Below are 60,948 nucleotides of genomic sequence, written 5' to 3'. Positions count from 1 at the left end.
AGAGGAGGGAACAATGGACAGGGAGGCCCCAATGTCATGCCTTGTAGCTGGGCCCGTGCCAACCACGCGACTGCGCCACTGAACAAACATCATATTTTGCGATAGGGCACGATCGCAGTGATTTGCTTTTATGCCGATTGCACAATGAATGGGAAAGTGAAGCTACATCTGGCAAAGTAACAAAACATGGAGGAGGAGAATGATAATACGGGTCGAGAATAAGCACGTTACGATAGATCACACACAAAAGACAAAGATTTCCTTCCCCCCCGTGTAGCCTTTAACATACTGCGGGGCAAGTGCTGTTAAGCGAGGGCGTGAGTGACCAGAACCACACCGGGCCGCCTTTGTCTCCCCAGTGCTTGTTGGTTTACACTCCTCACCAGGCACTCATTTAACGCTGAGTCGACGTAGGGGAGGCCCAACACCTGTTAAATAATTACCCAATCTTATTGGTCGTGAGCGGAATTGGATTCCTCGGGTCACTGGGTTCGTAGTGCAGTGCGCTAATCACACCGCACCCCTGCCACACGCACGCGCACGTGCACACTCGCGAACACTCACAACCAATACCCCGCCACTCGGTGACGGTGACGTCACCATCGCGCCCGTGCCAGGCCAGGTGCACTTTGAGGCCACGTGAAGTGTCGACGGCTCACTCGCTAACACTCACACACACTCACTCACGCGTTCTCTCTTATCCATGCTCCACCCAGGCGCCAAGGGAGCTTCCTTCTCAGATCCGTCGCTCAGTTCAAATGGGGGCAGCAATGGGGAGACAAAGGCGGCCGGACTTGTTCCAGCCATACCACGCGCTCGTGTGTCGTGACAAACTGCACGGTCTGAATTAGCACTTGCCTACCAGTCTATGTTCGGCTATACAGCGGATCTTTGTCTTGGGACGTGCCTATGTGTACCCGTGTGGACGCAGCGATGATGTCTGTGATGCCGTGCACGTGCGAATGTTCAGTCCTTGTATCAATCCACTGCTGGATAAAGGTGCTCCCATCCCCGTGGGCGTCGCGGGGGTTATTTGGCCATACCTGGCCAGTGCGAATTGGTGAAGGCGGGGAGCATGGGACGTGGGAGCCTAGACGTGCAGTATAACAATTGATTATACTGCACTGCACTTTGCTGTCCATGCCTGTGTCCTGGGGTTGGTTACCCTGACAGCCACTGGCCAGGCTCAGACTCCTGCTTGGCTTTTTGAGATCCGACGAGACGGTGCGACTGTTGATGCCAACACAGACTCCAAATATATCCATGAAACCCCGTTAATTGAAACTCAGAAATTCATTTGCGGAATATTCGGTGGTTCGCGACTCCACTCGTAATCCACGCTGGATTTGATGAAGCCAGCCTTTGATGAAAAAAAAACTGTTTTTAATAAACTGCGATGCCACCCACGGCCCGGCTACCGCAGATAACCCCCATTGTCTCCCACCCGTCTCCTTTACTGCACAAGACAAAAGACATCTCGCGTGGGCCGCTGGGCGCTGTCACGCGGGAGGACCCTTTTTTTTCCAGCCGAGGCAAATTGATAATCGATTGAAGGCATTAACGTGGGATGGCTGGCTCGGGCTCGGCTGCCAATCACGGTGGGGGGGGCGGTGTCAGAACTTCACTCCAAGTAAAGCCCCTGTCGGGTTAAGGGCTTTTGGGAATGGGTAATATTTAACTGTTACCTTTTAACAGGACAATGTTTTTTTTTGTTGCATCGCCCGAGAGGAAACATTAGGGTAGAGATGATATCTGTCGAGTTCCGCGTGGAGGAAATCGTTTCGGAGGTGCGGGGGTTGTGGGTGGGTGGGGGGTGGCTGTTGAGGGAGCAGCAATCATCATTAAGATCGTAATCTCACTCGTGAGCTTCACAAGTCAGATTGACATTATGTCGCCGTTGTTGATGTTGCTGAGAAGTGTTTGCAAACCCGCTGAGTTCGAACCCCGGACGCGGCTAACGTCAGCAGCAAGGGCGTGGCCAGTTAAGCGAATGTTGTGTGCGTGCGCGTACGTTGAACTTCTTTCGCACCGTACGTAGCCATCCCTGCTCATCGGAGGTGCGGGGGAAGGACATCACATGCCAGGGCCTGTGTGGTGAATAAACAAGAGCGTTCCACCAGCACCGTGGGGCTAGTTCAGTGCAGTACAGCAACTTGGTTCTCACTTATTTCACTCTCAATTTACTCTCGCCTCTCTCTGTATCTCGTCTCCTCCCTCCCTCGCTCTCACCTAGTCTCCTTTTACTCTCTCACTCTCCCTTCACTCTCCTTTTCCCCACTCTCTCTCTCTCTGTCTGACCTCTCTCTTGCCCCTCTCGTTCTCTCTTCCTCCTTCTTCTTAACATCTCCCCCGCCCGCTCTCTCTTCTCTCTCCCCGCGCCCGCTTCCCCTCCATCCCTTATTCTCAACTCTTGCTCTGTCTCTCTCTCTCTCTCCCCTCCTAACACACACGCACACACACACACACAGAGGGGGATGGCGCGTGTGCTGTGGGGTTGCATTGCAAGTCGCGGTAATGGGAAACGCTCATTGATCTGCTCTAATAAGCTCAAATGAGCTGTCACAACAACAACAACGACGACAACCGCATCAACAACAACAACAACCACATCATGCACAACAACAACGACTCCGTTCCCATTACTGCGGGCATGTCCGCCCGCGTCTCCACCTCCAACCTCCACCTCTCCATCAGCGAGCTCCGATTATGTGCGGGCATTAGCCAGGGGGACGGTGCCGCCGGTGGTGCAGTGGTCAGCAAAATGCAGAGTTCGCCGGTTCGATCTCCCGGCCCGCCAGTTGATATGATGGTGCAAGTTAATTCAACCCCACCCCCCCACCGCCGCCGCACAGCTTCTGTGCAGCCAGCGAGCGATATGAATGAGTAACACCAGGATGAGTCGATGGGCAGGTCGCGTGCGGTGGGGTACAATCTCTTCCAACCCGTCTGGCCAGCGTGCAGGAGGAGGAGGCCACAAATGCCGTTCACGCTCTCAAGGTGAAGGTTCCCGTGGAGGCACCTTCCGTCAGCAGCGGCGTGAGCAGGACATTGCAGGGCTGGGGGTGGCACGTGCTCCCCCAATGATCCGATCGAATCCCTCATTTTGATCGGATCATTGGGGTTTATCAGTAATAAATCGGCATTTTGCGACCCCCACTGCCACTGTGTAGCATATTATTACGTGCCAGGGACTCTTTGAGATGATAGGACAATAGTCTGAGTCAATCATTGGCAATAAGTCACGGCAAAGCGGTTATATCCAGTCCACGACTTCCCTGAAGGCATTCACCTTCAGTGAGCGCGATGGCGATCACACAACGCGGTTCGAATTCGACCCTTGATCGATGGCTGCGCCATCGCCGCACACGCGTCCAATAAAAAGCAAGAGACAAGTCCTTACTTACTAACAACTCCTTACTTACTAACAACTCCTTACTCACTAACAACTCCTTACTTACTAACAACTCCTCTATCATTTCTCATTGCTGGAGGGGTTGCCCCCCCTACCTGAAAATCATGGCTCCGCCATTGGGGCTCCACCTTCACCTTTGCAGCGAAAATGTTACGATAATTGACGACCCTTTGCTCATTCGCTTCTGGACGAGGGCCTCCACGAGCCGTGTTGGTCGTGGGAGTTGTTTGAAGACACTTCATCGTCATCATTGTTATCAGCAGCAGCGCCAAACAGACGATATAAATCACAGCGCCTTCGCCGCTTCTGGTTGGAGAGGTTCGCGGTTCGATTCTAAAAAAGAGCAATAATTTAATAACTTTCACTTCTCAAGCGCGTATCGCCCAGAGGTCGCAAGGGCGCTGCGCAGAGCCAAACGCGAGTAAGTAACTCAACGCGATTCTAACACCTGATATAATCACGCGGGCTCACGGTTTGACACATCGTGACACTGACGCGCCGCCTGCTTCACAGGAGACGTTAAAGATCTCGTGACGTTGTTCGCAAAAGTGTGAGCCCCGCCCCCTACCCACCACCCACCACTGCGGTCCAAATTTGCCCCACATCCGCAAAAGTAGCCCCGCCATGGTCCTGTACGCAGCGATCCTCGCCCGCAACTGCGCGGACGCAATGGGCACGACCCTCCTGAGAGCGAGTCGTGAGACTCAGCGAGGCTCCCATGGGTAAGCAAGTGGAAGTACGGGGTGCTTCAAAAACATGTGAACACTTGCGAGAATTTTCAACGACGCCACGAGAAATGTGCCGCCTCCGGGCTCTGGAGACCACCTGGATAAGATTCCAGGCCACGTGTTGACAACGACGGCGAACGAGTGGAGACTCTTTGACTTTTTACAGCTATTAACATGACATTTGTTATAATGGTACCGTGTATTATCCGTTATTTTCCCATTAAAAACGATAGCACCATATACGTGTTTTAAAAATGTTGAAGCACACTGGATAATCCACATTTTTTGTTTCTCTCAAAACAATAAACCACAGCACCCAGCGAAGCAGCGTTCACGATGATTTTATTTGGCGTTTCGCAGGCACACGACGATGACACGCGCGTCATACGTACGTCATATGAGTACATACACCATACACATAAGTACATACATGATACATACATGTAAGTACACGAGTGCTGTACAGACACGCGCCGAGGAGCCGCGGTCACTTGTGCTTGGGGTAGCGACACGGGGAGGGGGTGGGGGGGAGGGGTGAGGGGTGAGGGAGGGGAGGGGGTGGGGGAGGAGGGGTGAGGGGTGAGGGAGGGGAGGGGTGGGGGAGGAGGGGTGAGGGGTGAGGGAGGGGAGGGGGTGGGGGAGGAGGGGTGAGGGGTGAGGGAGGGGAGGGGGTGGGGGAGGAGGGGTGAGGGGTGAGGGAGGGGAGGGGGTGGGGGAGGAGGGGTGAGGGGTGAGGGAGGGGAGGGGGTGGGGGAGGAGGGGTGAGGGGTGAGGGAGGAGGGGGGTGAGGGAGGAGGGGTGAGTGAGGAGGGGGGTGAGGGAGGAAGGGTGGGGGAGGAGGGGTGAGGGGTGAGGGAGGGGAGGGGTGAGGAAGGGGAGGGGTGGGGGAGGAGGGGTGAGGGGTGAGAGGTGAGGGGGAGTGGGGGAGTAAGGGTGAGTGAGGAGGGGTGAGAGAGGAGGGGGGTGAGGGAGGAGGGGTGAGGGGTGAGGGAGGGGAGGGGGTGGGGGAGGAGGGGTGAGGGGTGAGGGAGGGGAGGGGGTGGGGGAGGAGGGGTGAGGGGTGAGGGAGGGGAGGGGGTGGGGGAGGAGGGGTGAGGGGTGAGGGAGGGGAGGGGGTGGGGGAGGAGGGGTGAGGGGTGAGGGAGGAGGGGGGTGAGGGAGGAGGGGTGAGTGAGGAGGGGGGTGAGGGAGGAGGGGTGGGGGAGGAGGGGTGAGGGGTGAGGGAGGGGAGGGGTGAGGAAGGGGAGGGGTGGGGGAGGAGGGGTGAGGGGTGAGAGGTGAGGGGGAGTGGGGGAGTAAGGGTGAGTGAGGAGGGGTGAGAGAGGAGGGGGGTGAGGGAGGAGGGGTGAGGGAGGAGGGGTGAGGGGGGAGGGGTGAGGGAGGGGAGGGGTGAGGGAGGGGAGGGGTGAGGGAGGAGAGGGGTGAGGGAGGAGGGGTGAGGGAGGAGGGGTGAGGGGGGGAGGGGTGAGGGAGGGGAGGGGTGAGGGAGGGGAGGGGTGAGGGAGGAGAGGGGTGAGGGAGGAGGGGTGAGGGAGGAGGGGTGAGGGGGGGAGGGGTGAGGAGGGGTGAGGGAGGGGAGGGGTGAGGGAGGAGAGGGGTGAGGGAGGAGGGGTGAGGGAGGAGGGGTGAGGGGGGGAGGGGTGAGGGAGAGGAGGGGTGAGGGGGGGAGGGGTGAGAGGTGAGGGGGAGTGGGGGAGTAAGGGTGAGTGAGGAGGGGTGAGAGAGGAGGGGGGTGAGTGAGGAGGGGTGAGAGAGGAGGGGGGTGAGGGAGGAGGGGTGAGGGAGGAGGGGTGAGGGGGGGAGGGGTGAGGGAGGGGAGGGGTGAGGGAGGGGAGGGGTGAGGGAGGAGAGGGGTGAGGGGGGGAGGGGTGAGGGAGGGGAGGGGTGAGGGGGGGAGGGGTGAGGGAGGGGAGGGGTGAGGGAGGAGGGGTGAGGGAGGGGAGGGGTGAGGGAGGGGAGGGGTGAGGGAGGGGAGGGGTGAGGGAGGGGAGGGGTGAGTGAGGAGGGGTGAGAGAGGAGGGGGGTGAGGGAGGAGGGGTGAGGGAGGAGGGGTGAGGGGGGAGGGGTGAGGGAGGGGAGGGGTGAGGGAGGAGAGGTGAGGGGGGGAGGGGTGAGGGAGGGGAGGGGTGAGGGAGGAGGGGTGGGGGAGGGGAGGGGTGAGGGAGGGGAGGGGTGAGGGAGGAGAGGTGAGGGGGGGAGGGGTGAGGGAGGGGAGGGGTGAGGAGGAGGGGTGAGGGAGGGAGGGTGAGGGAGGGGAGGGGGTGAGGGAGGGAGGGGTGTGTGGAAGGGGGGAGTGAGGTGGGGTAGTGGGAGGAGGGGGGTGAGGGGGAGGGGTGGGGGGGGAGGGGTGAGGGAGGGGAGGGGTGAGGGAGGAGGGGTGAGGGAGTGGAGGGGTGAGGGAGGAGGGGTGAGGGAGGGGAGGGGTGAGGGAGGGGAGGGGTGAGGGAGGAGGGGTGAGGGAGGAGGGGTGAGGGAGGAGGGGTGAGGGAGGGGAGGGGTGAGGGAGGAGGGGTGAGGGGGGGGAGGGGTGAGGGAGGAGGGGTGAGGGGTGAGGGAGGGGAGGGGTGAGTAAGGGGAGGGGTGAGGGAGGGGAGACGTGAGGAAGGGGAGGGGTGAGGAAGGGGAGGGGTGAGGAAGGGGAGGGGTGAGGAGGGGAGGGGTGAGGGAGGGGAGGGGTGAGGGAGGGGAGGGGTGAGGGAGGAGGGGTGAGGGAGGGGAGGGGTGAGGAAGGGGAGGGGTGAGGAGGGGAGGGGTGAGGGAGGGGAGGGAGGAGGGTGAGTGAGGAGGGGGGTGAGGAGGAGGGGTGGGGGAGGAGGGGTGAGGGGTGAGGGAGGGGAGGGGTGAGGAAGGGGAGGGGTGGGGGAGGAGGGGTGAGGGGTGAGAGGTGAGGGGGAGTGGGGGTGTAAGGGTGAGTGAGGAGGGGTGAGAGTGGAGGGGGGTGAGGGAGGAGGGGTGAGGGAGGTGGGGTGAGGGGGGGAGGGGTGAGGGAGGGGAGGGGTGAGGGGGGGAGGGGTGTGGGAGGAGGGGGTGAGGGAGGTGGGGTGTGGGAGGGGGGTGAGGGGGGGGGGTGAGGGAGGGGAGGGGTGAGGGAGGGGAGGGGTGAGGGTGGAGAGGGGTGAGGGAGGAGGGGTGAGGGAGGAGGGGTGAGGGGGGGAGGGGTGAGGAGGGGTGAGGGAGGGGAGGGGTGAGGGTGGAGAGGGGTGAGGGAGGTGGGGGTGGGAGGAGGGGTGAGGGGGGGAGGGGTGAGGGAGGGGTGGGGTGAGGGGGGGGAGGGTGTGAGAGGTGAGGGGGGGTGTGGGGGAGTAAGGGTGAGTGAGGAGGGGTGAGAGAGGAGGGGGGTGAGTGAGGAGGGGTGAGAGGGAGGGGGGTGAGGGAGGAGGGGTGAGGGGGAGGGGTGAGGGGGGGGGGGTGAGGGAGGGGAGGGGTGAGGGAGGGGAGGGGTGAGGGAGGAGGGGGGTGGGGGGGAGGGGTGAGGGAGGGGAGGGGTGAGGGGGGGTGGGGGTGTGGAGGGGAGGGGTGAGGGTGGAGGGGTGATGGGAGGGGAGGGGTGGGGAGGGGAGGGGTGAGGGAGGGGAGGGGTGAGGGAGGGGAGGGGTGAGTGAGGAGGGGTGAGTGAGGTGGGGGGTGAGGGAGGAGGGGTGAGGGAGGAGGGGTGAGGGGGGTGGGGTGAGGGAGGGGAGGGGTGAGGGAGGAGTGGTGAGGGGGGGAGGGGTGAGGGTGGGGAGGGGGTGTGGGAGGAGGGGTGAGGGAGGGGTGGGGTGAGGGAGGGGAGGGGTGAGGGAGGAGAGGTGGGGGGGGAGGGGTGAGGGAGGGTGGGGGTGAGGGTGGGTGGGGTGAGGGAGGGGTGGGTGTGAGGGAGGGGAGGGGTGAGGGAGGAGGGGTGAGGAGGTGGGGGGTGAGGGGAGGGGGTGGGTGGGGAGGGGTGAGGGAGGGGAGGGGTGAGGGAGGAGGGGTGAGGGAGTGGAGGGGTGAGGGAGGAGGGGTGGGGAGGGGAGGGGTGAGGGAGGGGAGGGGTGAGGGAGGAGGGGTGAGGGAGGAGGGGTGTGGGAGGAGGGGTGAGGGAGGGGTGGGGTGAGGGAGGAGGGGTGAGGGGGGGAGGGGTGAGGGAGGAGGGGTGAGGGGTGAGGGAGGGGAGGGGTGAGTAAGGGGAGGGGTGAGGGAGGGGAGACGTGAGGAGGGGTGGGGGTGAGGAAGGGGAGGGGTGAGGAGGGGAGGGGTGAGGAAGGGGAGGGGTGAGGGAGGGGAGGGGTGAGGGAGGGGAGGGGTGAGGGAGGAGGGGTGAGGGAGGGGAGGGGTGAGGAAGGGGAGGGGTGAGGAAGGGGAGGGGTGAGGGAGGGGAGGGGTGAGGAAGGGGAGGGGTGAGGGAGGGGAGGGGTGAGGAAGGGGAGGGGTGAGGAAGGGGAGGGGTGAGGGAGGGGAGACGTGAGGAAGGGGAGGGGTGAGGAAGGGGAGGGGTGAGGGGTGAGGAAGGGGAGGGGTGAGGAAGGGGAGGGGTGAGGGAGGGGAGGGGTGAGGAGGGGTGAGTGAGGGGAGGGGTGAGGAAGGGGAGGGGTGAGGGAGGGGAGGGGTGAGGGAGGAGGGGTGAGTGAGGAGGGGTGAGTGAGGGGAGGGGTGAGGGAGGAGGGGTGAGTGAGGGGAGGGGTGAGGAAGGGGAGGGGTGAGGGAGGGAGGAGGGGTGAGGGAGGGGAGGGGTGAGGGAGGAGGGGTGAGGTAGGGGAGGGGTGAGGGAGAGGAGGGGTGAGGGAGGAGGGGTGAGGGAGGAGGGGTGAGGTAGGGGAGGGGTGAGGGAGAGGAGGGGTGAGGGGGGAGGGGTGAGGGAGGAGGGGTGAGGTAGGGGAGGGGTGAGGTAGGGGAGGGGTGAGTCAGGGGAGGGGTGAGGGGTTGTGAGCGACTGTCCGCTCACAGAGGGACTCTGGATGATCAGGGCGCACACAGCGTGGCGGTGATTACCATGATGGTGGTGATTTATTACGATTTTGATTTATGAATGATGACTATAATGATGAAGCTGGATTGATGTCGATGATGATGATGACTACGATGATTATTGAATTGATCATAACACGATTGGTGGATGATAACTATAATAATCATGACGATGATCTTGGTGATGGATGATTGAGACGATGATCATGATGATCATAATTGATTAATAATGTTGACTACGATTATTGATGATGAGCGAGAGGATGATTGTGGATGTAGACAATCAATGGAATAGGATCATGGTGATGACGAATACAATGTTGCAATGGAAGGTTATGATGATGGTACCTACAGCGCTGATCGATGGATGATGACGATTGGATGATGATGATGAGTTATGATCAAGATCACCGATAGATGATTATGTTGATGGTGACGACATTGATTATAACGACGACGATGCCATTCCTGATTAACGAGTGGCGATCTGATGGATCCAGTGATAACGAGGATGCTCCATTTGCCGCAGTGCGTGCTTCGTTAAGGCTGAGCCGAACAATTCAAATCGTCGTTTTGAGAATCTCAGTTTGCACAGAGCAGGTGGGTTACACGCACACAGCGAGGTAACCCCAACAGGTAAGCCCCCCCCCCCTCCCCCCCCCCCATCCGATTGTCAGTGTTCGTCTCGAGACTATGATCATTACAATTTACTCACTCACACGAAGCGTTAAACATTCATCTGTGAAGGAAGCGATTGATACGTCTGGTTATAATTTACACTTATTTATACTCGTGTGTAATATGTATATATGCGCGCGTGTGTGTGTACGCGTCCCTGCAGGCCACTCAATGAAGAGCATCACACCCATTGATGCTCCACAGCTAGAGGCCTTCTCGACAAAAATTCAGCTCTCGCGACCCACACCGCGTCGACCAAGTAAACATATATTTTTATTCAACTTCTATACACGCTGCACGCGCCTGATGATGGGTACGCACGTGCCACGTACGCACGCGCGATTGCGTCACGTTACAGTGTGACGCACACGTGCAGACACGTTGGTTTTGTTGGACCAGGAGAGATCTCAAGAGAGCAGGATAGGAGTCTCGTTTGCAAGCGCGAGCGAGGCTCTTCGTCTGCTGCCAGCAGCGGCCGATGCTCGATACGCACGGTCCAGATTGAGTCAAGTGCGGATTCATTTTAGAATTGGGCGAATTTGGACCCTGACACCGGGCATCTCAATGGCCTAACTCCTGCGAATGACGTCAAGGGATAAGTAGTAGATGGGGCGTAGTATCGTTGTGCGTTGTGATACAACGCAATATTAACCAGGGCGGCCAACCCGATTCAAACCGTGAAACCTCTGCAGCGAGCGGCGAACGGCGCCACCGCCACGAGACCACGTCACCCCCCCCCCCCGGTCTGTCTCGCACGATCTCCGACTTGTTGGAGTTGTATACCAATCATCAGGTGCGTGCGGCGTGTAATGGCGCACATTGTGGATTTTCCCCTCCACACTGAGAAACGTGCCTTTCAGAGTATTCGGCTGCTGTAAATGTCCACACGATGATGAGCCACTTCGTTGAGCTATCATTTGTGATAGCCAAGTCGCTTCTGAGAAAGGAGCTATATTGCTCAGTGGGCCTTACCTAGTAACGTATTTGAATAGATGTAATCGTTTGTCTTTGGAACGCTAATACGGCATACTGTGTGTATATATTTATATTAAGATGACGCGTTAACGTGTGGGCCGTGGCCGGTCGCGAGGAGTGGAGTTGCGATACACAAAAAGAGCGGAGCCGAGGTGCAGAGCGCCACGGCACGAAGCCGACGTCGGCACATTGCGCCCGACGGAGATTTCCCTCGCGTTTCTCACCACGCGTGAGATTCGTGAGATGTGGAGGTGGTGGTGGTGGAGCCGTCGTGAGTGTGAGAGGTTGTCAATCCACTGCTGGATGAGGTGTGCGCTCACGATGCGTCGCCACGGTGAGGTTTGTGTGCTCGCAGGTGCAGCGATGAAGCGATTCGTCAGCGTGCAGATCGGAGGCATTTCTGATCAGTAGCAGCGTCGTTCTCGTGTTGGTATGTAAGTAAATAAATAATAAATATCCTCCGGCCCGCCGAGACTTCGCAAGTTGATACACGGATGGCGAGCACACGATAATTACTACCACAAACCACCACGACTGGAATTAGCTACGGTAATACTTTAGGGTATAGAGCAAGTGCAGTGTGTGTCCCGGGGTAGTGGTTTCAAACATCATCGGCATCATCATCACCTTCATCACCTTCATCACCACCATCACACGATCCCACTCTAATCCTCTCGGGACCTCCACACATCAGCCATCACTCTCTCGACCCTTCCACGAGGTCCCCACTGGCGAATGACCCTGGTGATGTCACAAGTAATTGACGCGATGACCAAATCATCTCTCGTAGTGAGAACTCATCACCTCTCCCTGGCGATGCAGCAGGCGATGACCCAGGCGATGGCTGAAGTGAAACCCCAGACGACGATGTCTCTAGAGAGACATCAGCTGCCCTAGGCGATGTCCCCAGTGATGTCACAGGTAAGTAGCCAGGTGACATCGCGAGCGATGACCAGGCGATCTCTCGCGTGAGCCATCGCCCGTCCCATCGCACGGTGTCTCACGCGATGACTCAGGCGGCGGCTTAGGCGATGCCCCGAGCGATCTTTCATGCAAGGCGTCACCCGACCCCCAGGTGACCCAGGTGACGTCACACAAGAGCGACGCACCACGTGGTCTACAAAAGCGAGACCACGTCGCCCGACCCCCACCCCCCCACAGGTGACACTCCCCAAGCGAGCGATGGCGTGGCCGTCCCTCACGCGAGCACGTGCACGTATGGCGGCGACGACTTGGCGAGCGCCAACAGCTGCTCCTCGATGGCTCCGATCTTGAGCCGCTGCTGCGGCTCGCGGCGCCAGCAGCCCAGCATGAGCTCGTAGACGAGCGTGGGGCAGGTGCGAGGGCGCTCCAGCACGCGGCCCTGGGTGATGCACTCCACCACCTGCGTGGAGAGGGGAGCGGGGGGCGCGGGGGGCAGTAGCCGAGGGGATTGACTGGGTACCGAGCGGTTATCTTGAACGTGCGAACGGCGCTGGGTTCGAATCACCCCCCCGCCCCATCTCCGGCTAAGATTGCATCGTCGTCGTCATCACCACGTGGCCACGCGCTATCCGTGGATGGGTGACGGATGCGCCAAAGGCGTCGCCATCCGTCGCACTCGACAACCCCTCATGCTCCTGCACACGAACTGCTCTCATCTCGTTGCTGTAACCCCCCCCCCTCGGCTGCAGCGGCGCCGGGAAGTGGCGGTGACGTCACCACGGCGCCTGTGTCAGGCGAAGTGCAATTTGAGGCCGTCACGTGAAGTGCGGAAGGCTGGCTGTTGACAGGTCACGGGACAGACCCAGGTGCGATGGGGTGCCTGACTGAGATGACTGGCAGATGCACCACTCTCTCACACTCTCTCTCTCACACTCTCTCACACTCTCTCTCTCTCACACTCTCTCACACTCTCTCTCTCACACTCTCTCTCTCTCACACTCTCTCACACTCTCTCTCTCACACTCTCTCTCACACTCTCTCTCTCACACTCTCTCACACTCTCTCTCTCACACTCTCTCTCTCACACTCTCTCTCTCACACTCTCTCACACTCTCTCCCTCACTCTCTCTCTCACACTCTCTCACACTCTCTCTCTCACACTCTCTCTCTCACACTCTCTCACACTCTCTCTCTCACACTCTCTCTCTCACACTCTCTCACACTCTCTCCCTCACTCTCTCTCTCACACTCTCTCACACTCTCTCTCTCACACTCTCTCACACTCTCTCCCTCACTCTCTCTCACACTCTCTCTCTCACACTCTCTCACACTCTCTCTCTCACACTCTCTCTCACACTCTCTCTCACACTCTCTCACACTCTCCGCCCACACGCTCACCTCGTTGTTGGAGAGCTGGTACCAGGGCTGCTTGCCGAAAGTGAAGATCTCCCAGAGCACGACCCCGAGGCTCCACACGTCGCTCTCCGTCGTGAACTTGCGGTACATGATGCTCTCGGGGGGCATCCAACGAATGGGCAGCATCGTGTGGCCCCCGACCTGTGCCCCACGTGCGCACGCGCGCGTGTCACGTGACCCCGGGGGTACAGCACGACGGCTCGCGCACACGCGCTACGCGCGCACGGTGGACGGGCGGCGGCGGTGGCTACGGCGCGAGCGGCCTGTGAACCGGCGCTGTGGGGCCGTGGCGAGGGTTGGTGGATTGCCGCACAGATCACTGTCGTGGGCGTCCAGGAGGAGCAGTCGACCATGACGCGCCAGGTCAAGGCGGTACGGCAAAAATGTGGAACTCCGCCTGTTCTGTCTGTACGGGATAGACTGTTTCCCCCTCGCACGCGTTTTTCTCCGGGTGCTCCAGTTTCCCCCCACGTGTCAATACTAATTTATTGGCTGATAACGCCATCATGCAGATATAGAGAGAGGACCGCAGAGCTTGGGCAATTGTTGGCGCGGGCTCACCACGTGGCTTCCTTCCTACTCGTCTGCAGTTCCTCCTCTCTTCCCAAGCAAGAGCGGACACCGTGCGGCGACACGTTACAAGTTGAGATCACCGTGCAGACACGGGGACGTCTACGAAGCGTCGTCATCGCCAGCATCCACCTCTACCGGCACCGCACTAACCCAAATGCCCTGCCGCAGAGAGTGAAGTCCGTCGCATGGCAGTCGAATTTGTAATTTTGAGAACTGTGAAAACCCATTTTATTTGAAGCTTTCGTGGCTGCAGGAATCCATACTATTTTGTTATTTCGGTAAAGTCACGTAGGTAGAAAAAAATAATAGATCACGACGTTTCGATCGCAACACAAGCAACCGTCTTCAGGTGAGAACGAGGGGGAAATCTGCTGATGCAGGCTGTTTTCAAGTTTTAGCGAAAGGCGGGGCAGCTTTCATGTTAAATGTCAGTTATAAACCTTTATAAACAGCCTGCCTCAGCAGATTTCCCCCTCTTTTTCACCTGATGACGATTGCTTGTGTTGCGATCGAAACGTCGTGATCTATTATTTTTTCTACCTACGTGACTTTACCGAAAGAACCAAAGAGTGAGAAAACCCATTTTTATTTTGAGTCCACCAACTCGCTGCACTTGAGAGCCCCGGTTTAACCACTCACGGGCAGCGGCTGAAGGCCGGATTGGAACCCTGGATTTTGTCCGTGCCGGCACGGCGCTCCGACTTCGGTGCTACCCGCCTGCTAAGTGAACAGATCTGGCCATCAGCGAGTCTGCACCGTGGGGACTGAAGAGCCACTTTGGCACCTGCCGCCCTACCCACCCCCCACTCCCACATCTCCATCCCACACACAAAGACAAAGATCCCCCGTGTAGCCTGTGGAGGCAAGTGTTGCGAGGGAACATCTATAAGGAGATGGTGTGGGTAACACCACCACCACTGTCTCCCCAGTGCTGATGATGATCGAGACACAGCACCGGTGTTGACTGTGAGCGGGAACTTGAACTCAGATTACCGGCACAGTGTGCTAATCACTACTCTACCACTCCCACTACCACACAAAAACGAAGATCCCTCGAATAGCCTCAACAGACTGTAGGGGCAAGTGCTGTTAGTGAGCACCTATGAAGGCCGGAACGGCACACAAGGGGATGGGTGACCAGCACCATGCCCGGCTGCCTTTGTCTCCCCAGTGGCGATGTTTACAAACCACACAGGTACTCATTTGAGGCTGAGCCAACCTAGGGGTGGCCCAAGACCGGTTCAGATATTCATCACTGCTGTTGGCCATGAGCGGGAATCTAACTCAGGTTGCCGGCGCAGTGTGCTAACAGCCACACTCTCACGACACGCATACGTACACACAGACAGGCAAACACAGCGACGCCATCAAATTCAGAAATTCGCCCCCTCTCTCTCTCTGTCCCTCCCCAGACCCCCTCCCTCCATTATTCATCTCGTTGATTAGAACGGGTGTGGGTGGATGCTGTGTGAGCTTGTGCGTCAGCGCTTTTGGAGGCGAGGGTTGGTGGGTCACGCGGAGATTTGCGAAATAACTCCCCGAGCCCGCTGCTCGGCTGTGCAGTAGATGGCTGCCAGGGGCATGGCAGTCCAGCGAGCGGGTTCGTGAACCCATCTGTGTGGATCTGTGAGTGTCACCCCCTCCGTATAAGGCGGGGTTGGTCTTCTCCGGGCTCTCTCTCCGGTTTCCTCCCACGTGCATGTGAATTCTCACCACTATTGGAAATCATGGCAAAATATCCCAAAATGGGCAGCGCCCTCTTTGAAATGGAGTCTTGGGATTCGGTGAGGCTTATTATTATTATTACCAGGCCACTGTGCCTATTACGAGTCTTTTTTTGTTATTGTTGGTGGTGTTGCTGGCGTTGTTGGTGTTGTTGATGTCGTTGTTGCTGTTGCTATTTTTTGTTGTTGGTGGTGATGTTCTCCCTCTTATTGATTTACTTTTGTATTTTTCTCTCGCTCGTCGAAGAAGCATTAGCGTCAAGTGAGGGGTCGCGACCCCGTGACCCCGACTGCCAAAGGATGACCTCCTCTTGACAAATCAAATCGCAATGAAAGTGACAACCCGCTCGCGCAAGACTGCACGGGCGCCCGGTGAGATAAGCACTCAAAAGCGAGTGGTGGAAATTCTACATTCCCATGGCAGGGGACAAGCCTCAACATTGCACCACGAGAGTTAAATGCGTCCAATGTGATGGTACTTCTTGTAGAGATTACGATGACAATGATGGCGTTGAAGATTACAATAGCGATGACATTGATCATCATGACAATGATGACGATGATGACTAATAATTTGACAATATTGACCATGACAACAACAACAACGATGATGATGAGCCTGATGACAATGACGATGATGATGACAAGGATGACAATGACGATGATGACGACGATCCTGATGATGACAATCCTGATGACGATGATTATCACGACGATGACGATGCTGATGATGAACCTGACGACGATGACAATGATGGCAACGATGGGCGGGGGTCGTACTCGGTAGTAGTCGGTGCTGTAGACGTCGCGGGACATGCCGAAGTCTCCGATCTTGACGAGCAGGCACTCGCCGACGAGGCAGTTGCGCGTGGCGAGGTCGCGGTGCACGAAGTGCTGCGACGCCAGGTAGGCCACGCCGGCCGCCACCTGGCGACCCAGGTGCAGCATCTGGCCCGGGGAGAGGCGCTCGCCCGCCCGCTCCGACAGGAACGCGGCGTCCGGCCCGTGAGCCCTGCGTCATCACGGTCATCGTCGCGGTCATCGTCACGGTCATCATCACGATCATCATCACGATAAATGCTCAGGGCCAAGAGCAAGGAGCGGTAGCGTGGAGTGCAGTGTGCAGGGTGCAGTGTGCAGGGTGCAGGGTGCGGGGTGCAGGGTGAGTGTGCAGGGTGCAGGGTGAGTGTGCAGGGTGAGGGTGCTGAGTGCAGGGTGCAGGGTGCAAGGTGGAGGGTGCGGGGTGCAAGGTGCAGTGTGCAGGGTGCAGTGTGCAGGGTGCAGGGTACAGGGTGCAGGGTGCTGAGTGCAAGGTTCAGCCACGCAGGGCGTCGTTGAATACAGGGTGTTGAGTGAGGGTATTGAGTGAGTGTGTTCTTCAATACAGGGTGTTGAGTGAGGGTGGTGTTGAGCGCAGGGTGTCGTCGAGTGCCGTGCGGCGCGGCAGCGCATGGCGCGGCTCGCCTGAGGAACTTGTTGAGGTCTCCGTGGCGCATGTACTCGAACACCATGCCGAGCGGCTCCCCGTCCACGCACACGCCGTGAAAGCGCACGATGTGCTCGTGCCGCAGGTTCGTCAGCAGCTCTGCCTCGCGCTGGAAGTCCTTCCTCGCCGCGTCGCTGCCGTCCTTCAGGGTCTGCTCGCACACACACGCACCCTCGTCATCCTCCTCGTCGGCGTCGTCCTCTTCGCCATCCTTTTCGTCTTCGTTATAATCATCATTGTCGTCATCAATTTCGTCATCGTTATCATCGTCAACATTGTCATCGTCGCCATAATGTTCGTGATCGTCATCATCATTGTCGTCATCGTTATCGTCATCATCATCATCAATGTCATCAGTCAGGATCAATCCACTGCTGGATAAAGGATTTTTAAATCAACGACCTTCTCTAGCGATGCAACAAAGGGAAAGATCCCTCCGTGTTTGCCTTCAACAGACTCTTGTGGCAAGTGCTGTTAGCGAGCACTTATCACGTGTTAAGAGGGCTGTCCAGTTGCTCTGGTCAAGGCGACTCGCACGGGAGACTGGTGGACTGGTAGACACGGACGACTGGTGGACTGGTAGACACGGACGAGCAGGAGCAGGGTGACCACGGTGGCCATGCGAGCCAGGGTGAGGTGAGTCGCTAATGGCCATCGGGGCACAGGGACAGCGCCGTCGCGCGCGTGACCCCGCGCTCGAGCGCCGGCGCGTGACGTCTCTATTTTGGAGTCGCTTCTGCTTCGGGTCGTCACGACGCGCGGCACAAATCGAAGGAGAAATAATGGAAGTACAAAGTAACGAGGGGGAGTGTAACAAGAAAATGCAACTTTTTTTGAAAAAGTAAATATATTTATATTTTTGAGGAGAAGCATTTTTAGGGTTTTTTTTTTAATAAAACGTCGGGTCGGAGCGGCGAGCTCAAGTCGCAACGAGCCGAGTTCAAGGTCTGCAATTCATTACGGCGGCGGCAGTGGCGGCGTCGTCGCGAGAAATCTCTCGGCTCGTCTCGGCAGACCGTGGCCGGTGGGTGGGGGGGAGCGCGCGGGCAACGGCACAACAACAACCCGACGCGGCTCAACGTGGGACCGGAGCCGTCCCCAGCTGCCTTCAGAACAATAATAACGTGATTTATTTATCCTGCAAAGCCTCACCGAGCCTCAAGTCTCGAGTATCTCTCTCGGGCCTACATTGCCACATTTGTCCGATTCCACTTCGCATCGTTGCCGCCGTTGCTCTGGGAGCGTGCCGCTGTCTCCCGGCCAGCCGCAAAGTGTAATTGCCTCGTTCCACAATTTTTCTTCGAATAAAAAGATCGGTCACAAAAACAAAAACTTGGGGCACGGCCCGAAACAGTTCGGACGCAGAACGTGGTGGAAAGTTTCCGCCACTTCCTCGCGGCGCCAGGGGCAGAGGGCAGGGCCTTCGGGAAGGATCCGAGGGAAAACATAACACCTGCGCCGCCGTTCTGCCGTCAGAGAGAGGCCGAACGGTGGCCTATTGCGGGTCGTTACGGAAACGAAACCGTGGAGCTCGCCCGCCCGCTCGCTCCTCGCTGTGCCAGAGGGAGCGCAGAGTCTGCAGGCCACTGTCGGATCGTGGATGGGGCACGGCAGACGGTGGCGATGGTGATGATGATGATGGCGTTAACGGCGCTCGCACGGTTTGTTGGGGTGATTTCGGCCACCGGCTCAACAGGGTTGAGAATAATGTGGCCATCCCAACGGGCAGCAGTGAAACAAAGACGGAGCGCGGCGGAGACACGAGGGCGGCCGGGCGTGATGCTGGCAATCGTGCGCCGTGTCGGCCTTCAGAGGCGCTCGCAAACAGCACTTATCCCTGAACAGTCTGTTAAAGGCTATACGGGGGGATCTGCGGCTTGTGTTGCCAAATCTATTTGTTTGCTGGCAGCCCGTGAGCCTTTGTCCTGTTGCGATGGGATTTCACTCCAACGGTAGGCGTAACGCTTTGGCACGGTGTTCGTGTTGGCGCGGTGTTCGTGTTGGCGCGGTGTTCGTGCCTTGACGGCCACCAGGATGCTCTGCTTCTCAGCGCTCAGGTTGAAGCACTCGGCCAGGAAGACTTTCCCGAAGGCTCCTTCCCCCAGCTCGCTCTTCAGCACGATGTCCCTCCGCGTGATTTGCTGCACGACTGCGGTGGGGGGACACGGAGGGGGGGGGCAGGAGAGGAGGGGGTACAGGGGTGGGGGTGGGCACGGGGTGGGGGGTCGTGGCACGTGTCGGATGGAGGCAGCGAGGATGTCAACAATACGCTCGGTGACGCTGCTGCGTTGGCAGTGATGCCACGCAAGCTAAGAAAAACACAACAGAGCTCAACGCGTTCCGTGTCTAGAACACTTTGTGTGGCCTTAAAAAAGGAACGTCTATAATAGGCGACGTTTCGGGCAATGGGCCTTCTTCATGGCACACGTGCTCGTGCACGGCTCGATTCACGCGTGCGCGAACGGTTACTGCCGTCCGAATTTTCGTCGCAAAATCGAAACCAACCTCTCCGATTCGCAGACACCGAAATCAAAAGTAGGGAAAGCCATCCCAGCGGAGCAAGACCCTCCTGACAACAAACCTCGAGACTCAGGCGAGGCCTTCCCGGGTAGATCCGTGACATTCGAACCGCGCGATGTTTCCGTGTTTGCGAGCTTGGCAACGTGGCCCACCCACCCGCCTGGTCCCACCGAGGATTCGCCACGCTTGCAATTACGAAATTGGCTCACATGCGTGCGTGCGTGCGTGCGCGTTTGTGCACGTGTTCGTGTAAGCATGGAAAGAGCGGTCGTGTCGTGGTTTGCGCGCTGCACTATGAACCCGAATATCTGAACCGGTCCGGGATCTCCCCTTAGGTCGACTCAGCCTTAAACGAGTACCTCGTGCGTTGTAAACAACACCACTGGGGAGACAAAGGCGGCCGGCCGGGCGTGGCGTTGGACAACACCGTCCGCCTCGTGCGCCGTGCTGGCCTGTGTTGGGGCTCGCTTATAGCACTTGCCCCCACAGCCTGCATAGGCTATATCGGGGGGGGGGGGTCTTTGTCTTTGTACCGCACACGCGTGCGTGCGAAAACATCGGCGCTGGCGCGACGAGGGTGGTCGGGCACGATTCTGGCCTCGCCACTTCGCTCCCGTGCCGGTGCCAGCCTCAATAGGCGCTCGCAAATTAAGGGCGCTGGCAGGACATTGAAAACCTGTGGCTTTGTTTGTTCGTTTTTTTTTTAGCGCCGGCCGCTGTTAGTCATAGTTTTGGTCGTTGTTTGTTGCTGTTTTTGTCGAGAAGTCACCTCGTACAATCGCTCGCCACTCACGCCATGAATATTTCATCTTTCGTCTCTCGCGTCTTGCCGCAGAGTACATCAGCAACTCAGAGTGCGGAGAGCGCGTCGGGTGGCTGGTTGGTGGGGAGGGTAGGGGGGGGGGGTGACGGCCGCGTGGAGTATTTTTATCAGCGTTGTTTATGTTGGCGTAGCAAAGTAATGAAATGGTCCTGGCTCTCGTTAATAAAAGTTGATAATTGCATCTCCCAGAGGCTCCGTGCTCTCCCTGGCTATGCAGCAGAGTCTGGTGGGGGGGAGTGGGGGGGGGGGTCTCTGCCCCCACCCCTGCACCTAGCGACGATGATTCCATGGGGAAGCTGGGCAAGCAATGGGGGGGACATTCCCCCCAGTTTCCTTCTATGTGCTTGACCCTCTGACCCCCCCCCCCCCCTTCCCGGTATTAAATTTGCTCAGCCAACCAACCACTGCCCCTCCGATTGGCACGGTTGGCTATGTACGGTGCGAAAGAAGTCCAGCGTGCCGTACGGACACTGCGATAAGCTCTCTCTTGCCACGACCGTCGGTCAGACTGCTTGGTCACGTGGGTCGGGCTGAGTGGTGGCAGCGATAGAGAAGAGACGACACGGCCAGCCTGCTAGAGCGAGCGGTGCTGGGGTCACGGGGACGTGGTGGTTGTGGTGGTGGGGAGGTGGGGAGGGAGGGAGCTCTCACAGGTGTCGCTGGCCTTGAGGAGGGGGTCGGTCTGGCGGAAGTACTGGGGATTCTCGATGACGGGAATCCGCGTCATGCCGATCACCACCGCGTCCGACGCCCCGTCCAGGGAGAGCGAGCGCGACATCACGGCCTGGCGCGCGCAGACACAGACAAAAGGCAAAGATCCCCCGTATAGCCTTCAAGTGACTGTTGGGGCAAGTGCTGTTCGCGAGCACCTATTGAAGGCCGACACGGCACACGAAGGGGCGGTTGGCCAGCACCACGCCCGGCCGCCTTTGTCTCCGCAGTGGCGATGTTTACACACCGCACCAGGTACTCATTTGAGGCTGAGTCGACCTAGGGAAGGCCCAGGACCGGTTCAGATAATCGTCACTGGTGTTGGCCGTGAGCGGAAATCGAACTCGGGTCACCGGGTTCATAGAGCAGCGCGCTAATCGCAACGCCACCGCTCCCCACACACACAGACATACCCACACACACACGTACACACACATACACACGCAGACATACACGCAGACATACACACACACGTACGAGTAGCGTCAACGTGGAGTGGGCCACACCACCATCTCCTCCCGTCCCGCGGTGTGAACATTCACTCCCTTCCGCCCCCCTGCATCACCACCGCCCCCACCTCCTCGAAACAATTAAGACGGCATCTAAAGAGATGCGGTCACACTTGCTCGCTCGCTCCGCGAACCCACATCACATCATGCTGGAATTGGCGACAACTCCGCACGGCCCATCGGAACGGGGCTCTCGTTTCGTATCGACGGCGGCTCCCGGGTGAGGTGGTCAACGGAACTCGTGGCCGGCGGGGCGCGGGGTCACGCTGAGGGGTCAGGAGAGTGCGGCTTGGTAAACGAGGGGTCGCTGTGGTGAGCGTTGAGGTGAGGATGTGGGTGAGAAGGTCGCTGCTGACCGCAGGGTTGTGTGGTTGGGGTTGACAGGCTTGGCGCTTTGGTGGGGCCAGGCCTCGGCCTCTCCAGCACAATCGCTGTGGCCCAGGATGCAGTGTGTTTTTGCCATGGGTCGATATCGGTGTGGCCTGCCTTCCGCGTGGCTGTGACAACAGTTTGGCCATTCGTCAGTGAGGTCACTACTCAATGTGGCCAGGACCTACGGTGTGGTCGTACCTGGTGTGGCGTAGCCTCTGTTCGGTTCAACCCTGGGTGTGATACTTGGATTGGGTATCGCTCAGTGGAGCCGGCGATCGGCAAAGTGAGCCGGTGGTGTGGTGTGGCCGCCGCCCCGTGTGGCCGGGGGGGCGTGACCTCACCTGCGAAGGGGGGTGGGTGGCGGCGTGCGGAGGAGGAGGGTGGTGGAGGGGACTTGCCGAGTCTTCGTCAGAGAGCATCTTACAGCCGCCTGCGTCAGCCACAACAACAGCCACAACAACGTCAACAACAACAACAACCACAGTAGCCACGTCAACAACCACGCCGACGGTCCGTCGAGGCACGGGAAACATTCGCGGATTGCAAATATAATGGAGAGGAAACCGACATTTTATTCTAGAGGTTCAATTCTAAGGGTTTGCCGCTCGTTGTAGAGGTTCGGAATCTGATTGCGGCAGGCAGCCCTGGTGAATACCGCGGTGTATTCACCATAAAGCACGTGCCGTGCCGCTACACAATGAACGTTAAAGATCGCGTGACGTCATTCAAAGGAGGGCAGGCCATTGTGAAAAACAGTCTTGAGACTCGGTGAGGCTTTCCTGGGTGAACAACTTTAAACAAAAAACAGAAAAGCAGAGGTGCTGAATTTAGCTGGACCATCAGCTGCTCGTCGATCAGCCCAGGGCTCTCGGTCAAACTAATTTCTCTTTGCTAGACGTGCGGTTATACCATTACGGACGGCCGTTTCTAACACTTCAAAGATGCGGACACTCGTTTAGTAGAATCATGCAGCGGCTGCTTTGCCTGGGCACACAATGTGTCAACCAATCAGGGCTGTAGCCTTCGGTCAAGAATTACAACGTGGGTGGAGTCGCGTTGCTCTGCGATAATTAAATCAGCTCAGGGGTAAGAGGCCCGGGGCCCGCACAGCTGAGACCCTGGGTTTGAAGCTGGGTCTCAGCGGCCAAAACTCAGACTTGCAAACGATGAGAAGACCCATCATAATCACATAATAATCGTGACAGCCAGAAAAAAAACCCCACAAGTTTCAGCCGCCCGTGATTAACGTCAAGTGTAGCGAGCGAGTTGCTACACAAAGAATGTAACAATCGTAATGCATTTTAACTCCCAAATTATTTGGCAAAGGTCCAGGTCACAGAATAAAATATCGGTTTGACTGCTGCTGCTGCTGCTTCCGATATGATGAACGTTTCTCTGTCACGGGGAGTGCGCGACGGTACATCATCTTCCATGGGCAGATAGCCCATAGGTGTCCACTGCACATTTCGCCATTTGTTTCCACTTTCCTCTCTGTCTTGTGCCAAGTCGTGCCACATCTCTCTGGCAGCAATCTCTCGTGCCGTCGTCCAGTGCACTGGATCGCTCTCGTCTTTTTTCTTCACGGGCCGAAGTATCAGCACCCTTTCGCGCGACGGCGCAGCACCCGCCGCCAATCGATGAAAACGAGGTCCCTTCAAGAGACCTCCAGAAGGTGCTCCATGAAAGCCGCTTCCGCGAGCAGTGCTCCTAACGCGAGGGGGGGGGGGAGTTGTGCCCCCACCCCCCACCGGCTCGCTGCGACAGCCCCCACGGGAACGCTTCACCTCGTGGCGCCGAATCGCGCTGTCGGAATAAAACCGGTTGGAAAGAGGCACGGAAATCAACGAAGCGAGCACTTGGGCTCCGTGAATTCCGTGTTTTAAAAATAAATATTCCATCAGGGCCGGCCGCCACCCTCCCACCCACCCCGAAGCGCTCCGCCGAGCCCCACGCGGCCGTGCAGATGAAGTCGCGCGAGTTGATCCGAGGAGCCGGCGGCTCCGTAACGAGCCCCGGCGGCAGGAATGTGCTGAAGCGGAGGTTATTTATTTGCGCAGATGACATCTCGTGAAAATTTGGGGGGGGGGGGAGAATAGGGGAGCCGGTCGACAGAAACGCAAGACGCTTCTTGGAACAAATCTGCCCCCCCCCTCCCACACCCCACCACCTCCACTCGCTTATCCCTCCGCTCCGTTCAGCTGGAACTCAAAACGAGTCCGGCGCAAGGAAACCGGTTCAGCGGGAAGCCCATCAAGGCCGCCATCGCAAGAGCGAGTGGGGTTGGTAAGGGGGCCACGCTCGCCATGACGCCCGCGTTGATGTTGGCCACGCAACCTGTGCCTGGGTTACATTTTTAAGACCGAGTTGACCTAGGGGACGCCCACAATCGGGTCAGATGTCACTCGCCGCTGCTTGTTAGCTGCGTCCGAGCATTGAATTAAACGTCGCTAAAGTATGTGTACTCTACCCATACAAAGATCCCCCGTGTCGCCTTTACAGACTAATGGGGCAAGTGCTGTTAGCAAGCACCTATAAAAGTCGGCACGGCACATGAGGGGGTGGGTGGCCAACACCACTCAAGGCCGCCTTTGTCTCCCCCGTGCTTAGGCTTACACACCACACCCCGTGTTTATTTGTGAGGCTGAGTCGACTTAGGGGAGGCACAGGATCGGTTCAGATAATCGTCAATGGTGTTGGTGGCCGTGAGCGCCAATCGAACTGGGGTCGCGAACCGCTACAGCACCGCTCCCTCCACGCTCACACAGGGGCACACAGAGACACGCGCGTGCGTGTCTGTGAACCCAGCCACATTTCTCCTTGACTCCAGAACAACCGGACGGAGAAAGGCGGGGGTGACAGGAGGGGTGGGGGGCGGGGGAGGGGTGGGGGGACCTCCAGCCCCAAGCGGGAGACAGAAACTCGTCCAAGCAATAAGGGACCGATGGTCGGGCTAAGTGCAACAACGACAGGACAAGCTTCCCCGACATAAAACAAAAAAAAAATCTCAAATAATTTTAAAAAGAAGGCGAACAAGAGGGGCGACGTTCGCGGTGGTAATCCGGAAGGGGGCCCGCCGAGGCGTGGTGGCGTCCCCACGTGCCATCGATCGCCCCGCGGAGGGCGCGGTGACCTCCTTCGCTTCCCCCTCGCGGCGCACGCTCGCCCCCTTCGATCGCCGCTCGACTCGCTCTCTTCCAGGAGAGCTCCCCCGCCGACAAGCGTCGTCGACGCGTTGGGTCCGCCTGTTTGTCTGTCTCTACCTGGACAAGTTGAATCCATGTCTGGGGCGTGGAGCGACAGCAGCAATGGTAAATATCTTGATTTGAAGCTTTCGTGACTGCAGGAAACCATTATATCTGATTCTTTCGGTAAAATCACCTGATGACGGACGCTTGTGTTGCGACCGAAACGTGTTTATTTTATTATTATTTTTCTATCTACTTGACTTTACCGAAAGAACCAGAGAGAATGGTGAAGATGGTCAAACGCGAATGAAAGTTTAGCAGAGTCGCGTTTGTCGCCACGGAGTCACCCGAGGGAGAAATCCAGCCACAGTCATCAGAGCGTTGGCCCAAACTTGGGAGAAGAATAAAATATAACCAGCGCTAACATTATTGACCCCGTGTCATGCAATCTCGTTGCGCGGTTCCGAACGAAATTCTATTATCGCTCATTCATTGTTCCCCGGAAACAAACGCGCGGTTGGAGGCATGACAGAATCCATCATGCGTCTGCATGATTGTTCATCCTTGTGTTTTTTTTAAATAGCGCCTCATTTGTAAGTTAGACCTGGGCCACCTAAAGTAGCATATCTGACCTCTGAGTCACCCGGAACACGTATTTATCCCAAATGTAATTTTCGTAATGACGACGACATTATCCCGCTGTGTGATGCGGCGGTTAGAGCACAGAACACGCAGTTGGATATGTTGCGAGTTCAAATCCTGGTCGGAGGTCACCTCAGGGCATGATGATCATCACGATCATCACCACCATCTCGCAGTGGTCGATAAAATAACTACTCACTTGTGGAGAGTCAGCCGTAGATATGATCTATAGCCACAATTCAAGACGGGTCCAACTTTCGATTGGTCTCGACGAGACCGCGCCTCTCTCAATGTGACTCGAGACGCGGTGTAAACAGCTTTTTTACCCAACAGCCCCTTTGTCAATAACACTGCGGCCTTAAAGAAGAAGAAAAAACATTTAATGAGGGCGACGTTTCTGGCAATGTCCCTTCTTCAGAGCACGTCGAGAACAAGAGCCACTGGCCGAAAAGTCGCCTGTTGTATATTTTTCCCTTTAATGCCACACACACGCACACGACGGATGTGTGGAGTTGTTGTTGGTGGTGGTGTTCGTGCACCACTGCCAACGCAACGGAAGCAGCAGCAGTACCAGCGTTGCCAAATTAATACGTTTGTGTAAGAGTAAAGATGTTACGCACCGTGAGATCGGAGGGAAGAGGAGGGATTGTTTTTGCCGAAGGTAAAATGTAAAGTGCTAGGAAGGGGGATTGGTCAGGGCTTCATCCCGATTAAAACTCATCAGCGAATGCGGGGTGGTGAGTGTTGGTTCATTTTGAAACTGAGTTGCGTGGTCCTGGCCACAGAAGTGAGTGTGCACGTGGCAGTACCTGTACAGCCCCTTTGTCAATCTACTGCTGGATGAGGGCCTCTCCGCGCCGTGCGGGCGTGGGGGTTATTTGACCATACTTCACCACGCTGGTTGGTGCGGGTAGGTGATGTGCGCAGCGTATTCACGGGGGCATAGGGATAGAGTACAGCAACAGATTTTACTCCACTATCCTCTGCTGCCCACCATGTAGCATACAACACCTGTTATGCCTGGCGGTCACCCATCCGAGTACTGTCCAGGCTCACCCTTCGTTTAACCGCAGAGATCCGGTGAAACACGTGCAGCCGGTCAGCAACCTTCTTGCTGTACTGCCTCCCTTCGAGGCACCTCGGTATCCACCCTGAGAGCGAGTTTCAGGCTCGCGTTGGCGCGCGTGGCAGCTGAGCGAGCGGTGGAGTCGCGCGGTCGATAGCGCGCTCGTGTCGGGTAATTATTGTCGATAATTAGGAGGGCCAGAGCCACTCTCGTTTCCTTGTTACGTTTTTTTCCCCCGCAGCTCTCTCCCTCGATGGCAATTACTCTCCCTCCACTCTCACTCGCTCTCTCTCTCCTCTCTCCTTCCCCCACCCAGTAGAGATTTTCCCATTAAAACGCACGCCGCTAAATGGTTTGAGCCCTTAAATTACTCGTCTCGCCGTTTGAAGCTGCCGGCTGTGGATTTAGCCAACACCTATCGGAGCCATTTATTAACTCGCACGCTCGGGGCTGCAAATTGCACGGAGCCTCTCGGTTCATAAATAATGCACGCGTCTCCTCTCTGCCGAGCGAACGACGGCGAGCGAGCGAACGCCCGAGCCTTCGAGAACGTCTCCCGCGTCGCCGTTCATTTCAGGGAATCGTTCCAACCAGGAAATGAGGAACCTTCCAAGAGGTGGGACCGAGGTTTTCCTTTGTCACTCGACGTTGATCCCAGGTTGCCGGTAAGACTGGAGTAGGTGCGCTTTACTCGTCGTAGGGTACAGTGCAAAGCGAGAGGTTTGGATGCGGCGTGCCGTGGTTTGGAAAGGTTTATTTCTGGACATCCGCGTTTGTTCCACTCTGTGGTGCTTCGTCGTCTTGCGTGTGGCAATGTTCAGGAGCTAAATGCCAATGTCGAGGTCTGGAGCCGTGGCAGTTGTGAGCCGTGGCATTTGGGGCCGTGGCATTTGGGGGCCGTGGCAGTTTGGGACTTTGGCAGTTTGGGACCTTGGCAGTTGGGAGTCGTGGCAATTGGGGGCCATTGTAGTTTGGGATCTTGGCATTTTGGGACTTTGACAGTTAGGGGCCGTGGCAGTTAGGGGCCGTGGCAGTTGTGAGCCGTGACAATTGGGGGCCATTCCAGTTTTGGGCCTAGGCAGTTGGGGGCCGTGGCAGTTGGGGGCTGTGGAGTTGTGGGCCGTGGCAGTTGGGGGCCTTGGCAGTTGGGGGCCATTCCAGTTGGGGGCCGTGGCAGTTGGGGGCCTTGGCAGTTGGGGGCCATTCCAGTTGGGGGCCGTGGCAGTTGGGGGCCGTGGTAGTTGTGGGCCGTGGCAGTTGGGTGCCGTGGCAGTTGAGGGCCGTGGCAGTTGGGGGCCGTGGCAGTTGGGGGCCGTGGCAGTTGGGGGCCGTGGCAGTTGAGGGCCTTGGCAGTTGGGGGGCGTGACAGTTGGGGGCCGTGGCAATTGGGGGCTGTGGAAGTTGGGAGCCGTGGCAGTTGGGAGCCATGGCGCTTCCAACGACAGAGACAGGAGCCACTGCTGCCAACGGTGGGGTTCCAAAGGAGGGACAGTGATGCTGAAATGTCGTATTTTATTGATAGTTGCCATCGAAAATACATTTAATGTTTATTTTTTATTGAAAATATGAATGTTGGGCCATATCTACATATCTTTAAATGATGGGACCCCCTTAAATTATTTGAAGGACCGCCCCCCCCCCCCTCCTTGGGAGATGATGATGATGGTGATGATGATGGTAGAGGACAGCAGTGGTTGGAGAAAGGGGAACACCGACCCCCCGTGAGTGGGAAAAACGCCAGAGAGAGGAAGAAGAAGGCAGTTAATGGCCATGGCAACCCGCAGCCTTGGCAGCGAGTTGCCATGACAATTACTGGTCCTTGCAAATTAATAGCCATGGCAGGCAGTAGCTGTAACGGTTGTAACCTCCGGGATCCTGCATGGAGCTGTAAGACTCGGAGAGACCCATGGACCCTTGAACCCCTGTACTGAGTGTTTGGTTCCGCCTGATGTCTCACACGTGGCAGCCGGGTCATGTATGGAAAGGGGGGGGGGGGTCGGTAGGGTTTGGGGGGCGGTAGAAGGGGTGGGGGGTTGATCCTTGGCAGGGGGAGAGGAGTTGGCCCAGACTCCAGCTGCTTAGGTCACGCGCGCACGTGTTCACGTCGAAAATAAAATAAAACCTCAGAATCTTCAGCCGAGCTAAAGAGCTTTTACCTTTGCTGCCAGTGTATATATTTTTGTTACCCTCTTTTCTTCTTCACGGCCTTTTCATTCGACTCTTTGTTAAATAAAAGCCGCTCTATCGATGAAACTCTCCAATTGATGAGACGGATAGAATTCCTGAAATTAAATTTCCACTTCAGAGCCAAGCCCCCCCTCCCCCCCCCCCCCCCCGTCAGATGTCAGGGCCACGCGCACCAACAATTGTGCCTCCCGTCCGTTCGTCCGTGCGTGCGTCTGTCCATGGGTCCGTCCGTGCGTGCGTCCGTGAATACGAGCGTGCGTATGTCCGAGCGGTCCATCCGTGCGTCCGGCTTCACTCGAAAGAAGAAAAAAAACCCTACCCTATTAATTCGCAGCCACTTTGCCGAAAGCCAATCACTTTGGGCGCGACTTGGCAAATGCAATTAGCCGTTTCATTAGGGATTAAAGTCAGAGCAAATTTAGCGTCACCGGAGCAGAGCGCCGCGTTACACGATGCGGGGGGTGGGGGGGGGGGCGTTCGAAACGGGGGGCCGCGGGGTCGCGTTAATGATCGACCGCTCGCAAATACCTATCGGCTAACGGGCGGCACGGCACGGCACGCGCGCGCCCGGCGTCCCGTCGCCATCCTTCTCGGGAAATTGGTGGTGATTGATTTAACTCGCTCCGCTCTCCATTTAGCCGTCAACCGCATGCCCACCCCCCACCCTCCCTCCCGCGGCCCACAGCTGCCTCCACACCCTCGGCCCGTCGGCCACAACTGCCGCCGTCTTCCCCCCACGCCGCCCGCTTGGCAAAGAACCCCCCGGCCTGTCCACAACCAGTCGCCTCCACGCGCGACTCCACGACGGCTGCAGGTTTGTTGAGCGACGTGTCGTGTTCATTTTCCTCTCGAGTTTTTCAATGACCGTGATTATTTACCTCCGGAATAACATCCCCATTGTGCCGCTGTCGGGAGTCACGTCGCGACGCCAAAGAGGAGACGTCCGGCCACTGATTGCGAGTCCGGAACTTGCCACCACCACCGCCGCTACCACCACCACCAACGCTACCACCACCATCACCACCACTGCCGCCATCATTGAGCAATTTGCCGAGTTGTGTAAATATGCACGAGTAAAGGAAATGTTCGCCGCATGCCAATCACGGGGCACAAAGGCTTTAGAAACTCTCCAGCCCTCCCAGCCGCAATGTGCCAGGAAAAAGGTGAAAAGCCTCAACTGAATTTGATGATGGTGACCAGGCTGAGACCATCAACTAACGACGCACGCAGCTGCTTTCTATCACAGGTGGCGGAAGCCTGGAATGGAACCTAGGCTCTCAGCCACGCTGGCTCGCCGTCTCTGACACTTGCGAGAAAAACGACGCTGCTCTTCGACCTGCCGATTGCCGTCGAGAACCAACTTGGCCCGGGTCTCGCTCGCGAGAGACGCTGCTTTAGTCGAAGATTGTCCCACCACCCCCCCCCCCCCCCCCCCGGCGCTGAACCGAGGTCCCCCGGCCCTAAATGGAGGCCACAGCGCGATCCGTCGGTTCATCGAGCGATCGGCTAAATCTGGGAGCGCCTCCCCGCACTGTCTCCCGGCCAGCGGCAGGGTTACGGGTTGGGGGTCAGGGGTCAGGGTTACTGTTAGGGCTAGGGTTTGCATTTAGATTAGGGTCACGGTTGTATGTATGTATGTACGTATGTTGAACTTATTTCGCACCGTGCGTAGCCAACCGTGCTAATTGGAGGTGCGGGGGAAGGACAACAAACTGAACACAAAAAACTGTTCTAAAGAATGTTCTGAAAACTGCTTTTTGAGTTCGGGTTAATGGTTAGGGTTAGCATTAGAAGTTAAAGCTAGCGGATGGGCTACAGCGTGGGTGCGCATTTTGCTGAGGGTTAAAACAAGCATTCGGGTTAGAGTAAGAGGTTAGGGAATGGGTTAGAGAGCTAGGGATGGGGCTAGAGCTCGGGGTTCGGGTCGGAGTTAGCACTATGGGCAGCATTAGCGCCAAGGTTAGGGCCCACGGGAGATTGTCTGCCCCCCGTCTGCTGCTGGAGGATGCTCTGGACCCCACCCCGCACGGCTGGACCCCACCACAGCCATGAAATCTCCATTAGAGACACTCTGCGCTGATGTCCGTCGGTCGGTTTAAAGGGCCAGCCAACCACTGCCCAAACGCACGCTGACGGCTCGTATCTTGTAGCTACGCACCGAACCCTGAGAGTCACGATTGCTCACAACTAAGCCGTCAAACGTCAAAAAGTAAAACTTTTGTGCGAATATCATTGCTGCTGCCCTCCCTTCAAAACGTGTTTTTTTTAATCCTAAAGAAAGAGTGTCTCCCTACTGAAACGAGCGTGGGACGGCACTCCCCTCTAATGGCCAACCCTGAGCCAAGAGTGGAAACTCCACATTCCCATGGCAGGAGACACTTTTCAACACAGAACAGCCACCGGTTGATGTCCCACGAATCGGTACCTTATCTTAGCGATGCCATAGAATTGATGATGATTATGAAATCAGCTCATATTCCCCGAACGTGTCATACTAACGTGTCACATTACCCGGTCCAACGACGGACGCCACTCGAACCGGAGCCGAGACTAAAAGACGAACGAACGTAACGAACCGCCCCGTGTGGAGGTCATTGGCGACCTTCGCTCGCAATTCGCGGGCGGGCGGGCGCGCCAGAACCGCTCGTTCATTTACGCGCCTCTAATGGCTCGAGTATATCGCTGAGTCGTTTCGGTGACGGCGCTTAATTGCCCCGTCACCGCGAGAACGATCCCCACCCCCGGCGCAAGCGGCTGCCAACGGAGGGACCGAAATTGGCGCAGCGATGGATTTTGCCCCCCCCCACTCCTCGATCCAGGAGAGAGAGAAAATTGTTTGGCCCCGGATCAAAACAATTCAAAAAGTCTTTAGCTCGCTGCGCCCGATACGCCGGGTGGCGGTGCGCAACGTCCATCATCTTTCGCCTCGCTCCCCCGCTCGCTCGCTCTCTTCCGTCAGAAAGAAAAAACACACAGATTTATTTTAAGTAAATGCTTTGTGATAGACGCGCGTCAGTGTTTTGGTAACTAAAGCGGAATTGATTTATTTATTTGTAAGAGAATTATTATTTATTTTGGCCGCCAGAGCCGGCGTTCGAGGAGTCGCACGCGACACGCAGCGCGGAGCGGAACTGCCGGCGTGGGGTGGAGCCGCGCCGGGCTCCGATTTCCACCCCCCACTCAGCCGCCCCCCACTCAGCCATCCCTCTACTCAGGCCCCCCACCCAGTCACCCCCCACTCAGCCGCCCCCCCACTCAGCCGCCCCCCCACTCAGCCATCCCCCTACTCAGTCGCCCCCCCCACTCAGCCCCCCCACTCAGCCACCCCCCCACTCAGCCGCCCCCCACTCAGCCCCCCCCACTCAGCCCCCCCCCCACTCAGACCCCCCCACCCAGCCACCCCCCCCACTCAGTCGCCCCCCCACTCAGCCCCCCCCACTCAGCCCCCCCTCACTCAGTCGCTCCCCCCCCACTCAGTCGCCCCCCCACTCAGCCCCCCCCCCACTCAGCCGCCCCTCAACTCAGCTGCCCCCCCACTCAGTCGCCCCCCCCCCACTCAGCCCCCCCTCACTCAGCCACCCCCCCCCCCTCCTGACGGATTCCCCCAGTGTGCTAACTGGCGGGCAGTTTTGATGAAGCGAGTGCCACTTTGCACAAAGTCAACAGTGGGAATCCTGATGCTTGGACTGCTCCCTGTCATAGGAATGTGGACTTTCCACCAATGGCTCAGGACCGCTGGCGTCCGTCCCCTTTGTTGGGTTGAGCAGGGAGGTGTGCAATTTGACTGGTTTCGTGAAATAACGATGCGACCCTTAGTTCCCTCACAAACAACAAGGTGATCTCCCCTACAACCAGATACAACAAAACAACCAATATCACAAATTAATAAATAAATAATTAAACATACATTCTACGATCCCGCGCTGTACAACAACGTGGAGTCTGAAATAGAAACTGCTGCAACGCACAAAGGAATAACTGCAGCCAACAAAAAATAACTGCCTCAGATACAGCGATCACCATCACCACCACCACAACCACAACAACAACAGCAACAGGCGCATCGGGCATTCTCACAACGAGCAAGCGGTAATGACGGACGACAAACATCATCATCATCATCGACGTCCACAGCAGAAATTACGACTCAACTTGGCTCCCGCCAAGCTCGCGTTTCATCGCCATCAGCGGAAACTCAAGAGGCATTATGGGAATATTATCCATAATTAATTTAATCCGGTCCCGTGCGTCTTTACTTTAGACGAGAGCCGCTGCTGACGCTGATGCGGGCTCCCGGGCTGGGTAATTTGGGCTTCAGGAGGGCGCCTTAAAGAGCTTTGCTTGCGGTGTGCGAAACGAAAGACTCGCGCGTTCACTCGCGCCTCCCCCAACGCACTCGCTCCGTCGCTGCTCCCCCAACGCACTCGCTCCCTCGCGTCTCCCCCAACGCACTCGCTCCCTCGCTCTCTCGCGTCTCCCCCAAAGCACTCGCTCCCTCGCTGCTCCCCCAACGCACTCGCTCCCTCGCGTCTCCCCCAACGCAGTCGCTCCCTCGCTCCCTCGCGTCTCCCCCAACGCACTCGCTCCCTCGCTCTCTCGCGTCTCCCCCAACGCACTCGCTCCCTCGCTGCTCCCCCAACGCACTCGCTCCCTCGCTGCTCCCCCAACGCACTCGCTCCCTTCACTCCCTCGCTGCTCCCCCAACGCACTCGCTCCCTCGCTGCTCCCCCAACGCAGTCGCTCCCTCGCTCCTTCGCGTCTCCCCCAACGCACTCGCGTCTCCCCCAACGCACTCGCTCCCTCGCTCTCTCGCGTCTCCCCCAACGCACTCGCTCCCTCGCTGCTCCCCCAACGCACTCGCTCCCTCGCGTCTCCCCCAACGCAGTCGCTCCCTCGCTCCCTCGCGTCTCCCCCAACGCACTCGCTCCCTCGCTCTCTCGCGTCTCCCCCAACGCACTCGCTCCCTCGCTGCTCCCCCAACGCACTCGCTCCCTCGCTGCTCCCCCAACGCACTCGCTCCCTTCACTCCCTCGCTGCTCCCCCAACGCACTCGCTCCCTCGCTGCTCCCCCAACGCAGTCGCTCCCTCGCTCCTTCGCGTCTCCCCCAACGCACTCGCTCCCTCGCTGCTCCCCCAACGCACTCGCTCCCTCGCTGCTCCCCCCAACGCACTCGCTCCCTCGCTCCTTCGCGTCTCCCCCAACGCACTCGCTCCCTCGCTGCTCCCCCAACGCACTCGCTCCCTCGCTGCTCCCCCAACGCACTCGCTCCCTCGCTGCTCCCCCAACGCACTCGCTCCCTCGCTCCCTCGCTGCTCCCCCAACGCACTCGCTCTCTCGCTGGCCCGCTTCTCCCTCCGCAACCCAAGCGACGGCAATCCCACCGGGGGGGGGGGGGGGGGGAGCCGCCACTCATTCCCGAGCCGCCGCTGCGCCAGCATTCGACGAAACCCGGCGGGGGGGGAAGGGGGGAAGCCAAACGGAACGAGCGCAGAGTTTGGTGGTCCGCATTGGGGGAGGCCGCCACGGAGGTGGTCTAACGGCGGAGAGCGCCGGTTCGACTCCGTCTCCCGGTCGTGGCAGCCGAAACACGGGCGCGTGTTTGGTCACTCCCTACAACCACCTCCACCACCCTCACCCCACTCCCCACCAACGCCTCCGTCTACCCAGCCGCGTTAAAGGAGTAGGTCAGTTGGCCGGTCGGCAGGTGTGTGGGGTAAAGTGCGCGTAACTTCTATCTCTTGCAAGACGTACAGCGTTGAAGGATAGAAGGCCAAATACGCTGGAGAACGACTCTCCAGAGTTCTGTTAAGTTGGAAGGGCCTTCCGCCAGCAGCGAGGTGGGCGAGACATTGCAGCGTCGCGCCTCCACCTCTGGTTAAGTGGGCGAAGGTTTTCCGATGGACCACTTGGGGCATAATCACGGAGAGCCATTTCCCGGGTCGCTAACGCTGCGGTTGCTGCGTTAGGGACGTACGGGATGAGAATGGATTTTATTCATTTGATGGATAGCGCCGCTGGGTTTTATGTATTTTTTTTCCTTTCTTCACGGTGATATTTTGATTAAGGGGAAATGCCGCTCAGACCGAATATTAATTCCTGGGAGACGTTTGGGGAGTTTGGCCCTTCTTAAACTGTCAGCGGCTGCTCGATCGCTCGAGGGGTTCCGAGTCGCGGGAGATTAATTTTGACATTCGGTCCGGACTAATGACACCGCGCCACGGACGGCAGGGTGAGCGGGCGTCCCTGAGAGACCACGGGAAATCTCGCTTGACATCAGCGGTGCCAACCATTCTGCCACTCGGCTAAACCGGATATCACGACCGACAAATCACACACCACACCGCTGGAAGAGAGACAGTTAAACTAAACTAACATTCTTTTCTATTGTTCCAGGTAAGGCCCACTGAGCTATGTAGCTTTTTTTCAGAAGCGACCTGGCTATCACAAATGATAGCTCAACGAAGTGGCTTATCGCATGGACATTTATAGCAGCCAAATACTCTAAACGCGTGTTTCTAAATGTGGAGGGATAAAAAACCGGAGGACCCAGAGAAAAATCCACACGACCACGGGGAGAAAGAGACATGCAAACTCAAAATATACAGGCGTCATGGTCGGGATCGAACCCACGACCTCCTGTATACCAGACGAGGTAGTTAACATCTCACCACTACGGCACCACCAACTCGCCCTCCCCGGCTCCAGAGAGTCGGAGAATCGTGACAATTCGCTGAGCGCGGAGCGGCCAGGCCGACCGATGATCCAGCGCTCACGAATTCACTCTGGTCACTCGCTCACTCGTCGGCAATCAAGCGCCTCCATATCACTCTTCTATCGCTACTACTACCATGAAACCCAGATGGAAGATCAAACCCAGATCCACTACCATGGTTACTGTTCCCGTATAAACGCCGCTCGTTGATTCCTCCTCCACCACCGTGCTGAGGATTGTGCCTGCCAGGGACGGACTGTGTCATCTCATCCACCAAACGGTGTTCAACCACCACACTGCCAGTCACTAACCCACCTACCCACTCATTTACCCACCCACTCGCCACACCGCACGTCACCTCACTTCTATCTCTCTGCTTCTCCTATCCATGACGTCGCCACGAGAGATATGTTGTTGGCGACCTCTCGCCGCTTTGGGCCGACTGGGGCCCGTGCTCAGCAACTGCGCTGAGAGAACAAAATCACGGCCGCGGTGTTTTGATCCACGAATCGATTTTTTTTGCTTTTGTAAATCTCGTTGGCAATGCTTTGTCCCCCCCTTACCCCGCATATCATTTACATAAATCTCAGAGTAATCAATAACGCACACGCGTGATCGGACGCACGCGGCATCATCGCGCAGATCTATTGTTATCAAAACCATAGTTCATACCTCAGGGCCGTTCCTAGGGAGGGAGGGAGGATTGGTGGGGGTCACAGCCAGGGGTCAAGGGAGAGGCACTGGACAGATGGACGGGGGGGCACGGCTTTCTCCACGCCCTCCCCCCCCCGCATCCTCTATCTCACTCCACCCCCCACCCAACATAATATTTAGCGATAAAAGCTGTGAGACACGGAGATGCCATGGGTGATGATGATTATAATGGTGGGTGATGTTGATGAGTGGTGATGGTGGGTGATGGTGATGGGTGGTGATGGTGATGGGTGGTGATGGTGATGGTTGGTGATGGTGGGTGATGGTGATGGGTGGTGATGGTGATGGGTGGTGATGGTGGGTTACGGTGGGTGAAGGGCGATGGCAGGAGGATGGATGCAGGTGGTGACGGAGGCAATTTAGCTCAACCCGCGCGCCGCATGCCCACTCACCCTGCATGTTGAACTTGGAGCGCCGCGCGTATTTGCTGCTGAAGACGCAGAGCAGAGTGAGCATCGCGCACGCAAACGCCGCCACCCCGACCGCCACGTACGCCTGGGGTCCCGGGCAGGGGTATGAGTCCAGGGGTAGAGGTAGGGGTAGACATGCAGGGGTAGAGATCCAGTGATAGAAATCCAGGGGTAGGGTTAGAGACGGGGGTAGGGTTAGAGACAGGGATAGGGTTAGAGACAGGGGTAGGGACAGGGGTAAGGAACAGGGGTAAGGGGTAGAGATCCGGGGATAGGAATCCACAAGGGGTCCAGTGGGGATCGGTGGCATCAGGGGAGGAGGAACAGCAGCAGGAGGAGGTAGCGAGACAGAAGGGGGTGGAGATCAGAATAAAATGAATGACTCGGATCAATGAACACAATTTCTGCTTTAATGAGTGTGGGCGGTGTCCATGTGTTTTGCTGGCCCGGACACAGTGGTGGAAATTCCACATTCGCATGACAGGGGTCAGTGTAACTGCTAGTAACTTCCCACAAATGATGATGATGATGATCAAGATTGAAACATAATTACGATGATGATGAAGATGATGATTGATGGCCCAGCAGGATTCCAACTTTCAAACTTCTCATTAACCCAGTCAAACGAGTATCTCTGCAGTGCATCATAGCTGAGGCCATTGTGTGCCAACACCACCGTGAACATTTGCCAAACGTGAGACGGACTCACCGCCACGCTGTCGACCACACGCCCCGTCACCGCCGGGGGTCCCGTGCTGTTGCCGTCGGGGCCCTCTGCGGAGGCAGGGTCAGAGTTCGAGTCCGCACCCAGACGTGTCGTGCATCGTGCAGCATGTGGGGCGCCTGGTGCGTCTCGTCGCTGGCAAGTCACGGTGGTGAGATGTGAAATACCTCGCCCGATATACAGGAGGTCGATGGTTCTATTCCAACCATGACGCCTGTTGTATATTTGAATTTTGCATGTTCTCCCTGTGGTCGCGTGGATTTTTTCTCCAGGTCTTCCGCTTTTTCCTTCCGCATTCAAAATCAACGTGCATTTCGAGTCTTTTGGCTGCTCTAAATTTCCACACGACGAGGCACCTCGTTGAACTGTCATTTGCGATAGCCAGGTCGCTTCTGCAAATCAGCTGTATAGCTCAGTCGGCCTTTCCTTGTGAAGTAAAAAGAGGTAAGAGTCATAGTTTAGTCACGCGGCGAGTGAGCGATGCAAATCCATGACGCTGGTTCACTTCTAGAAGGAGTGGAGAGCGGCGATGCAGTTCCAGCGCGATCGATTCGAGCTGTGTGCCAGGTGGAGTCTACCAGGTCGTGTCCAGGAGTGTACCAGGACAATATGGGAGGCCACTCTTTGGATTTCGGCCTCTTAACTATTTTTTTTAAATGGGCGTAAAAACTTTCGTCTCAAAAGAAAAGCTCAACGTGTTTGTCGATAGCAACGCGCGTGTTTGGTCTGAACGGGGAAATGTGAATGATGGGCGACGTTTTGGACAGAGAGGTAGGGTGAGGGCCACTCTATTCATGTGCCATGAAGAAGGGCCATTGCCCGAAACGTCGCCTATCGTAAATACGTTTCATTTATTGTAAGGCCATACACTCTTATTGATAAACGTTGTTGTTTGGCTTTCGTGCAGCGCAACCAACGACCCAGCCCAGCTCGCTGCCCCACGTCACATTCTTGCACTTTGTTGGGAAGAGCGTGACCCTGCAGGGCGTGACCCCATAGAGTGTGACCCCAAAGAGTGTGACCCCAAAGAGTGTGACCCTAAAGAATGGGGGGGGGGGTGTGAGCGGGCACCCACCTGGGTAAGGATCGTAGAAGTGCTCGTCTTCCTCGGGACCTGCGGGAGGCAGAGCGATGAAGGGTTTCTTAGCGATGATGGCGATGACGATAACGACGATGGTGGTGGCGATGATGTTCATGACGGGGGTGGTGGTGGTGATGATGAAGTTGGCACAGTAAGGGGTATAGGCGGTGCATCGTCCAGTCATCTCACTCAGTCGACCCGTGGCACCTGCTGGATCTGCCCCGTGACCTCCTGCCGGTGGGCGTTCGACACTTCACGTGGCCTCAACGTGCACCTAACCTGGCATAGGCGTCGTGGTGACGTCACCGCCACTTAGTGGCGAATGGCGCTTGATGTTGTTGGTGGTGGTGGTGATGATAGTGGTGATTATGGTGATTAACTCGAAATCTCAACGAGGGATCGGCAACCTCCAGCCCCGGAGCCGCACGCCCTCTTCTTCATCTTCTTCAGGAACCACCGTCTTGTGGTCACCACACTGCATTGTGCGGATCTTCAAATATCGAATTTTTTATGTTTCACCAAATTCGAAAAAACAAACGGCTCCTATTTTGGTTCGCCGGCACTGCGACCTCAACGAACATCGAAACAACAACCACCACAACAACCACCACAACAACAACCACCACAACAACAACCACGCGGTCACGCGTCCGCCCGCCCGCCCGCTCGCTCGGCGATCACCTATCCCGTGGGGGCGATCCTGGAAGTGGCAGGCGACGGTGCGCTCGTCCCAGCCCAGCTCGCTGCTGACCCTCAGCGTGTAGTTGCCGTTGTCCACGTGCGTCGCCGCGTCCAGGTGGAGGCAGCCGGGCCGCCGCGAGGCCCCCGCGCGGCCCAGGAGGCGCGTGAAGACGAGCGGCGACTCGGCCAGCGGCTCGCCGTTCTTGCTCCACGCGAGGCTGGGCCACGGGTTGCCGCGCGCCACGAACGGCACGCACCAGTGGTGGTGCCGCTCGGGGTCCTCCATCGACACGATCGACGGGGGGACTGCGGGGCGAGGCGGGGGGGAGCGGTGGCGTAGCGGTTAGCGCGCTCCGCTACGGAACCCGGCGACCCGGGGGGGTTTGATTCCCGCTCGCTGGCCAGCGACACCGGTGACGATAATTACCTGCAGCCTAGATCGACTCAGCCTCAAATGAGTAGCTAGTACGGTGTGTAAACATCGCCAATGGGAAGACAAAGGCGGCCGGGCGTGGTGTTGGCCACCCACCCCTTCGTGTGCCATGCCGGCCTTCATCGGTGCTTGCTCGCAGCACTTGCCCTACAGTCTGTTACAGCCTATACGGGGGATCTTTGTCTTTGATTGTGGTAGATTGTTAATGGTGGTTGTTGGTGGTATTGGTTGGACTATATCGGTTTGATATTGAGAGCTGCTTTTTGCGTGTGTTTGTTTGTTGCCCTTCCACCGCACCTCCGATTAGCACCGTTGGCTATTTACGGTGCAAAATGAGTTCAACATCCATACATTCATACATTTAATTCGTGTTTAAACATCAAACCGGGGAGTCAACCCACGGCTCCTGGGTCTGTCCCGTGACCTCCTGCGAGCGAGCCTTCGACACTTCACGTGGCCTCAAAGTGCACCTAGCCTGGCACGAGCACCGTGGTGACGTCACCGCCACGTGGTGGAATTCATATTGGTTGTGGTGGTGGTGGTGGTTGTTGTTGCGGTGGTGGTGTGGTGAGCGATAGACCGCATCTCCACCACGCCCCGCACACTCGACGTCTCGTGATCAATGGGAACAGATCTTCAAGCTGCCTCCTTCATCGAATTATCGCTCGCAATCAAGTTAATGAAGGCGTGGGGTGGGGGGGGTTCTGTGGGCTGGGAGAGCCCCCACCCCCAATGTACCATCGATGTTTTTTTGGAGAAAGAAAAAATCCGCATTCAATGACTCGTGTGCCCAACGTCACCATGCATCGTGTTTGTGTTTCGCAACGTGGTGTGTGTTATATTGCGTGGTGCTGGCCACCCACCCCCTCGTGTGCGTGCCGGCCTTCATAGGAGCTACTCGCTAACAGCACTTGCCCCAACAGTCTGTTACAGGCTATACGGGGGACCTTTGTCTTTGTTTCGTGTGCCCTGTACCACGAGTGTGTGTATTTAACAGTGTTTGTGTTGAATGTAATGTGTGTTTTATAGTGGTTGTCAACATTGTTCGTGTATAGTAAAGTGTGTGTGTGTGTAGAACAGGGGGAGAACACGCAGAAAGGCGCCCGGGTCGGTAATCAAACCCAGGCCCCTCTTGCTGTGAGGCGCGAGTGTTACCACTGCGCCCACAATCTAAAGGGGAACCAAGGGAATCGTCTCCTCGAGCCGTCCTATGCAGCTGACGTCCACGTGCCGTAGGCCACTCACACAGGACGCGGAGTCGAACCGAGGCGTTCCTCTCTCCGAAGGGGTTATAGGCCACGCACGTGACCACCGCTCCGTCCTGCTCGGCGGAGACGTTGAGCAGGAGGAGCGTGGAGGTGGAGGAGTTCTCCGAGGAGGTTCTGGAGATGGTGTACGAGGAGGAGGACGAGGTGGTGGAGGAGGAGGTGGAGAGGATTTTGCCCAGTCCAGAGATCCCGAATGTCTGGGGAATAAATTATGAGAAGGCGAGATCGGTCTCTTGATTTCATACCAGACTAACTCATTATTTTTCGAACTTATTATTTTTCTATCTACATGACTTTACCGAAAGACCCAAAGAATATGAGGCTAATTCAGTCAAGCCCCAAGCCTAGCCCTAACCACAGCTGTAAACCTAGGCCTAATTCTAACCTAGTCCTAACTCTAATCCTAGTCCTAACTCTAACCCTAGACCTCACTCTAACCCGAGTCCTAACCATAGCTATGATGACCGCTCCTACGGCCGTCTGGAACGCTCTTCCTTCCGATATTAGGAGGCCAATGGCGCTATGTAATTTTAAATCATCCAGATTGAAAGCTCATTTCTTTCGAACTGTTTTTGTGTTTAGTTTTCTGTCCTTCCTCCGCATCTCCGATTAGCACGGTTGGCTACGTACGGTGCGAAGGAAGTTCAACGAACGAACATAACAATGGCAATAATCACTCCAATATAAACCTATTCCTTACCTCTAAGAATAGCCCAAGCCATGAACAGGCCTGGCACTCACTCGCCCTCATCACGAACCGCGCCCTGTCACGAGCCTCTACCCCCGACCCTTACAATAAATGCCACCTTGATTGTAAACCCAGCCCTACCCTTACTCATAAACCTAGCACTAACCCTGGCCCGAACTATATACAACCCGGCTCTAACCCTGGCCCTAAGCCTCGCCCTCATGCTCGCTGTGCCAAGCTCGGTGCACCCTGGGCTCCCGGTCACACACACACACACGCGTACGTGAGTGCTCAGCGCCGACTGGTCCCAGGTGAGGATGGGGGAGGGGCGCCCACGAGAGGTGCACGTGAGCTCGGCCTCCTCGCCCTCTCTCGGCGCGCCGCCTCCAGCCCAGCGCAGCTCCACGGAGGAGGGCTCCTCCTGGCCTGCACGAGACAGCGGGGGCAGCGACGCTCGCACGGTGCGCCAGGGCGCAGTGGCGTGCAGGGGAGTCGTGGCGGACGTGGTTGCCTGCCGCTCGAATGAACGTCCTGGGATTGGCGGAAATTCCTCATTCCTATGGCGGGTGGCGAGTGGCTCCGCAGGACAACTATTGATGACTTCCCAACCACAAAGTGGTACTTGTTTTACCGCCTGCAGATGAATGATTTATCTGAACTCGCAGCCCACCGATTGCGAGCCGCTTGCTCTGCCGCTGCGCCACCCGGTCGGAGGAAGGGGATTGATGAATCATTGAAGATTGTTCGGGCCCCCCACCCAACCCCCCACCCCAACCCCCCACCCCAACCCCCCCAAATATTTTCCGGAGCTCAACCCCGGACAGCTCCGTAGTGCAGCGGTGTCCCGAACCCCGGTCCTCGAGACGGCCTCGCCACGGTGCCCAGACAACTCCCTCGTTAAGAGACCAATCGAGCTGCGTTAGACGCTGCACGCGCCCGTAAACAAAGACAAAGATCCCCCGTATAGCCTTTGCAGAATGTTGGGCCAAGTGCTGTTAGCGAGTAGCACCTATGAAGTGTGGGGGAGGGGGGGCGCCCTGGAGCGTACTGAGTGGATCAAGGCAGGGCACGTACCGCACAGCTCCCTGGAGGGGCTCACGGACTCCCGGCTGGAATTCCCTGCACCTCCTCCCGTTGCTGCTGCTGCTGCCGCCGCTTCTTCCTCCCCGCAGTGGGAGTGGGACTCCCCGCCGTGGGGGAGCAGGGGGAGCAGGGCCAGCCCCGCCATGGCGCGGAGCCACGGCAACTGACAGGAGCAGGCCACCAGCGGGTTCCCTCTCACCGCTCTGATCCCGGTAGGGAGAGGGGCGGGGGTAGGATTACGGGGGGCAGATAGGTGAGAGGTACACGGGAGGGGACACGGCAGGTGCGTGCTTTAGATGGCGTGCGGCTCAGCTAGGCGGGACCCGTAGAGTCCGGCGGGAGGGGGAAGAGAAGGCCTGAGGCCAGGATGGCGAGGGGAGGCTGTCAGGGCAGACCGTGGTGGTCTCGTGTCTCTATGCGGTGCAGCAGCGACGGAATCTGGCGGAGGGGATAACGCGTGGGCGAGGTGGTGGTGGTGGTGGTAGCGGCTACGGCGTTACCCATCGTGCCATCTTGTGATCTTCAAGAGATATAAGACGGGCGAAATATATATATATATCAGAGGCACAAGGAAGGAGAGTTTATCATTAGTTCGAGATATAATGTGAAGATTGGAGATGAGCGATATCAAGAATACTTAGCAGGGCCACGAGCTAAATCTACGGTAAGAGATTTGGCGCAACTGCGAGTTCGACTCCCGGCGACGGCTAACATAAGTGGCGAGCGTTCCGTGAGCGGGTCCTGTCTTGTTGCGTTAAACCACGACTACCGGAGCACACACCAAAGCCGCCAGTTACCCGCACTGCCCGTCGTGGTGAAGTATGGCCGATCGACCGCCTACAACCAACACGGAAGTCGGTCTTCATCCAACAGCGGGTTGACAATGGGCTGTACAATATGAACAATGAGAATTGGTTTTACCGCTTCTGGCAATACCACAGGAGGTGTTAAGATGTTCAAACACCAGATAGACGCCAATTATCGAGGAATCAAGTCTGCATTAGCCACACGTGCTCGTGGCGAACATGCAAACACACGTGTTCTGACAATATTTGATTCCTTGCAAAAAGGTTTCTAGTTGGTGTTTTAACATCTTAACACCTATTTTAGAAAGGGTAAACCCTTTTCTTGTTTTTCTTACTTTGATACCGGCTAAAAAGGTCCCACGATGGGCTGTACAATATTTGTTATTGTAACGATTCTATCGCATGTGTGTATGATTTTCGGGGGGGGGGTGATTTAGGGGGGTGGGGGAGGTCAAGATTGTGGGGGGTCTGACACGAGTGGTAAGAGAGAGAGAGAGGGGGGGGGTGAGTGGGGGGTCATTGTTGGGGTGATGGGATGGAGCGTCCGGCGCAAGTTTCAGACGCATTCCGTGCTGGGCCGGACTGGAGTTGATAAATCTGCCTGTCGAGTAGGAAATGTTCGCGCCCTGGTGCGTGGAGGGCAGCCCTCCATAAAGATTAACTGCCGTGTGAAGTCATTGCTCACACGCGACGTGTACACACACACGTACACACGCACACGCGAGCGCGCACACATACGTGTCCATACACCGGCTCAGATTTCACTCGACACTGATGGTAGCCGTGACCGGGAATCGAACTCATTGTAAAGCCACTGCCGTCACCGCTCCCCACACACGCGCACACACACACACACGCGCACACACACACACGCACGTGCGCGCGCGGAGGCACGCACTGACACACACGCACACACAAGAGTACATACGTAATCATGATGCACAACACAACATCCACAGATTTGAATGAGTAGCCGGCACGGTGTTTAAAAATCGGCGTGGTGCTGGCCACCCACCGCCTCGTGTTGCCGTGCCGGCCCTTCAGAGGGGCTCGTTGACAGCGCTTGTCCCCAATACTCCGATAGAAAGGCTGCCCGGGTGTTGTGGGTTTGTGTGTCTTTGTGGTGCCAAGTCCAGGGATTGAACTCACAGGCGGGAGAGGTGGAGGCCGCGCAGGGCAGCCCAGGGCAAGGAGCTCAGGTTGTTGGCGGAGACATCTCTGCGGGAGAGAGACGCAAGAGACGATTTATACCCTCGGGGAGATCAGGGGCGAGTGCGCGCACACACGCGGACACGTGTGTGCGTGTGTGTGTGTGTCAGTGTCTTCGTGCGTCAATGTGTGTGAGTGTGTCAGGCGTGGTGCTGGCCACCCACCCCCTCGTGTGTCGTGCCGGCCTTCATAGTGGCTCGCTAACAGCACTTGCCCCGACAGTTTGTTAAGGCTATAAGGGGGTTCTTTGTGTATATTGTGGGGAGCGCGGGTGGTGCATCTGCCAGCTAATCCCGTCCACCCATGTCACCTGGGTCTGTCCCGTGACATCCTGCCCGCGAGCCTTCGACACTTGGCGTGGCCTCAGGGTAGCACCTAGCCTGGCACGAGCACCGTGGTGACGTCGCGGCGGTTGTGTGTGTTGTGGGGAGCGGTAGTGCAGTGGTTAGCACACTGCCTTACAAATCCCGCTAATGGCCAACATTTTGCAGGACGCTACTGGGCAGTTTGCGTTCATTTTATGGCTGGGATTGTGGTCAGTGTTAGAGTCAGTGTTAGAGTTCGGGTCAGTGTTAGGGTTAGGGTCGGTGTTATGATCAGTGTTAGTGATATGATCAGTGTTATGGTGAGTGTAAGTGTGAGGACCAGTGTTCGTGTTATGGTGAGTGTTAGTGTCGGATGAGTCTCACATGCTCTGTAGCTCCGTGTTGAGTTGGAACGCTCTCGGGGAGACGGAGCGCAGTCCTGAAGCCACGATGGATCTGACGGGGAGCGGAGACAGCCACAGACAGAGAGAGAGAGAGTCGTGGACGTATTCGAGGAGAGAGAGAGAGACTCAGTAATAGGATGACAGAGGCAGCCATCGAGTGAGCGTCAAGCGATTCAACGATTTAAACGGAGTCGGAGTCTGACATGTTCCGAGAGAGTCATACAGAGAGTCACTCAGAGAGTCATACAGAGAGTCACACAGAGAGTCACACAGAGAGTCACACAGAGAGTCACTCAGAGAGTCACACAGAGAGTCACACAGAGAGTCACTCAGAGACTCACTCAGAGAGTCACTCAGAGAGTCACTCAGAGAGTCACACAGAGAGACACTCAGAGAGTCACACAGAGAGTCACTCAGAGACTCACTCAGAGAGTCACACAGAGAGTCACACAGAGAGTCACACAGAGAGTCGCACAGAGAGTCGCACAGAGAGTCGCACAGAGAGTCACACAGAGACTCACTCAGAGAGTCACACAGAGACTCACTCAGAGAGTCACTCAGAGACTCACTCAAAGAGTCACACAGAGAGTCACACAGAGAGTCACACAGAGAGTCACTCAGAGAGTCACACAGAGACTCACTCAGAGAGTCACTCAGAGAGTCACACAGAGAGTCACTAAGAGAGTCACTCAGAGAGTTACACAGAGAGTCACACAGAGAGTCACTCAGAGAGTCACACAGCGAGTCACACACAGAGTCACTCAGAGAGTCACACAGAGAGTTTGCGTGTCTCTCTCATCATCACGGTGGCTAGGAGATGTTAACTTCCTCGCCTGGTGTACAGGAGGTCGTGGGTTCGATTCTGGCCCTGACGTCTGCTGTATATTTGGAGTTTGCGTGTCTCTCTCTCTCATCATCACGGTGGCTAGGAGATGTTAACTGCCTCGCCTGGCACACAGGAGGTCGGGGGTTCGATTCCGACCCTGACGTCTGCTGTATATTTGGAGTATGCGTGTCTCTCTCATCATCATCACGGTGGCTAGGAGATGTTAAGTGCCTCGCCTGGCACACAGGAGGTCGGGGGTTCGATTCCGACCCTGACGTCTGCTGTATATTTGGAGTTTGCGTGTCTCTCTCATCATCACGGTGGCTAGGAGATGTTAACTGCCTTGCCTGGCACACAGGAGGTCGGGGGTTCGATTCCGACCCTGACGTCTGCTGTATATTTGGAGTTTGCGTGTCTCTCTCATCATCATCACGGTGGCTAGGAGATGTTAACTACCTCGCCTGGTATACAAGAGGTCGGAGGTTCGATTCCGACCCTGACGCCTGCTGCTGTATATTTGGAGTCTGCGTGTCTCTCTCTCATCATCATCACGGTGGCTATGAGATGTTAACTACCTCGCCTGGTATACAGGAGGTCGGGGGTTCGATTCCGACCCTGACGTCTGCTGCTGTGTATTTGGAGTTTGCGTGTCTCTCTCATCATCATCACGGTGGCTAGGAGATGTTAACTGCCTCACCTGGTATACAGGAGGTCGGGGGTTCGATTCCGACCCTGACGTCTGCTGCTGTGTATTTGGAGTTTGCGTGTCTCTCTCATCATCATCACGGTGGCTAGGAGATGTTAACTGCCTCACCTGGTATACAGGAGGTCGGGGGTTCGATTCCGACCCTGACGTCTGCTGCTGCTGTATATTTGGAGTTTGCGTCTATCTCCCCGTGATCGCGTAAATTTTTCTCAGGGCCCTCGGCATTTAGAAACACGAGCTTAGACTATCTGGCTGCAGTAAATGTCCACGTGACAAGCCACTTCGTTGACCTATCACTGGTGATAACCAGGTCGCTACTGAAAAAGAGCGATGAAGCTCAGTTGGGCCCTACCTGAGAAAATGTAATGATGAAAGTAGTTTATAGGTTAGTAACGGAATCAATTTCCGTCGGAGGAAGCGGCCGTGCCGAACGAGCGGAGATCCACGGCGGTCTCCTGCATCTCGACAACTCCATCGCTGTTGTCTCGTCAATTTGACCAAATTAACCGAATGGTTCGAGTCATGTTTGATTGTTTTGTATAATTATCATCATTGTTGTTGAGATGCGTGCACCGTGTGACTTCTCTGCGACCGCACGACTCTCTCCGCTTACGAGAGACTTCCGTGAGTTCCCGAGGGGTTGGCTGTGCGCGTGTGCGCGTTCGAGTCCGTGTTGGTTGCGTTGTGAGCGGCGTGGCGTGCTCCTCTCGCCTCGTGGGTGTCTCTCTGTGCGCGTCGCGGTTCGCGAGAGTTCGATCCCCGCTCACGGCCACCGACACCAGTGACGTATATACGCTGCCAAGCTTGGTGGTGTTCATTCAGACGCTGTCTTTCTGACAGACCTGTTCTTCACCTGAGGACGGCTGCTTGCGTTGTGGCCGAATGTTTAATGTTTTATTTTTATCATTTTATTATTTCCCTTCTACGTGACTTTACCGAAAGAACCAAGAAGATGACACCAGTGACGTTCATCTGAACCGGTGCTGGGCCTCCCCTAGGTCGACTCAGTCTGAAGTGAGTGCCTGGTGCCGTGTTTAGTAAAGATCGCCGCTAGGGAGACAAAGGCGGCCGGGCCGTGGTGCTTGGCCACCCAGCCCCTCGTGTGCCGTGCCGCGGTCTTCATAGGTGCTCGCCACACTTGCCCCAGCAGTCTGTTAAGTCTGCACGGGAGATCTACGTCTACATGTAGAGGTTGTGAATGTCATGTGCGCGCAATAAATGTGTAGCCTACGTATCGCCCACGATCGGTGTAGACAAGGCAAAGGCGCAGCTCTGCAATTTCTAACGCCGTTATTGGCGGAACGGCCTCCACTTCGACAGAGCTCTACACAGCCCTTACAGATATAGGCCGTGTACAACATACCCACGTGTGCCTCTCTATCCCTCCGTGTACAAGACACCCACGTGTCCCTCTCTATCCCTCCGTGTACAACATACCCACGTGTGCCTCTCTATCCCTCCGTGTACAAGACACCCACGTGTGCCTCTCTATCCCTCCGTGTACAAGACACCCACGTGTGCCTCTCTATCCCTCCGTGTACAAGACACCCACGTGTGCCTCTCTATCCCTCCGTGTACGAGATACCCACGTGTCCCTCTCTATCCCTCCGTGTACAAGATACTCAACGTGTCCCTCTCTATCCAGCCGTGACTGATGTGTGGTAGTCTGGAGTACGGTACACGCCACTTGACTCGCGAGAAACGTGGCGAGGTGAGTAATGGATGTGGTGTGCCGAGTGGCACAGTATTTTCCCGGGTCGGATTTCCAGACACACCTCGTTGAAATAATGCCATGTGTGTGTGTGTGTAAAATGTGTGTATCTGTGTGTGTGTATAAAATGTGTGTATATATGTGTGTGTATGTATAACATGTGTGTATCTGTGTGTGTGTGTATAAAATGTGTGTATCTATGTGTGTGTGTGTATGTCTATCTATGCGTATGTGTGCCGGTGTGTCTATGGGGAACGGTAGTGCATTGGTTAGCGTGCTGTGCTACGAATCCGGCGTCCCGAGTTCGAGTCCTGATCCTCCTCTTAGTCGACTCAGCCTTAAATGAGTATCTGGTGCGGTGTATACACATCAGTACTGAGGAGACAAAGGCGGCCGGGCGTGCTGTTGATAACCCACTCTCTCGTGTGCTTTGCCGTCCTTCATAGGTATTCGCCGAGAGCGCTTAGCAGTCTGTTGTAAGGCTACATGTGGGGGTATTTGTCCTCGTGTTTATGTGTGTGTGAGTGTGTCCCCGTATAAAGCTCAGCTATGTGTGTCTGTGTCCGCCCGTGTGTTCGCGAGTGAATCCCCGGGTCTGCGCGCTCACTCACAGCTCCCGCAGGTGAGGGAACCTGCCCAGATCTCCCTCCGCCAGCTCTCCCAGCTCCGTCTGGTTGTGGATTATTCTGAACGGGAAGAGCAGCAGCAGCAACAAGAGCGCAGAGGAGACCATTCAGTTTAGACCGGGTCGACTTCGGGTGAGTGCCAGGAGAACTTTAGATAGAGCGCTCGCCACTGCTGTTAGTCGTGGCAGGGGAATAGACGATTGCTGATGAGACCCAGAAGGTCGAAACCGGTCCCGAGTTTGCCCCGCGTAAACGCCGCCGAGAGGCCGATGGACGGGACCCCCAGGGCCTCGTGTGCACGTGTGAGTAGCACGGCGGCACGGGGTCCGGTGGGGAGCGGTGGTGCAGCGGTTTCGCGCGATGCGTGACGGACCTGGCGACCCGAGTTCGATTCTCGCTCATGGCCAAAAACACCAGTGACGATTATTTGAACGTGTCCTGGTCTTGGCCACCCACCCCCTCGTGTGTCGTGTCGGCCTTCATTGGTGCTCGCTAACGGCGCTTGCCCCAACAGTCTGCTCAGGCTATACGGGGGATCTTTGTCTTTGGAATCCATCGACAATCGCCAATGTACATCGACATTTGCGTGATGATGGAAGACAGGCGGACGCCTCTACCCATCAGCCCCGACCCGCAGATTTATCGCATCCCATCAGTCAAAATCCGACATACTTCACCAACAGACAATGTTTGCGTGGAACAATGTAGGCTCAAGCACCGCTTATTCCTCTGGGGGTCGATAAAATTCGTACCACTTCGTGGGTAAAATTCAGTGGTCGTTGTCCTGTGAATATACTCACCCCGCCTCCACCCACCGCCAAACCAGTGTGGACTTTACACCACTCGCTTCGGGCCGAGATGAGCCCCGCATCATTGCGCATTTGAACAGGAAATTGACTTTGAGTTGCCCATCGAGAGGCAACAGTCGACTGGTCACGGCATCGGCATGTTGAGTTGTAACTCTTGCATAACACTCACAAAAGCCATTGCACCAATACAATATCATTACACCAGCGGCGCTAATCACTGCGACACTGCTCCCCATACAAAGACTCTACGCCGTTATAGACTGTAGGTCCAGTTAGCGAGCTCCTATTCAAGGCGGGTACGGCACGCGACACATTGCGTTACCACGCACCTGAGTTCGATTCCCTGCCTGTCCGAGTTACTTGTGCCTCCCCTAGATCCACTCAACCTTAAATTGGTAACTGATGCGATGTGTGAACGTTAGCGCGAGGGGAGGCAAAGGCGGCCCTCGCTTTTCGTGGGTCGCATCCACTTCTGGACACGAATTTCGCGACCCGTTGTAGGTCGTGGGGGTCACGTGACCATACTTTGCCAGGCTGGTCAGTGCGGGTCGGTGAATGCGGGGGAGCATAGACGTAGAAGCATAGCAAGTACGGTACAACAGTGGATTTACAGAGAAGGAATTGACACCAATGCATGCAGCCCACATGGTGATCACGATGCACGTGTTCTCTCGCTGGGAGATTATTTACACCGAGCGCGAACGTGATGACTCGCGTCAAGCAGGCTCAGAATAACAAGGATTGACGGGGCCAAGAGGCACACCCGGGCCGCCTTTGTCTCTCCCGGACAATACCGCACCGCGCAGCCGAATTAATTTACCACTGAGCCAACCTAGAGGAGGCCCACAACGGGGGTAAATCAACGTGAGCGGCCGCATTAGCGAACAGCTATCGCCGTGCTCACACGTGCGCCGTAACATTTTGCGGGTATGAGTCCGCGTCCCGGCCCGGTTCTTACATGCGCGTGATGTTGTCTGCGTGACGCCAGCGCTCTTGCTCCCGTTCCATCTCCTCCTCCTCCTTCTCGCCATAGTGGTCCTCTTCGCCCCCATCCCCATCGTACTCGTCGTCGTCGTCATGATCAGCGTCTCCATCCACTGCTCGCCACGCGTCCGCGAGCTGTCGCACCGCGGTGATGGCGCCGCGCTCCGTGCAGGAGATGGAGCCGAGGTCGCAGCGGCAGAGTCGGGGGCAGCTCCCGGCGAGGGGAGCCGGCGCGGAACCCCGCGGGGATGCGGCCCCGACAACGACGAGGAGGGAGCAGCAGCAGCAGCAGGCGAGCAGCCAGAGGCGGAGGAGCGGCGAGTGGCTCCGCGTCTGGGGTCGTTCCATGGCGCGCTCGCAGTTGGCGGGGGGATGAGAGGGCTGGAGCGGAGTCGGACTTCTCTGCCTTGAACGCAGCCCCCCCCCCGTCTCGAAGCGAAGATCTGTGGGCTGTGACTCGGACCCAGACTAATGACCCTGCCTCCCACGTCTTATACCGAGATGATGCCGAGCCAAGAACCGAGACTACTAATATCAGAGCCGATAGCCCTGGCTCGAATAAATAGACTCGAATCCAGCCTCTTTCCTTAATTCGTAACCCGAACCCAAGATGTAGATTAGACCTAGACTTGAACTGGACCTAGATCATCTGAGCCCAGCCCCCTAAACCCTAACCCTGGCTCCAACCCAGGCCCAGATTCACACTTCAATGTCAAACGCAGATCCAGAATCAAACCCAGTTTCCCGGCTTCGTCGACTACAAATGAACGATCTCTCTCTCTGCGCGGCCGTCAGCGAAACGAGGGGGTGCAAGGCGCTGCCCCCTTCATCCCCAGTGCAGCACAGCAGGTGCGTTGGGGGGGGGGGGTCGGGGTGCGAGTGATGGGGGTCCCTCGGCTGAGACCCCGAAGTGAGCGTCTCAGGGGCTCTCTGCGCCCGAGGGGCTCTTCGTGCTTCTTTGGTGCCCCGAGGGCGCTGGGGCTTTGCGATCTCCCGGTCCCTGACTCCTGCTCCTCGCTATGATCAGAGACGCCAGAGGCTCCGCGGGCAGAGGGGAGAGTAGGGGGCGGGTGTGGGGGGAGGGGTGGCTGGGGTGGTGATGGGTGAGGTTAGGGGCATGGTGGGTGTGGTGGTGGTGATGATGATGGCGATGGGTGGGATATGCTGGGTCGGTGGAAGATCTGGGGTATGCGCTTCGAGTGCGAGATGTTGGCTACGAGATTATGGTAAGAGATGCCGAGTGTGAGAGATGATGTATGTGTGTGTAGAGTGAGGTGCTGTGTGTGTGTGTGTAGAGTGAGGTGCTGTGTGTGTGTGTGTAGAGTGAGGTGCTGTGTGTGTGTAGAGTGAGGTGCTGTGTGTGTGTAGAGTGAGATGCTGTGTGTGTGTGTAGAGTGAGGTGCTGTGTGTGTGTGTAGAGTGAGGTGCTGTGTGTGTGTAGAGTGAGGTTCTGTGTGTGTGTGTGTAGAGTGAGGTGCTGTGTGTGTGTGTAGAGTGAGGTGATGTGTGTGTGTGTAGAGTGAGGTGCTGTGTGCGTGTGTAGAGTGAGGTGCTGTGTGTGTGTAGAGTGAGGTGCTGTGTGTGTGTAGAGTGAGATGCTGTGTGTGTGTAGAGTGAGATGCTGTGTGTGTATAGTGTGAGGTGCTGTGTGTGTGTGTGTAGAGTGAGGTGCTGTGTGTGTTTAGAGTGAGTTGCTGTGTGTGTGTGTAGTGGGAGATGCTGTGTGTGTGTAGAGTGAGGTTCTGTGTGTGTGTATAGTGGGAGATGCTGTGTGTGTGTATAGAGTGAGATACTGTGTGTGTGTGTAGAGTGAGGTGCTGTGTGTGTGTGTAGAGTGAGGCGCTGTGTGTGTGTAGAGTTAGGTGCTGTGTGTGTGTGTAGAGTGAGGTGCTGTGTGTGTGTGTATAGAGTGAGGTGCTGTGTGTGTGTAGAGTGAGGTGCTGTGTGTGTGTGTAGAGTGAGGTGCTGTGTGTGTGTGTAGAGTGAGGTGCTGTGTGTGTGTGTAGAGTGAGATGCTGTGTGTGTGTGTAGAGTGAGGTGCTGTGTGTGTGTGTAGAGTGAGGTGCTGTGTGTGTGTAGAGTGAGGTGCTGTGTGTGTGTAGAGTGAGATGCTGTGTGTGTGTAGAGTGAGGTGATGTGTGTGTGTGTAGAGTGAGGTGCTGTGTGTGTGTAGAGTGAGATGCTGTGTGTGTGTGTAGAGTGAGGTGCTGTGTGTGTGTGTAGAGTGAGGTGCTGTGTGTGTGTGTAGAGTGAGGTGCTGTGTGTGTGTGTAGAGTGAGAAGCTGTGTGTGTGCAGAGTGAGGTGCTGTGTGTGTGTGTGTAGATTGAGAGGCTGTGTGTGTAGAGTGAGATGCTGTGTGTGTGTAGAGTGAAGTGCTGTGTGTGTATGTAGAGTGAGGTGATGTGTGTGTGTAGAGTGAGGTGCTGTGTGTGTGTAGAGTGAGATCATGTGTGTGTGTGTGTGTAGAGTGAGATGGTGTGTGTGTAGTGGGAGATGGTGGGTGTGTGTGTAGAGTGAGGTTCTGTGTGTGTGTAGAGTGAGGTGCTGTGTGTGTGTGTAGAATGAGATGGTGTGTGTGTGTAGTGGGAGATGGTGGATGTGTGTGTAGAGTGAGGTGCTGTGTGTGTGTGTAGAGTGTGGTGCTGTGTGTGTGTGTGTGTAGAGTGAAGTGATGTGTGTGTGTGTGTAGAGTGAGGTGCTGTGTGTGTGTAGAGTGAGGTGCTGTGTGTGTGTGTAGAGTGTGGTGCTGTGTGTGTGTGTGTGTAGAGTGAGAGGCTGTGTGTGTGTAGAGTGAGGTGCTGGATGTGTGTAGAGTGAGATACTGTGTGTGTGTGTAGAGTGAGGTGATGTGTGTGTGTGTAGAGTGAGGTGCTGTGTGTGTGTAGAGTGAGATGCTGTGTGTGTGTAGAGTGAGGTGCTGTGTGTGTGTGTAGAGTGAGGTGCTGTGTGTGTGTGTAGAGTGAGGTGCTGTGTGTGTGTGTAGAGTGAGAAGCTGTGTGTGTGTAGAGTGAGGTGCTGTGTGTGTGTGTAGATTGAGAGGCTGTGTGTGTAGAGTGAGATGCTGTGTGTGTGTAGAGTGAGGTGCTGTGTGTGTGTAGAGTGAGAAGCTGTGTGTGTGTAGAGTGAGGTGCTGTGTGTGTGCAGAGAGAGATGCTGGGAGATGTAAATAATGAAATAAGTATGGAGCGGTGGCGCAGTGGTTCATTGCGCGTTGTGAACCCCGGAGCCTGAGTTCAGTTCCCGTCCACGGTCGACATCAGTGGCGCGTGATAACTGTTGACGTGCGTCCTGGCTAAGGAACGGACCTCGCCATAGTAATGTTGAATTTTCACCATTGGCCCAGCGCCGCCAGGAGGACGCTTTGAATAGTCATTGATGTTGTTTTGATCGTGGTGCTGTGTGGAGAGAAGAATGGCGTGGCGGTTAGTGCATTGCTCGGTGAACCATGGTCACCTGAGTTAGATTCTCGGTCAGGGCTCGCATCAGCGACGAGTGATATCTGAACCGGTCTTGGGCTCCCTCCTTCGCCAACCAGCAGTGACCAGCGTGGTGAAGTATGGTCAATCAGCCCCCAAGAGCGAGACAGCGGAGACATTCATGCAGGATTTGACGAGATCATGGTCTGTTAAAATGTATGTGTGCTCGAATTGTAAATGTGGGTTTACTCTCCAACACACGGGTGTGCTGAACTAGTAACTAGTTGGCATGCTTTGGTTACTTGACAAACCTTACTAATCGGCTGTGTCGGGTGGTGGCTGGTTTAACGACACATTTATATGTGCGCGATGTAACCCATTACACCTCTATTATGGATATATGCATTTTATTTTTATTAGTATTAACGGAATTACCATTGTGTAATATAATACTAAAACAGACGAATTTAATTAAGTAACATTTGCACTTTCTGGACCGACGTGTATGACGAGTCGCGCTTGTCCCAGACTTTGCTGCTTATAAACGACGTGGTATTCCTCTTGAGAGGGCGTGGGCGATGCACGAAACATAAAACTGCGCAACAAACTGCATCAGCATCGCGAGCCATGGTCTCTCTACTGCTGGCTGAGGACGTTTTCCCCGCCGCTGTCGAACCCATCACTCGGGCTACTGCGGCGGCCACGATCCATCATCTCACTCCTGCCGCATGGACTTACATTGATCGTAAAAACGAAAGAGAACTCCATTAAAACATCCATCGAAAAGCCATCAATTAACCAAAAGGGGCTGCGACGACTAAAGTCGTATTTATAGAGGGAAGCCTCGCTGAGTCTCGAGACTTTTAGCGAGGTTAAAGGCGCCGCCCTGCAATTGCTCGCTCACGCCACTGCTAGCGGAAGGGGGCTCCACCTTGGGGGGCCCTGGTGATCCCACTGCAGGGCACGTGGCCTGATCTTCCACGCTCGCCAGGCGTCTTGCAATGGGTGGGAGTACCCACACTTCACCCCACCACTCACGCGCACAACCAGCCGGTCCAGTAACTGTCAGAGGTGGGACAAAGTCATTGTTATGCAAGTCCAAGTCGAGTCGCAAGTCATCAAATTCATGACTCGAGTCTGACTCGAGTCCAAGTCACATGACTCGAGGACACATCTCATAGGTGGGACAAAGTCATTGTTATGCAAGTCCAAGTCGAGTCGCAAGTCATCAAATTCATGACTCGAGTCTGACTCGAGTCCAAGTCACATGACTCGAGTCCACACCTCTGGTAACTGTCGAGGAGGGCTTACTGCTTTGGCATATTTGGCCAATTCCTTATTGAGTGGTTTGCATCGTCACCCCTCTGGGGGTAGATAAAATTGGTACCAGCACTTTATGGAAAGTCAGCGGTTCGAGTTCATGGACAGTGTCCTGTCCTGGCACAGGGTCCTCATCCGTCACGTCAGCTGCCATCTATTATCCACTGCTGGATGAAGGCAGTTGCTCACCACGTCGTGATGCAACAATTCATCTCGCTCCGGCGATGATGAGCTAGGCTCGTCGCTTCATCTTCGGGGTGGCTGTCCTCTCGGGCGTGTTCCCTCCTTTAGGAGTTTTATTAATAATGGGTGCCATGGTTGCGAGATGTTCACTCCCTCGCCTGGTATGCAGGAGGTCGTGGCTTCGATCCCGACACTGACACCTGCTGCTGTATATTTGGAGTTTGCGTCTCTCTCTCTCTGCGTGGTTGCGCGGATTTTTTTTCCGTTTGTTCCCTCCACATTTAAAATGTTCGTTTAGAGTATTTGGCTGCTATAAATGTCCGCATGATGATAAGCCACTCCATTGGGCTAGCATTTGTCGCTTTTGAAAAAGAGCTATCAAGCTCAGTGGGCCGTACCTGCTAATATAAGAAATTGTTTATTGAATAAAAATAGTTGAGTATACATTTATAAATAAAATAGGCAACGTTTGAGACACGGCCCTTCTCCGTAGCATGTTCATGGGCCAGTGAGGTAGGCGACGTTTCGGGCAGCGGCCCTTATTCATAACCCATCGAGAATTGTAGCCCTACCTCTCTGGCCTCTCTATGTCCGAAACGTCGCCTGTTGTGTTTTTTTTGTTTACGGCCACGGTGTGATTGAGGAAAGCGTTGAGCTTTGTGTCGCGGATGAGATGCGAAACCTCCGATGAGCACTGTCGGCTACGTACGGTGCGAAGGAAGTTCAACATACGCACCTGTACCGACGTACATGCGAAAGGGCGCCAGGCCCACGCGAGTCTCCGAGTGAGGCGCGTTCGCCGAGCTGCTATCGCCCCCTCGTGGCGGAAAGAGTCACTCGCAGACTCGACGCCAGGTGGCAACTATCCAGGGTCGAACGCCATCCACGGTTTTCCTTTCGGACAAATGTGGTGATTTTTTTAATGGTCATGAGAGCTCATTTACTGGTCGGGCTAGAGCGTTATTTTACGTTTAAACGATAGCTCTGTGATATCCGCTTCCGCGGGCCGTTCTCTAAACACGAAGGGATGATCCGCTCTGTGATAGAACTGAGACGATGCTTCATCCTTCGGCGTAACGCTGATAGCACCATCTGGATAACCATTTTGTAGAGAAACAAAAATACCTTTTGAAAAGTGGCAAGGGACTCTTTTGTGTTCAATTATTTTATTAAATGTCATTGATTTCCTGCGACTAATTCAAACTAATTCGCCCGACTTCAAGCAGGCTTGAGCCTGGTTCGTGCTTGGATGGGTGCCAGCCAACCATGGCTTGCCAGGTGCTGTAGGCGGTGGACCTGCGAGGTGTGGCCAGGATACGACAGTGCTGGGTGTCTCTCTCCTCGTGCAAAGCGGCACGACGTTGGGCTTTCCGCGGGGTCTCTCCGATTGCCTCCCAACAACGAAGCCAAACTCGCGTGACTCAAGCAATCGGTCAGACGTCACCAAAGGAGCAGGGACGATTTCCTGCCTAAATAAGTGTGGGCAGTGCGTGAGCCAGAGCATCATTTCGGCCGGGCCTGTGTGGCTTCACTCGGCAGCCCACATCCAGTATACCCCTTCTCGCTACGACTGCGGCTACTAGTCACGTGGCACAGACTAGCGACCCGCAAAATGTTTCCGCAGCCGCCCGGCACATCACATCCAGTATACCTCTGTGCGCGGCTACGTGTCTTGTGCCACCACGCGCTCTATCCTACCAGCGAGCCGCTAAATATTCGGTTTGGAAAAATGAATCCATGCTGCGCGAATGAGCCCCGTGCCTTTCCCGGTACCCCCCCAACCCCCCCCCCCCCCCTCGAGTCCTCCGGCTTGTGCCACGCGACCCGAACCCGCGCCAACCCGCGCTCCATTAGCCGAGCCCCTCGGCCCGAGTCGGCATCGCGCCTGACCACAAGAATCTCGAGGCGGCCACGATTGTTGATGCGCTCGGTAATGGCGCGTCCGCCTCATCCACGCATCGATCGCGTCAGCGCTGGTCGCGTCCCCGCCTTCATTATTCATGCTGATGCGAGGAAGTGGCCGGCGGTGCTTGATGAGGTGGGTGAGGGGGGGGGGAGTGGGGGCTCGGTGGGGGGAGGGGTGGATGTGTACGGGGGGGGGGGTATGCGACCTGTACGCATGCAACTCACCACCACCTGCCCCAGACAAGCTTACTTCTGCAGTCTGTAGCTTAGATCACGCCGTCCCTGACCCAAACTATCTCTGTCCATCTGGGATTCCCTTTGTATATCTGCACGTCGGCCACTGTTGTCTGTCCGTCCGCTTCCAGCCTCTCCGTCTGTCTGTCTGTCTGCCCCTTTGTCCGTCCATCCATCCGTCCGAGTTCGCCTTTAGATCTCTTCCATCTGTCCGTCCGTTGTGTCCATCCAATATACTCGTCCATCTCTCTCCGTCATTCCGTCCGTTTACCCTCTCCCTCTGTCCGTGCGTCTGTCCACTCGTCCGTGTGTCCGTCCGTCCGTCGCGCACTCTGCTGATGTTGGCCGAGAGCCGAGGCTCCGAGTTTAGGTCTGCGAGAGATGTCTCGGACGTTGCTGGGCATCGGCGCCGCGGGCACACGAACACTGCTGGGTGCGGCCTGCGGCCTCCCTGGCGTGCCGATGAATCGACGTGACGACGGGGTCATCCGTCCATTGGGATCGGTTCTTACGTTCTCAAAACACGCGCCATCGAGTAATCGATGCAAAGGTGTAATACGCGGATTGTAGCGGCGTGTTTATCGTGCATATTACTGGAGATTTGAATGTAAAAATACATCGAATACTGATTCGAAATACTGATCATAATAATTATGATCTGTATGATTATGGTCAGTATTAGGGAAAACCTCATTGAGTCTCAGCGCGTTTGGGGAGCTTCGCCGATCTCTGCGTGATCCACCAACCCACGCCTCCAGAGCGCTGCATCTCAGGCGCGCGCCACTCACTCCGTGCACTCTAAGCATCCCCATCCCGCGCTCTAACGCGACGAACCCCGCCCCCACCCCCGTCCCTATCCCCTAGCCCTAACCATCACCCCCGAACCCCTAACCGCCCCCCAACTCCTTACCCTCGCGGGGCGGGGTGCGTGAACAGGAGAGGAATCCTTTGAATTGCTTCAATTAACGACCCCCCTTCCCCCCCTCTTATGCTCCCCACCTCCATCCCCCCACCCCACCCCGCGTCCCCCGCCGCCAGCTCCGTGCATTAGCGAGGCGCTGGGTTCGTTACTTTTTTTTCGAGTTTTTGTGGCTCCGTCTATAATCACTGCGGTCGGAAAGTGGCCAACCCACAGCCCCCCTCCCCCATCCCCGCCCGCTGGCCCCCGCAACCCCACAGCCCCCCCTCTCCCCCATTGTAATTAGCATAAAATATCTCTATACGAACGCCCCCTACCCCACACCACCCTCTCCCCAGATTTCGAGCGCGTGTCCGTGAGTCGTGTCAGAGGATGTGCCGCGCGCCGCTTGGTGTCGCTGTGCGCGTGGGTGCTGGGGGCTGATCGGCGGCGAGAGCGCAGCGCGACTAAGCCGGCGGGCCCGAGTTCCATCGCCCGCTCACGGCCAACACCGGTGACGAATATATGAACCTGTCCTGGGCCCCCCCATAGGTAGGCTCAGCCTCAAATGAGTGCGCTGGTGCGGTGTGTAAGTTTCGCAACTCGGAAGACAAAGGCGGTCGGGCTTGGTCCTGTCCACACCACTCCATTGAGTGTACCCTCCGAGCGTTAGTTTAGATGCACTCACTAATATTCTACATATCTATACGGGTGTTTTTTGTCTTTGTCGTGAGTGGGTGTGTGTGTCGTGTATTCTCAGTCGGGTTGAGGCGTTGCATCAACAACAACACTGTTGCATGTTCTTTCACGAATCTTAAAGTTCCTTCCCCTATCAAATTCCTAATTAGTTGGCGATGCTGCTGCTGTTGACAGTGGTGCACAAGCACACAAAAAAACCTCAACACATTCGCCAATAACAACACTCTGTGTGTGGCCTTAAAAAAGGAACAATTATATGATGAGCGACGTTTCGGTCAGTGGCCCTTTTTATCACACGTGAATAGAGAGACACACAGAGAGAAATGGAGTGGATAATTCGAGTTGGGAACTGGGCTTTACGCAATGGGGCCTGATGAGAATATTAATGTAAACACATAAAAACGCATGCCCCATGTGTCGTCCCAGCAGTGCGCAGTCACGCGGCGTGCGTAACGTCCCCAGACGTCCACCAGATTGTCTCCTGCCTCCCAACGAATATAGTGCGGCGCTCATCTCCATCGCCGGCCCTGAGCCAGCGGTGACAACTCCACGTGTCCATGACGGTGGTCGAGTCAGTCCTTGCACCAGCAGGGACATGTGGCTCGACGGGACGATGATGGTGGTGGTGGTGGTGGTGATGATGGTGGTGGTGGTGGTGGTGATGATGGTGGTGGTGGTGGTGGTGATGATGATGATGGTGGTGATGATGATGATGGTGGTGGTGATGGTGATGATGACGATGGTGGTGGTGGTGGTGATGATGATGATGGTGGTGGTGATGATGAAGATGATGGTGGTGGTGATGATGATAATGATGATGGTGGTGGTGGTGATGATGATGACGATGGTGGTGGTGATGATGATGATGATGGTGGTGATGATGATGATGATGATGGTGGTGATGATGATGGTGGTGGTGATGGTGATGGTGGTGATGATGATGGTGGTGATGGTGATGATGATGATGGTGGTGATGATGATGGTGGTGGTGATGGTGATGGTGGTGATGATGATGATGATGGTGGTGGTGATGATGATGATGATGGTGGTGATGGTGATGATGACGATGGTGGTGGTGATGATGATGATGATGGTGGTGGTGATGATGATGAAGATGATGGTGGTGGTGATGATGATAATGATGATGATGGTGGTGGTGGTGATGATGATGACGATGGTGGTGGTGATGATGATGATGGTGGTGATGATGATGATGGTGGTGATGATGATGACGATGGTGGTGGTGATGGTGGT

General features: G+C 56.4%; 1 protein-coding gene across 1 annotated transcript; it reads right to left on the bottom strand.

Annotated features, from left to right (window-relative positions):
* Positions 1 to 9,748: 9,748 nt before the first annotated feature.
* On the bottom strand, positions 9,749 to 52,050 carry LOC144931044 (BDNF/NT-3 growth factors receptor-like). Its single transcript, XM_078854938.1, has 18 exons — positions 51,013 to 52,050; positions 49,231 to 49,305; positions 45,357 to 45,428; positions 44,608 to 44,676; positions 42,644 to 42,855; positions 41,853 to 41,995; positions 40,859 to 41,078; positions 39,181 to 39,486; positions 38,494 to 38,532; positions 37,404 to 37,468; positions 36,677 to 36,779; positions 22,119 to 22,207; positions 20,837 to 20,969; positions 18,861 to 18,991; positions 16,821 to 16,993; positions 16,137 to 16,368; positions 13,042 to 13,200; positions 9,749 to 12,103 (listed from the first exon to the last, which is right to left on the bottom strand). Exons 1-18 carry the CDS (start codon positions 51,384 to 51,386, stop codon positions 11,918 to 11,920), a joined length of 2,781 nt encoding a protein of 926 aa, XP_078711064.1. The 5' UTR covers positions 51,387 to 52,050; the 3' UTR covers positions 9,749 to 11,917.
* Between the last annotated feature and the right edge of the window lie 8,898 nt (positions 52,051 to 60,948).

The sequence above is a fragment of the Lampetra fluviatilis genome, chromosome 3 (assembly GCF_964198595.1).
Source record: "Lampetra fluviatilis chromosome 3, kcLamFluv1.1, whole genome shotgun sequence".
Lineage (NCBI taxonomy): Eukaryota > Metazoa > Chordata > Hyperoartia > Petromyzontiformes > Petromyzontidae > Lampetra > Lampetra fluviatilis.
Note: the sequence above shows the minus strand (reverse complement) of the source record. Positions and strands in the feature narration are given on the sequence as shown.

Coding starts and splice junctions, on each gene's coding strand:
- LOC144931044 (XM_078854938.1), bottom strand. CDS start 51,386: ATGGAACGACCCCAGACGCGGAGCCACTCGCCGCTCCTCCGCCTCTGG. Junction 39,487..40,858: donor GGTTCGACTCCGCGTCCTGT/GTGAGTGGCCTA, acceptor CTCGCCCCGCAG/TCCCCCCGTCGATCGTGTCG. Junction 20,970..22,118: donor CCACCCACCCCCCTTCGCAG/GTGAGGTCACGC, acceptor TGCGCGCGCCAG/GCCGTGATGTCGCGCTCGCT.